Below are 56,473 nucleotides of genomic sequence, written 5' to 3'. Positions count from 1 at the left end.
TTAGATGACTTACTCTCTCTATTTCTCTTCTTCTCTATTGCTTGCTTTTCGGACGTGTGCTCGTGAGGTAGACAGCTTTGCTCGGATTTGGAGCTACCCGTCCGTGATGTTCCAAGAGGGGGTATGCGGAATTGAGGAGAGGCAGTACTCAAGCTTTGGAGTTAGCCACTAGGAGTTACTTATCATTTTGTGACTTTTGAAACACTGACGGTTTCAGCCTGTTCATGTCTTTGATTAGTGTCTGTTGGCGATGATTAATATTTCCACCCTTTCTTGTTGGACATGTATATTAAGTACTTATGATCTTTTATATCTATGAATATGATCAGGAAATGTTGAACCTTTTCAGTTACCGTTAGGTAACCGGTTTTGATGTCCGCGTTATATGTTACTTAAAGTGATGTCCCGGAAAAGAAAGGTTTTTAAAAGGAGGCAATTTTATACATCACTATTTCAAAAAAAAATTTACCCACTTTTCCGCGTAATAAATAAAGAGTATTTTTCGGGGCGTTACAAATTGGCGACTTCATATTTAATAGGTTCACTTAAAATGTCAAACAATTTTTGGAGTATATTATGGAGATGTGTAATCTCACATCAAAACTCAAGTCACTTAAGTTAGAGTTTGGTGATGACTTGATCGTGCACTTGGTTTTGATCTCGCTTCCTGTATACTTTGGGCCATTCAAAGTGAGCTATAAGACTGAGAATGATAAATTGTCTCTCAATGAGTTTATATCTCAATGTGTAAAAGAAAGAGAGACTGCAGAAAGATAAGACTGAAAGTGCTCATTTAACTATGACCTCTCAGATTAAGAAAAGAAAGAGTAATAAGGATATTGTGAAATGGCTATTTGTGTTTTACTTAGAGAATGTGGAATTGTTCTGCAATACACTATGTCAGGCAAACCTAACATGAATTGTATTGTTGAGCGATTAAATTGAACTCTTAGTCTTAAGGATATGTTGAGAAGTATGATTAGTCATTCTTCCTTTCACAGTCTCTTTGAGAAAAGCTTTAAAGACTATAGTTTACATCCTTAATAGGATGTCAAGTAAAATAGTTAACAAAACCTCATATGAGCTTTGGACTAATAAAAGACCAAGCTTAAAACAGTCGCACATTTGGGGTTTTCCAGTTGAGGCGCGGCCTTATAGGCCGCATGAAAGGAAACTAGACTCAAGAACTATTAGATGTTATTTTATTAACTATGTTGAACGTTCTCGGGGCTATAAATTTTATGATCCTGCTTCAAAACATTTTTGAGACGGGAAATGCAAGATTTCTTAAGGAATTTGATTTTGGGAGGAAGAAAACATAAATAATGTTATCTTTGAGGAAGAACCTGACACTAATGGTGAACAAGTTCTTATGCCTATTACCATTCAAGGAATAAATTCGGTAATAGAAGATAATGTTCAGATTATTTTCCCGGACAAAATTCTAGAGCAAGACAATAATGAGGTTCTCCCTAATTACCTATAAAACAAATTCAACAACCTCAAGAAGTAGAAGTGTCATTAAGGAGACCTACTTGAGAGAGGAGAAGTGCAATTCCTGATGATTATATTGTATTTCTTCAAGAACATGAGGATGACATCAGGTTAACAGAAGATGATCCATTGAACTTCTGTCGAGCCATGAAAAGTTCTAACTCTCAAAAGTAGATTGATGTCATGAAGGATAAGATGAAGTCTATGCATGATAATGACGTTTGGGATCTTGTCGAATTACCTGAAGGTGCGAAACCTATTGGTTGCAAGTGGATATTTAAAACCAAGAGGGATTCGAAGGGTAATATTGATAGATATAAAGCTCGGCTAGTTGCTAAAGGCTTCACTCAGAAAGAAGACATTGATTATAAAGAAACCTTCTCTCTAGTATCTTCGAAGGATTCTTTTAGAATAATATTGGCACTAGTAGCTCTTTTTGATTTAGAGCTACATCAAATGGATGTTAAGACTGCTTCTACATGGTACATTAAAGAAACGATCTATATGACGCAACCAAAAAACTTTGTGTCAGTTTGCTCAAAGTTTATTGTATGCAAATTAAAGAAATTCATTCATGGCCTTAAACAAGCTTCTCGTCAATGAAATCATAAATTTTATCAAGTTATTACCTTGTATGATTTTGAGGCAAATAAAGTTGATGATTGCGTGTACCATAGGTTCAGTGCGAGTAAATTTATATTCCTGGTATTATATGTCGATGATATACTGCTTGCTAGCAGTGATACGAAGACTTTGGAAATGAAAGATTTTGGGAAAGCTTCTTTTGTATTAGATATTCAAATACTAAGAGATTACTTTCAAGGTATCCTAAGGTTGTCAAAAGAAATCTATATAGATAAAGTTCTAGATAGAGTTGGCATGAAAGAAAGTAAACCCGATGATATCCCTATAGCTAAGGGAGACAAGTTTAGTCTCGAACAATGCCCCAAAAATGATCTTGAAAGATATGAGATGCAAAAGATTCCTATGCATCTGCACTAGGAAGTCTAATGTATGCTCAAGTTTGTACACGTCCCGACATAACGTTTGTCATGGGAGTTTGAAAGGATATTTGAGCAATCTTGTTGCATCACTGGAAGGCAATCAAACGTGTTATGCGTTACTTAAAGAGAACAAAAGAGTACATGCTCACTTATCGGAGGTTTGAGAATTTGGAGATCATTGGGTACCCTGACTCCGATTTTTGGGTGTCTAGACAATAGACACTCCACCTCTGGATATATGTTTATCTTGGCTGAAGGTGCTATTCTTGGAAGTCTGCTAAACAGACGCTCATAACTCCTTCAACCATTGTTGCGGAGTTCATGGTTTATTTTGAAACATCAGACTATGACATATGGTTGCGAAAATTTTGTCAGTGACTTATATGTGGTTGATGGTATTAAAAGACCACCAAAAATTTATTATGACACTAAGTCCATGATTCTTTACTTCAACAATAATATGAGTTCTACAAAGTCAAAATTTATTGATATCAAGTTTCTGGTTGTTAAAGAAAATGTTCAAAATAGACAAATTTTCGTAAAAAACATATATGGACAAAATTTATGCTAGCTGATCCACTGACTAAGGGTTTGGTATGAAAAGACTTTCATGAGCATATTTCTCATATGAGTGTTGCTCCTTAGGATACCTTAGTTCAGTGAGAGTCTATATGTTTTATGATTTACTTTGGACGTCATATATAGTTTTATGCATAATAAAGTTGATGGTTTATTGTTCAATTTTGAACTTGTGTATTGTAACTTTTGTGTTGCAATTAAAGACTTTGAATTGATCTCACTAAAGAATAAAGAAGGACCAGTTTGAAATAGACATGTTTAAGATCATATTGCATGAAATTTCCATGTCATGCATTTATATTTGATCTATGTCATTTAGTATATTGGTATGGTGATCATCGTGGTCGAGTCACATTTGAATGTGATGAAGGTCATGGTGGTTCCATAGTTGATATATGAGATGAACCAGATTGCATTAAGGAGAAATCTAAATATAAATAGTATACAGATGCGCGCCTAAAGAATATGTGATATAATTGTTTCTAGAAAAATATGAAGCTCAAGTGGGAGATTGTTAAAATTCACAATTTCTAATTAAGGTGGACATCATATATTCAATACAATTATATTGACTATTTATTTTGGGTTACAAAACAAGTGATCTAATTAATGACAACCTAAAAGACTTCTGAAACTGATAACGTATATGTGCTTAATGAGTGGATACCCAAATGGTTGACCTATAGGGGATAATGAGAACCCTAAAAGTTAACATGTAAGGAACGGTTATGGTCCCCAAAACACTAAATTACAAATAGTTTTCACCACTCCCCATTAGAGAGAAAACGAAGGTCCCAAAAAGAATTAAGAATTTGGTAGAGAGAGACCATCATACCAAAACTCTCTCAAAAAGTATATTAAAGGAGTAGATCAAAGAACATGGATTCATGGATTCATGTATGACATTGTATCCTTGTTTTATATTATGTATGAGAATCATGAGATTCAAGATCCTAAGATTGTATTTCACCAATCATCAGAGAATATTTAACACCATAAAAAATTAGTTAAATACATCTCTCTAATACACTTTTAAACTTTAATATAGTAACTCATAGGGAAATACATACATGCTCCACACATCTACACGACACACACATTCCCACTCACCCATTGCACAAACTCATGCTATTTGTGTTATACCTCGAGTTTTGGATGAATGAGTTTGTGGAAGAGTGAAAAAATAGGGAAAGATAAGTGAGGGTATGAAGTAAGATTCCCATGCAAAAATGGAGGAGAAAAACAAGCGGAGAAAGGGATGAAGCTCACCCTTTTCTTTATCTTGTAGCTGGTGCACAGTTAGCGATGACAATGGGTCTAGTTGGGTCTCGGTAGTGTATTACCTGGACCCGCCCCGTTGCTTCATTTTTTGACTTACATCCACCCTTGACCCATATTGATAACCGTTGGGTCTGCTACCCACAAGTCTTTGGGTTCCCAGCGGATTTGTGAGTACTCACAAATTAGAAAACATTAAAATAATTTTTAATAATTTATGTAATTGTGTATTTGTTTACTACAATCTTATATGTTATTTGGGTAATCAACAAGAGAAAAAATTATAAAAAAGTGATTGAAAGTTTTAAATACATTTTAAATTGTCTATTTCAACATTATGATGTAACATTGATTTAATAAGAATTATTCAATCAACATAATATTATATTACACATATCAATTAACAACATAACATCACATTATTACTTAACAATGTGACGTCACTGTTTAACAACATATCAATTAACAACATAACATCACATTATTACTTAACAATGTGACATCACTGTTTAACAACATATCAATTATATTTACGATTAACAATATAACATTATGGATTAACAATAAATGTATATATATGGATTCACATATTCCACATCTTAGTCATCAATTCTAGGGAAATATGATGATATAGATCTACTCAATACTTCAAATCATTGAATTTCCCTAGAATTGATGGCTAAGATGTGGAGTAAGTTGTTTAAATTTACTTTTGGAGTAAGTAGATCCCCTCCCACACACACATATATATATATATATATATATATATGAAAGAATAGCGGGTTCATGTACTCATGAGTCTAGATACCTCATTGGCGGGACCCAGACCCATCCAATAATGAGTCTTAAAATCTCGGGTCTTATTACCCACGGGTCCAAAAATACGAACCCAAACCCGACTCATTCAAGTATTTTTTGCGGATACCCACAAATCCGGGTATCCATTGTCATCCTCATCCATTACTAAAGAGAACAATACTATTTTTTCATATATTTTTAAAGTTACATAATCTCAATTTAAATTAAAGAATACAAGTCTAATTTCACTTTCACTTTTTATACAATAACTATTATCTCCAATAATATAAAGGAATTTGACTCTATTCAGCATGCAAAAGGAAAGAAGATTTTTTGCTTTCCCCAATTGTAGTAATTCAAGTGCATATATGCCCATTAGGTTAGAATAGGACAATATTAAAACATTAAGTAGGACTTTAGTTTAATTGGTCTAATTAATTCTCATGCCATAAAACCAAAGTCTTTAGGATCATACTTTTGATAGCTCATAATAATTATAGAACCATATAGTTTTAAAGAAATCCAAAAATAATAAAAGGATTTAAAAGAATTGTTTAATAATACATTGTAGATAAATTATACTCAAAGCTTTACTAGAATATTATTAAAAAATTATCTAGCCTTAAAATATTAAAACTAAGTGAGTTAGATTGTCAAAATATTTTTAATACATCATTCTATTAAATTTAAATTTGGAAACAACATTTAAATACTACATTATTTCCACAAACAGAGAAATTATGGGATTTGGAATAAAAGGGCATAGCAAGAGTCATTTCATATAGTAAAGTGAGAGGTTGAGGTTGGGGTTCGAATAGGTAATACTTTACCAGATAAATAAATGCGATAAAAAACTATGGAAAATATTAAAATCATCCTTAAAATATTAAAATTTATTAGAATCTTTCCCAAGACTAGATGACATTTTTAATAACCGTTATTTAACTTATATTCCTAAAAGCTATATTTCTTAGAAAATACAATTATACTAGGCATTATGAAAAATTAATTTTATTAGAAATATGTTTGATAATACAAAAAATTCCGAATAATTTAATAACTGTTTTTGAACTCATTCTCTATTTACCTTTGCTGACCCCATAAGACAACCTAGTTTTTCTTTTTCTAATTCTCTCTCTTCCTTGAAACTTGGCATTTGTTCAAATTTCAATTTCATTTCTTTCTAAAACCTTATCACTATTATTACTTCCATTCATTTTCGACCAAGAAAAGAAAACAAATTCTTATCTTTTCATAGCACAAGTTTTATAATTCTTTTGTTTTCCTAAGAACAAATTTTTTAATTTTTATATTTTCCTTTGATCCTGTTCAACCCAACTACCTCAATCCACAAAGTTTCAATTTTTCTGCTTCAATTTCAATCCCAAGAGAAGAAGGAATTTATTGTTTCTTAAGTTATCAAAGGTAGCTTTTTTATACCATAACATTTTTGGGTTATTTTGAATTTATTTCTTTTGCAATGATTTTGTTTCTTTAGTTGCACACATTGATTGGATCCACCATATGGGTGCCATTTTTATTGTAAACACTGCAGATCTAGGTTTTTCAAGGAACAATGTTGAATTAGGAGCTACCAATTTGTTTTTCTTTTGTTTATCTGCTTAGTTTTTTTTGTTTGAATATTAATTTTGAGTCTTCAAATGTTGAAAGATCAAAAGGGCAAGCACCATTGTATTGTTTCCCCTCCCCAATTGATAAGTTTATAAGTCCCTCATTAAATTGATCTTTATATTTTATGCATTATGCACAGTTAATCTCAATTTTTTTGATTGGACCAATTAGATTTGTGTTTTTATATGGAATTAGCTACATTTTGGTTACTTTTATTTTGATTTTACCCTTTTTATCAGCTTCATTGATTTTACACATATATCTCCCTCCTTAAACAAGTTTTACTAGACAATTTTTGGACATAACAACATTATCCAAGCTGTGAATTATGGTTTATTCGGTCGATTTATGTTTTCAGGTGAAACAAGAGTACTTTTTGTTAGGGTACTGGCCTGATTGGTGCTTAAAAGAAAGGCTGTCTCCCTTTCTAGCAATGTGTTTCCTTGTGTGCAGAATTTGAGAGAACTAAACTCTGTTGGATACTGTCTTCAAATTTTGTGCTGCATGTGGAGTCTCCTCCACGGTGCAAAATCGTTTATACATGGGGGAGTGGATTGTTGGAGCTTTAATCAACCTCATTGGTAGCATTATTATAAACTTTGGAACCAATCTTCTTAAACTAGGTCATAATGAGGTATGGCACATATTTGTTTTGTATATATGTTTCTATCATATTTGCAATGAAGTACAAAAGTTCACTTTTAATGTATTCATTTTCAGATTTCAGATGACCAGTTAATTCTTTAAAATATTACTTGGTTAAGATCTCTTTTTTAGCGTAATCTTTGTTTAATTAACACAACTGATATGGGTCGCAATTACAACGATATAGATAGGATGCACTCCGCAGGATTTGTTGGATTAGGGACAAATAGGATCTTAAATATTTATAACATATAACATTTAAGTGAATCACTGAAGCCTGAAACTTACTTATATTTCAACATCAACCAATTCTGTGCTTCAGAATTGTTTAGGTTCATGGCACATGGCTTATTATTGAGTAATTGAATGTCTTACTATTGCTTGAAAGTTTCAATATCGAAATATATAAGAAATATGAAGAGGTTGTGCTATACTTTTGCAGAGAGAAAGACAATTACTTGGGAGTGATGGGTTAAATGGAAAGATGCCTCCAAAGCCTATTGCATCCTTTCAGACATGGAGAGTTGGTATGGTCTAGTTGCATTTATATATTGATTTTGTACATTTCACTTAGTTTGCCGATTCCTAATTTTTGCAGTGCTTTGCATCATTTCTGATATACAGGTATTGTATTTTTCTTTTTGGGAAATTGCCTTAATTTCATTTCATTTGGGTATGCAGCTCAGGTATGTTCTTGATAATATTACTTGATTTTTAGTCCAACATGTAATGTAATAGTATGATAGCATGCGTATTTTATATTTTTGTATGGTTGTCAATGACTGAATGACATATAATAGTGAAATGAGTAAAATTTTTATTTGATTTCATGGATGTGTAACATGTGCTTCCTTGATCTCTGATTACCTATTCTTCTGTGTGATGTGCAGTCACTTCTTGCAGCCCTGGGATCTGTTCAGTTTGTATCGAACATTGCGTTTGCTTACTTTGTCTTGCACAAAATGGTGGCAGTCAAGTATGACAGATCTGAATTGAGATTACTGTTTCCCTTTTGTTTTTTCGCCAATTTTATCCCGGTGATGTGAATTCTTATGTCTGAGTCTTTGCCTTTTTTTTAGGGTACTGGTCGCTACTGCTTTCATTGTTCTTGGAAACACATTTTTAGTTGCCTTTGGCAATCACCAATCACCTGGTATGTATTGTTTTACCTGGTGCAATTAAATCTCTAGTTGAATGCTTTCTTGGGAAAATAAGGTAGTAAGGCTGATAGTTAGATAGTGCTTTAGATAGTACAACAACAATAATCAAGACTTAGCCGTACTAGGTGGGAGCGGCTACATTGATCGAACAACGCCATAATATTCTGTCATATATCATGTCTATTGATAAAGCATTGATCTATAAATTTTTTGTAATTGTTTTGCCTATGTTTTTTCTTGTCATGTCTCTAGAAATTGGACTAACCTCCATTTGGTCTACTTTCCTTACTTGAGCTTCTAACAATCTTCTTCGCACATGCCCAAACCACCTAAGGTGTTATTCTATCATTTTTTGTACAATAGGAGCTATCCTAGTTTTCTTCGTAACTCGTTCATTCCTAATCCTATATTGGTTAGTGTATCCACTCATCCAATGCAACATCCTCATCTCTCCTAAATTGAGTTTATTTTCGTGTTGATATTTTACCTTCCAACATTCATTCCTATATAACATCAGTGATTTTTGGTATGGTATGATCTCCAATTTTTACGTCTACCATAAGGTTTGTCTACCTGTTGCTAACCTAATAATCCATTAACTTTGTCATACTTCAGCTTATGCGAAAGCCATGTGCTTCTAAAGCTTGTCTTCACATTTTTAGCTTCCATTTAATTCCTCTCTTGATCTCCAACTAAGATAATATCATATGAAAAAGCATGCATTGTGGAATTGGTTCTTGGATATGCTTAGTAAGCAAACCCAATAACAACACAAATAGGTAGGGTCTCAATGCTGACCCTTGGTGTAGTCCTATAGCAATAGGGAATCTTCTGAGAAGCATATTGTGTTTTCACACTGGTTTTGACCCATGCATATCTTTGATTGCTCAAATGTGACGAACCCAAACTCCTTTCTTCTTTAGAGTTTTCTTCAATACCTTTCTTTGCACCTGATCACATGTCTTCTCCAAATCAATGAAAACCATGTGCAAGTCCATTTAGTTCCTTTGGTATCGCATAGTGCTTTAGACAGTACCGATTTATTTTTTACTATTGGATTGTTGACTCTATCAAAATGCACAATTCAGCAAACTGGTGACATAAATATACTAAGCTTTCATAATGGAGAGACAGTGGAGCATTTATAACTCTTCTGCTAGAAACTTCATTTTAAATATGTTCTCTATGTTTACTGAGTGTTAAGATTCCATTTCCACTGAACAGTTCAATAATATGAAAAAGAATTTCAATGGTGCATACTAATTTGTGGTTAACTTCCTGCATTTCAGTTTACACACCAGAGCAGTTGGAAGAGAAATATACCAATACTGCGTTCCTTCTGTACCTTCTCGCTTTGATCTTGATTGTTGCCGTGCATCACTCCATTTACAAGTAAAGAGTAGTATTTGATAATTTTTTGCTAGCTTAATCAAAACATTTTTTCTTCTTCATGATTAACATGCGGATTATGCAGGAGAGGAGAACTTCAACTGGCAGTATCCGGACATGACCTCAGACCCTATTGGAACACGCTACTACCTTTTTCGTATGCTGTAGTTTCAGGTGCTGTAGGTTCATGCTCAGTGTTGTTTGCCAAATCTCTGTGAGTCAGCGGCTACAGTATGTTTTTATGCTTTATAACGCAATAGCCATATACTTTATGCCTAACGACAACTTTTTTTGGCAGTTCTAATCTCCTACGACTGGCCATGTCCAATGGTTATCATTTGCATAGCTTGTTCACATACTGCATGGTTCTTTTATTTTTTAGTACGGCTGGATTTTGGGTAAGGCTTTCTTTTTTCAGCGTGAAGTTTTTTTTAAAGCTTTATCAATGTCTGCAGATATTTAAACGGTTCGGAGTTAATTTATGATTATTGTGAATGCTAACCCAATCGATTTATATGTGTGCAGATGACCAGATTGAATGAAGGATTATCCTTGTTTGATGCAATTCTTATTGTTCCCATGTTTCAAATAGCATGGACCCTCTTCTCAATCTGTACAGGATTTATATATTTTCAAGAATATCAGGTACTTTCCCTAGAGTTTAATGCTTTGTCGATGACATGAATTATGTTAGAACATTATAACGTCGTTCGATCCATGTAGCCGACCCCACCTACTGGGATAAAGACTTGGTTGTTGTTGTATCATGTACTTTCCCTTTCACATACACATGCAGGTGACTTGCATGTGTGTTGAATTGTTGATGCGGGTTTATACTTCAGTTCTCCTTATAAAATTAGTCAATGGACCATGCCTTGCAAAACAAGCATTGTAAAAAGTTTTAATCATGTTATTGATTATACATAACAAAATACCAACATACTATTTGATGAAATTGACTCACTTCATTATATCTTTCAGAAAATCAAATTCATACCATAATAAGAAACATCACAGGAACAGGGTTCAAGATACTAAATCATGCTTATATTAGATTATATAACTCAGATTGTTGGCATATCTTGCTTTTTCTTTGAACACTTCCTTAGTTGTCTAGAACACAGTAGTTAATAGTGGCAAATTATGCCAATGTGGTGGTATTGCACATGAAGCATGATACAAACTTGTGAGGTTTTGAACCTCTGAATCTGAACCCAAAAATGAATTGATGGAGTCGCTCAAAAGGTAGAAACTAACTGCAGGTTGAACACTACAAAGATGACTCTTTGATGAATTTGAAATTAGTCTGCGAAGAACATTAGTAGAAAACTCAAGGTTTTCTAAACTGAAGCAAAGGTGACATAAACTTATTGATTTTAGCCTTAGAGAGGCTATTTGTAGTAGTCTGGATAGTGTCAGAGATGCTAGAGCCCAGTATAGATCTGTATTGTGTCGCATTACTCTAAACATGGATCGAGGATGATATTATGGGCAATTGCGGCTGTAGCGGCACTACTATGAATATGGAAAAAGATCATGTTTAATCTGTCCATAATTACAATTGCCCATCCATGCTTTACCATGAGATTCTGTGTGATATTTGGTTTGAATTAGTTTGCCCGATTTACATTTTTCCTAAAATCAAGTTTGAATTAAATATTGCAACTCTTTTCTCAGTCATTATACAGTTGAAACTGGTTGCCTTTCTTAGGGGTAGAAATTGAAACTGGATATCTTCTCATTATTGTTGTCACTTTTATATATTTGTTTATTTGGGTAATAATTGCAAATAATGTAAACTTGACTAGTCTGCAAAACTTACTGAAGTTTTGACGCTGTTGTCACTACTTTTTTTCATCGCAGTGAATGCTATTACTATTATTTTGATGGATGCTGAATGTGTTTTGATAATGAATTTAGGTGTCATATAAACTTATCTTCCTGAAAGCAGGTATTTGACGCGGTAAGGACTACAATGTTTATACTTGGAATGATGTGCGTGTTCATTGGCATTTCTTTGCTGGCACCGGATGAATCGAAAGGTATTATGAATTTATAATTATGTTTACGGATTTTCGCAATGCAAGGGATGCAGAGGACAATATGTGACTTGCTATGAAAAAGTTGCAGGTGCTGATACTAAGGATAGTTCTTCAGATTCTTTGGTCTCTCCTGCCATTTCAAAAGAAGTGAACAGGTACAGTGTTAGCTCTCCATATGAAGTGAAAACTAGGAACTAGTAGCAGTCCCTTCATTTTTCCATATTTATGAAAAATTTATAATAGAGATTAATCATACCAGGAGATAACTTATCTTCTTAAAACCACTCATCGTTTGACATGTGTCTTATTTCCTTTCTATCTAGAAATTTTCATTTTAAAATATATTATATAAAGAAAAAATAATACACATGTCAAAGAATGAGTGATTTTAAGGTGATAAGTTATCTCCAACCGTGAGGAGATATTTTATTCTCTTAATAATATCATCTTAAATGGTCGTAGTCATTGTTTTAAATTGCGGTCGTAGTCATTGTAGCTAAGACGGTGTGAAATGTTTTTATTAATTTGTTTTTGAACCTGATGCGACCTATATGCGGCCATAATGTGATTACATTGCATCCCAATGAGTTGCACCATTGTGATTTTGTGTCACATCACAATAATTGTCGGGCCATACGGTTGCGGAGGCCACTACAACCGCAATATTGCAGCCGCAATAAATGATGTGGTCCACAAATTGATAAAATACTAATACCATATATGTGTGTTATAGGCTGGAAGTGTCTTCTCAAGATGCACAACACAAAGACCCAAGATCATTTGTCAAGGGATTGCTGATGAAGATTACAGACATGTTGGTCAAAGCAAAGGTATTACTAGTTGTATTAACATTACTATTGGACTTGGATATGGCCATAAGATCTGATAACAAATCTGAGCTTTCAATTATTTCCTTGCAGAATTCTTGTGCATTACATCTTGGTTTCGGTGAAGATACCATCAATGCATCTTCAGTCCTTGTGATGCCAATGATGTCATCAAGAATGAATGGATTTAGAGGTTCTGGGCTCGAACGAGCACGGATTTTGTCGATGAGAAATGCTTCTGGTTGGAGTAAGATCCCTGTGGATGAAGATGCTGGGAAATTGCTTGAAACTAGTCCACTTGTACCTCCAAGTCCTTGATAGTGATAGGTAGCAATAGGATGTTCCACACACCTTGGATTATTATTTTTTTTTACTTTTTTAATGATTGATGAAGTTGATATACAAAACCATTATTTAATTATTTGCTATGTTGAGCATTCATGTAATCCCTCTAAGAGGACCAAAAAAGTAGCTATGTATTGTATATACATATTGTACATTTGTGTTTGTTTAATTGAATAAGACAGAATTTGTAATGGAACTACTATGGCTGTTTTCTTTCTTTGGCTCTCAACTATTTTCAGATTTCATTCTCAATATGAATGGAACTACATGAAATTTATGATACTTGTTTGAGAACATAACCATATGAAAAAAAACTGAATTAAGAATACTTGTATAGAATTATAATAAGATTATCATAATGCACCATATCATGAGTTTTGTAATATTTATCTGGTATGTGGAATGAGTAAAAGTATGAGCATAAAAAAATAGCTTTTATACCATTTAATACTATTTATGTTGTTTAACCTTTCTTAAAGTTGTGTTTTTATCTATTTTTGATTAATTTTAACATAAGATTAGTTTGCTAGAAAAAACATGAAATTATCAAACAAATTTTACTTTTTTAAGAGCTTTTCAATTAGTTTGATCGTTGCAAGTTATCTAGTTTTCTCTCTACCCCACATACTCAATTAATTATATGTTTACGGGTGAACATCTGCTGTCCTATAAAAATGTACCACTCTATGTGTTATTATTTATGATTGGTCAGAAAAATATTTAATCATTACTTTTTTAACTTAAATGTATTTTTACAACCAATCACATGAAGTGATACACTTTACAGTACAGCAGATGTGCTCCTACATTTACTAGTATCAAAATCATAATAAAGAAGGTCTTATAAAAAGATGATGTATCTTATATCCAAAAGAATCACATATTGATATTGTTATCTCATAGCAACTAACTATCCTTGCAACATGTAGCAGCTGTAATGGTTGTTTGCTTTTAAAAAAAGAGCAAACCGTAAAACGTGGGTGATGTTTGGTGGGTCTAACAAACCCTAGTACATCTTTTCTCCTAAAATTTGTAAGAACGATGCTCTCCTGTCTTTTATGTCTCTACCCAATGAAATAATACAAAATAATATAAAAATACTACTTACATTTTTTTATAATTTTTTTTTCAATAAAATAACGTATTTTGATTGGTCTGAACCACAATTTAGGACACCAATAAAAACAGATGAGTTCGATACGTATCAAAATATATACGCAAAGGGAAAATAAGCAGAAGCAACTATTATTCCCGCAAAGGTCCACCATCATACCTTTTACAACCCTACAAGTTATGCAAGTATGCAACACCAAAGCAGAATGACAAAAGGTTGAAGCCAACGTTCTAATTAACCTTTATTACAACACACAACATTAATATATCAAACATATGTTACTAAACAAAGATAAAAGAAGAATAAATTTAATGTTATGAATACCAATAATATTAAAAATCCAATTCTCAAACTTCACAGCAACTTGGAATCAAACATGAGTACATGACAACCCAATTTCACTAGGAAAAGAGAATAAAGATCTGAGAGACCAAATATTCCTAGGAATACCCAAAAAGAACTTCTAATCTAGATCAAGTTGAAGAAAAAAGATTTGTTGTCAAACTATGTGATAAATTTTGTCCTATATCAATGACAACAAAACAAAACAGAAAAAATAATGAATGTTTAATTTTTTAACTGACATGACATGTGATTATTGGCGCAAGATAACATTTGGGAATGGTTTGAAACAACATATCTTTGTTTCAAGTAGAAGGACAAAACTCACATAACTATAACCTTTGTCCTTGCATGTTTGGGTACTGTAATAACTGCATTTGGCTTTGCATTCTTAGCTGTTCATAGAACCTTGTGATGAAATCCTCAGCCTTTTCATCAACTTCACCTTTTCCACTCTCTTCATTCTCATCTTCTGATGAGTAATTGGATATCCTCACAGAGAATGGAGAGAGGAGTGAGTTCTTTTTCTCTCCAGAACCAAAATCAGATACACCAAACCCAATATTAAACACATTCTCAGGGGTCTTTGGGACCAAAACAATGGCCTTATTTTCTTCACAATAACCTTCAAATGCATCAAGTTCATCACTTTCATCTTCAACAACCTCATTGGATTTGATGCATGGGAATGTGAAATGGTGCTTTCTCTTTGGGACGTGGAAAAAAACAGGATTTGGGCTGTTACTGCATGAGAATTCATATTCCTGTATACCATAGCCACGACGTGCCAAGTTCTTTGCATGATAATGATTATGATGCATGAGATTTCTCATAGATTTTCTAAGCAATTTCCCTTTCTTCATCATCAAATTCATGTCAATAATCACCTTCCTCTTTGAAATCAAACCCTTCTTGGTCATGAAGAATGTGACCCTCAAAACATTCCATAGCCTCTTAGCTATAACAGGAGAATTTACCACCATTTTTCTTGATATAAAGCCACAAATACTAAGATTGTGTAGTGTTTAAGTGTCTTACGATAAAAGGGTACTAGTATAAATTTGGATAAAAGATGAAGATTGTGTCTGGGTTTTCTTTTATTCTGCGAGGTCCGATAAGGCTCGCAGAAATAAGAAAACCCGATGTGAGAAAATGGAAGAAGAAGTTGCAGGATTATATAGGAGGGGTAGAGGTCTTGGATGTGAAGTTCTTATGAAGGAATAAGAATAATGTTTGGTGTTGTTTTCAAATGGACCCAACACCGCTCCTCCCCTTTTCATTAAAAAACAATCATTTTTAAGTAATTTTTAAGACAAGAAAAACACTAAGAAAGCTACTATCCGTTTTCAAAAGTAAAGAAGTAATCAAGTTTTAATGAAAAAAATAATAATACTTAGGAAAAATCATAGCTATATAATTATCTTATTTACTATATCTACTTAATCTGTATTTATAATATCATACTTTGTTGTATTAAGGTGGAAGAGTCTAAAGAAGAATAAAATTAAAGATATTATGAGTTCGAGTCTTACCAATGGTTCAATAATTAAGAATGGAGTGAAGAAAATTGAAGATTCGATCTTTCCTACAACAAATACTGCAATATTGTCTAAAAAAAACTATTCAAAAAAACCTCATATGATGGGGGTGCATTACGATAATCTTATTATAATTGTGTACAATTATAATCTATATTAACATTGAATAATATGTAAGTTTGATAAGAATTTCTGCTCTGTTTAAATACATTAGTTGGTGTGTTGAATTCAATTACAGCTAAACACTACCTTGTTTATGAATTGTTTATCGAAAAAAATGGGGATATTTGGCTAAGATATATTCAACGGCTCAAATATGATCTGAACACATAATGGGGGACCCGTTTTCTGTGTCTATTTAAATGAATGGGAATTGATTATCAAAATGTTATATTCACATTAATATGATATCATAGGCGTAGAAGTATACTCTTTTAAGCTATAGGGGTTCCTTCAATAGTGCAAGGTTTTATTAGACTCTTAGTTAAATTAAAAGGCCAAATATCTTATTCTTTGAAGAGACTCTTATTAGAAGTTGACAGATATATACCATAAATAAAAAGAGATTATTAGGTGAGAGATACTATTTGTTATACTAAAACAAGATGGGTAGTATTTTTACTTCTTTTTTAATGTACATGGAAATTTATGTAATTCTTTAATTTATACTAGTGTGTACAGGCACTTCGTGCTTGCCAGCGAATATTGTGTGATACTACATATTTAATTTTTATATATTTCATTTTTTGAATTAGAATGTATTTATAGTGTTCGGTGTACTTTATATTATATGTTTTTGTGTTTATTATAATGTTTAATTTAAGGTAAGATATGTGGTTAATTAATGTATTGGTGGTGGTTGTTTAAGATTATATAGTTTTTTTGTAAAAAATAAATAATGTGAAGGGCAAAATAGGAAATGAAAAAATTACACCATGAGAGAAGTTATTTCAAGTTTTGGCTTTATATATAGTATAAATATACACAATGTTAAATATGATGGGATAATATACATTTACTCCAAGAATAAGTTAAAAAATATACTTCATATCTTAGTCTTTCATTTTAGGAAATCTTATAATTTAATTAATGAATAGATTTAAACCATTAAATTTTTCTAGAATGAATAACTAAAATATGTAATAAGTTGATTAAATTTACTCTTAGAGTAAGTAGATCATCTCCCAACTAAGATAGTTAAATAGCAAGGTTCTTCAATTTATTATTATTATTCTATAGTTAGAGAAAATGAAGCCATGGAAATGGAAAGTAGGCTTTTGGTGTGGACCTTTGTGGATTTTATCATATACAAATTTTCCCTACAACCCTTTCCTTTTGAATTAGCAAGGGAAGGTTCTTGTCCTTTTCTCTTTCTTCAATAAACAAATATCTTGCCACAACATAGAAACGTGACCGCCAATTCAGGGATAACTTCACTTGTTTGTCTTTAATCATATACGTATTAAATACTCCACTTTCCACAAAACAAGGGCAAACAAATACTAAGTTATGTTTAGGCTCCATGTATTCAAAAATACAGATTTTTGGTATAGATGATAGATATATTTTTTTGATCATCTTAATATGTGTCGTTATCATAATTAAACATTTGACCTTTTGACTTATATGATAATTCAATGAAACTTTACACTACTATATTAATGTCATATTGGTATTCAAAAAACAAGGTTTGACAAATAAGAAAATAATAATTAACAGTAATAAGTAAAGATCAATTTTTAAAAGCCTTAAAAAATTTGGATATGGTTAATTGTTTATGAAGTGAAAATTAACAAATAGTAAAAGTATTGGTGAGAAGTTCTCCTTTTAATAAACTTTTTTTAAAGCAAATTGTATTAAAGGAGTAATAGAAGTACTCAAAACATAGTATAAGAAGAATAAGAAGAATAAGACCCTAGTTGGATGAAATAAAGATTCCTTGTTCCAAAAAAAATTATATATCTTAATCTCTAGCTAATCTGATTTTACCAAATAATATAAAGTATTACATTTTGATTTTAGGATTTTTTTGTAAGTGAACTTTTTAATTGGCGGAGAAAGAAAACGTTAACATGAATGGAGATATTTGATTTATGTTTAGCTAGATGATATTATGTATCCTAAGAGAATTGTACACGAGCCCCAAATGAAACAGAGACATCCCTTGGAATTTAAACCAAAGTCTGAGACATAACCTTCATATATCCACTAAGCTTACTACATCAAAAATGCGTTAATATAATAATATAAGGTTTCACTGAATTATCATATAGGTCAAATGTCTAATTATAATAGCGACACAAATTAAGAGTGAAGGTTGAGAATTGTGGGTTTAGAAAAAGGGTTTATTTGGGTTGATTCTTTACCTAATTTCTAAAGATAGTTGGGCCTAGAGGAAGACAACTAAATGAGCAGCCCAAATATATGGGAAAATGAGAACTTTATTTGCATATTCAAGAAGAATAAAATATGTTAATTAATTAATGGAGCTAGAGCTATATTAATTATTAAATAAGCCTTTCAACAATTATTATTTCTTTTACAAAATATTTATAAATCATCCTTGTCACCCTTATTAAAAAACAAGTTCTAGATTTTTTGGTGATTATTTTTATAAGAAATTTTACATTTTCTATATAATATTTATTATTTAATTTTCTTCATTTGTCCCTACATGTTACGTGAAAAGATATAAGCTTGTGTTGCCAGACAATACCATAAAGGTTAAGGTCATTCCATGGAAAATTTTCTACTTGCCATCTTCTAATCAACCTCTACTTTGAATCATTTTGAATTGGTTTCTTAATTTAGGAATTTTATGGAGTTTTACGTATTAACCTTGCCAATTTATGCCTCTAAGCTTATTCTTGAGTTTAAAATATATACACACTCAGAAAATAAGGATTTGATTAGTGTTGGGTGTCTACTTTTTCTTTTGGTACTATCAAGGGTATCTCCTCACCCTTTTGGGTAAGAAATTAATCATTTTTGAGGTGCATGACCGTCTCTCCTAACAAGTCTTCCAACAAATGTTGCTCCCAGGAATCAAACATTAGGAGCGATATTTGTTGGAAGGGTAGATAAATATTAGATATTGCTTGAACACTCCATTTTCTAATTTTTAGGTAGTTTATAATTTTTGAATCAACAAATAAGTTATTAGAATCATCCCATAAATAGAGATTAGATGAAGTTATTAACTTTTGAAATCTAGTTGTTACATACTTACTTTAAGTAGTTTTTCCTTCAAAAACTACACTTTCATTAATTTATTGGTCAATTTTGCCTTTTATAATTAATTTACGATTTAAATAATTATAAATAAATAAATTCATAAATAGTTATTATAAATAATTACTAATAACTTTGAAAAATAGATAATTAAATAATTAATTATAAAATTACTAACAATTTTATCAAATTCCTAATATTTATTTAATTATACAGTTAATAACATTTTTACCAAATTACTAATATTATTTAATTAATTATATATTTATTTAATTACTCCAACTAATAATTATAATTTCATACAAAACCAAAAAAAAATAGTAAATAATATATGCTACATTTAACAACTTTCAGTAAGTTAAAAACTAATTTTACAGAATAACTTGTTTAATAAGCCACTTAATATGTGTAAATTTGTTTTTACCTCAACATTGTATACAAGTTTCGTAAGAAGAACATACCAACAGTAACGTATTAATTTCATTGTTAGTGTGCTTCAACAAAGTAATAATGTGAAGATAAATGTCTTCTTCCCAAGTTATAGTTTTGCACTTCTTTAATTAAGATGATGAATATATGTACAATGGGAAGGTAATTTGTCAAGTGATGTAGAATTTATGAATTAAAATCTTAGAAGCAATATCATTTATGAGGATAAGTTCCATATTTTTACCATCCCGGGCCTCCCTTTTATTTTATGCTAGTTTTACATTACACAATAAATAAATAAAATAACATTCTAAAAATATTAGGGACCAAATATGAAATTCTATATACATAGATAGACTCATCCGATTTGATAATGGGTTTTGGGTCATTGGTTAGAACATAGATTATATGTCTTGATTTTTGTCCCAATTTTCTATCTGAATCTCATAAAACAGCCACAAAATCTTTTAGTCAAAGAAAATGAAGTCTGTTCATTTTTACCACTTTTAAAAACTATTTCGGTTATAAATAGTTTTTCTTGTTTTCCGTTATTTATAAATTAGGCAAGTTTATTTTTCTGTTTTTAATTCTTTAGTTAAATTTCAGTTTTATCTTCCAATATATATTTAGGGTATTGTAATCATCTAATTCATTCATTAAATAAGAAAATTACATAGAGATATTATTCAGAAGCTCTGCCCCTTCATTCTTCTTCCTTGCTCATTCACTTTTAATTCTTGGTTATGTGCTAGTTTGCCAATATTATCAAGGTATTCTACTTATCTTCCCTTCCATTGTTGTTCTGGATACCATCAATTTAAGATGATATTAGAGCTTTAGTATATAAAGCTCTACTGCGCTTCTTCATCTTTTTCTGGTATCCTTTTCTTTTACCTTCTTCACGCTTGTTCTTGATCTTCTTTCCTTTGCTTGTTTGCCATGGCTATGAACCCAATGAATGACCCCTCTAGCCCTTTCTTTATGAGTTCCAATGAAAACCCAATGATAATGTTAGTCTTTGTCCCTCTAAATCGGAAGAACTACCACAATTGGTCAAAAGCCATGTCAATGGCTTTAAAAACAAAAAACAAGCTTCAATTTATTGATAGAACTCTGCCAAACCCTCATCTGACCAACCTTTCCAATTTGGGATAGATGCAACACTCTTATCATGTCATGGATAAACCAAACCTTAGATGCATCCATTGTTCCATTTGTTCTTTGGCTAGAAATGACTTATGAGGTATGGAATGACCTCAAAGAAATATATTATCAAGGGATGTCTTTCGAATATGTGAACTGCAAGAAGATTTATATAGCATGAGACAAGGAAACCTTTCTATTGATGCCTACTACACCTAATTAAAGAACTTGTGGCAAGAATTGTACAATTTTAAACATATACCATCCTGCTTATGTGATGTCAAATGCCACCATAACTTAATTCCTACTATCAAGTCCTATAGGGAGAATGATTACCTTATTAGATTTTTGAAGGGGTTGAATGGGCAGTATTCATATGTGAGGTCCCAAATCATGCTTATGAAACCTTTACAAACATAAACATGGCCTTCTCTCTTCTAATTCAACAAGAAAGACAAATCAATATGTCTTTTGAAGACTCAAGAATACTTGCTAACAACACAGAAGAATCCTAGGAAGAGGTAGAGTTAGAGGATCTAGAAACACCACTTATGGTTTTTCAAGCAGAGGAAGAGGATATAATGGTAGAGGAAGCAATAACAACAAATTTTGCACTTTTTGCAACAAAAATGGACACACTAATGATGTCTGCTATCGAAAATATGGTTTTCCTCCAAGTTTTAAACCCAATACCAATGTGAACAACATTACTAGCCTTGAACAAAATGATATTACTAATCAAAAGATTGCAGACAAAGATCAGAAAGAAGAAAGTAACACTATCCCTATGACATTTACTCTAGACCAATAGCATGCCATCATGTCCATGATGAAGCAACATAACAAACAACCTTCACACATAACCAATTCAATGAGTTCCAACCCTTCAGGTAAACCTTTCTAGTTTCTAATTTTGAGATCAAAAGATTGGATTCTTGACATTGGTGCCACAAATCATGTGTGCTACTCATTGTCTCAACTCCAATCCTTCAAGCATATTCAACCTATTTCTGTTAAATTGCCTGATGGAAGTGAAATTATAACTTCTATTTCAGGAACTATTCTATTTTTTAATCACCTATATTTATTTAATGTTCTTTATATACCTGGTCTCAATTTCAATATTATATATATTTCTAAGCTAACTGCTGCTCTTGATTGCAAGTTAGTTTTCTCAAAATTGAAATGCTTGATCTATGATCAGAATACATTGAAGATGATTAGTGTAGCTGAAAACATGAACGAATTATATGCTCTTAGTAATTCTAGTTTGCCTATTGATACTTCTGCATATATCAACAATTTTAATTCCTGCAACAATAATGTTTGGGATAAGAGACTAGGCCATTTATCTCATGTAAAACTGATGGGTATGAATAAATAGTTTCCTTTCATTCAATCTAGAATTGACAATGAACCATGTGATGCTTGTTATTTTGCAAAATAAAAAAGTCATTTTCAACTTAGTACCATAGAATCTTTAAATATTTTTGACTTGATTTATGCTGATATATGGGCCCCATTTCTATTCCTTCTATATTAGGACATAAATATTTCTTGAATATAGTTGATGATAAATTTAGGCATACAAGGATATATCTAATGAAACTCAAATCTGAATCTTCCTTTTTATCGAAAGCTTTTGTTAATTTTGTGGAAACTTAGTTTGATACTAAAACTAAATGCATAAAAAATGACAATGACCATGAATTTAAACTTACTGAATTTTACCCCTTGAATGGAATCTTTATCAACCCACTTGTGTTAAAACTCCTAAAAAATGGTATTGTTGAGAGCAAATATCAACACATTTTAGGAGTAGCAAGATTCCTTATATTTCAGTCTTCTCTCCCTAATTGTTTTGGGAATTAAGCAGTTAGTCATGTTGTTTATTTCATAAACAAACAACCTAGTCCTTACTTATCCAACAAATCTCCTTACCAAATTCTATTTAAACATGATCCTAACCTCATGATCCTTAAAGTCTTTGGCTATTTGTGTTTTGCATCCACCTTAGTTAGACATAGAAAGAAACTAGATCCTTGATCTAGAAAACTTGTGTTTCTTGGTTTTAAAAATAACACAAAAGGTTATGTGGTATATGACTTAAATTCTAGAGAATCTTTCATATCTAGAAATGTGATTTTTCATGAGCATTCTTTTCCTTTTCACAGTAATGCTGGTTCTGTTATTGACAAGAGACAAGAAGAATTCTCCCTACCTACATCTTCATTCTCCTCAACTGATCATTTTCTAACTACTCCTCGTCTCTTCAACCAACAGCTGTGAATCCTGTTGAAGAGGTTATAGATGAACCTACTATGAACAATAAAGCTCTTCCCCTTGAGGAAAATACTCCTAAACTTAGATGATCTACCAGAATGAGAGGTCCACCAGCCCATCTTCAAGACTATCACTACCTCATATCCTTGGCGTATCTTTCCTCACCAAGATACAAAACCAAGTATCCTTTATCAACCTATATGTCCTATCAAAGACTTTCAACCAAACATAAATATTTTACTCTCAACCTAAACTCTATGTTGAACCCTCTTCATATAAGGATGCTATGCAATATGATCACTGGAAATTAGCCATAAACACTTAATTAAAGGCATTGAATGGTAACAACACTTGGATCATTACTGATCTACCTAGTGACAAGTGAGCCATAGATTGTAAGTGAATTTTTAAGATTAAGCATAAAGCTGATGAGACTATAGATAGATATAAGACTAGATTAGTTGTCAAAGGGTATACACAAACTGTTGGACTTGGCTATTTTGAGACCTTTAGTCCCATTATTAAAATGACTACCGTTAGAATTTTATTAGCCCTTGCTTCCATACACAATTGGCACATTCATCAAATGAATGTTAACATTTCCTTTCTGCATGGACATTTGTTAGAAGAAGTATACATGAAAATACCTCTAGGGCTGCACAGACATAACCCTTCTCTACTTTTCAAATTGTAGAAATCCCTTTATGGATTGAAGCAGGCCAACATGCAATAGAATGCCAAACTCACTGCAATCTTGACTCAATATGAGTATTTTCAATCCAAGGCTAATTACTCTTTGTTTACTAAATCTTTCCTTAATAGTTTTACTACTATTCTTGTATATGTTGATGACTTACTTATAGCAGGCAATGATATGAAGGAAATCAATCATCTAAGTTCCTTATTTACAAATAATTTAGCATAAAGGACCTTAGGGAGCTGAAATACTTCCTTGGTATGGAAGTTGCTAGAAAAAAGGAAGGCATCAATCTTTATGAGAGAAAGTATGCCTTGGATCTTCTTCATGACACATGGCTTCTTGGTGCAAAACCCTCCACAATTCCAGTGGACCCTACAATTAAGCTATATGGACAATGTGGTAAGCCACTCTCCAATCCTTCAAGGTATAGAAGGTTGGTTGGGAGGCTGATTTATCTCACTCATACCAGACCCTACTTAGCCTATTATGTTGGTAACTTGAGTAAGTCCCTTGCCAACCCCACTGATGCAAACTAAGAAGTAGCTTTGAGAGTGGTCAAATACCTTAAGAATGCCCCTAGTAAAGGCTTGTTCTTCCCATCTCAGAATGATACCAAAGTAAAGGGGTTCAATGATTCATATTGGGGCTCTTGCATTGATACCAGAAGATCCACCACTGGATTTTGCTTCTTCATTGGCAAATCCTTAATCTGTTGGAAAAGCAAAAGGCAGATGACAAGATCCTCTACAGAAGCTAAATATTGTGCCTTGGCATTGGCAGGTTGTGAAGTAAGATGGTTGAGCTATCTTCTCCCTGATTTGCAAGTCACTAATGTCACTCATATCATGCTTTATTATGATAATCAATCTTCCCTTCACATTGCATCCAATCATACGTTTCACGAAAGAACTAAACACATCGAGATTGATTGCCACTCCATTCGAGAAAGAGTCCAAGAAGGGTTGGTTCACCTCCTTCCCATTTCCACCACTAATCAACTACCTGATTGTTTAAGTAAGGCACTCCCCAATGTTCCTTTTCATTGTTTACTATCCAAGCTTGGAATGCACAACATCCACAATCCAGCTGGGGGGGGGTGATAAAACAGCCACAAAATCTTTTAGTCAAAGAATATGAAAAATGAAGTATGTTCATTTTTACCACTTTTAGAAACTGTTTCTGTTATAAATAGTTTTTCCTGTTTTGCATTATTTCTAAATTAGGCAAGTTTATTTTACTGTTTTTAATTCTTTAGTTAAAGTTAAGTTTTATCTTCCAATATATATTTAGGGTATTGTAATAATCAAATTCATTCATTCTTGGTTATGTGCTAGTTTGCCATTATTATCAAGGTATTCTACTTATCTTCCCTTCCACTATTGTTATGGATACCTTCAACTTAAGACAATCCAATGAAAAAGTGTCATTTAATTAAAAAGAAAAAATAAATTAATATTTTTATATTACTTAGAGGAAGTTAATTAACTACAAAATATAAGAATATAATCATTTTGGGACACAAGATTCCTCTTCCATCTTTTATATCCATCATATTTGTGTTTGTTCTCCCTTTTCGGACTAGCTTTGGTTTATTGCAATTTGTTTAAACAATATAAGGAAGTTGGTAGTAAAGTCAAACTCTATCCGGGAAGTAATGCTCACAGATTGGAAATTTAACTTAACTCAAAAACTAACTTAGATGAGACTTGTTTAAGCTTTATAAACATGGATTTAATCATATTCTTATCCGATTTGAGGTTTAATTTAACAATTTCTATTCTTGCTTGGATGCAAAAGTACTGGCAAATATCTTTATCTCATACTATGTGTTGGGAGATCTTCATCCATGAGCTATAACATTCTTCCATGAGCTAAGTGAAAGAAGCATATAACTGGGCTTGACACCACATCTTGACCCAAAATCTTAAGGTATTAGGTCTATGAGCCCATCCACTTATATGCTCTTTAACTCATACTTTTTTGCCCAATATGAGACTTCTTCATTCACACTTGGCATACCCAACATCTCCCCTCAAGTGTGAATTCCCCTTCGGGTATTGCATATACCAGAGCTTAACTCTCTATCTACTTGCACTACCGTTAGCTTATCCTTTCATCAATGGAACATGCCGCCTTGGCCTCTCGCCATGAAGACTTTCGAAATAAGGATGCCTCGTGGATCTACCGACAACTTGTTGATTCAATACTCCGTTGAATCGACGAACCATCAACTTTGATACTACTTGTTGGGAGATATTCATCCATGGGCTATAACATTCCTCCATGAGATAAGTGAAAGAAGCATATTAGTGGGTTTGACACCACATCTTGAACCAAAACCTTAAGGTATTAGGTCTATGGTCTCATCCACTTATATGCTCTTTAACTCATCCATTTTTGTCCAATGTGAGACTTCTTCATTCACACTTGGAATACCCAACATCTGGTATCAGGGCCAATTGGTAGATGACTCTTAACCCAAACAACAGATGATGGCTAAAGAGGGTGAAGGCGTGATGGCTAGACAATGTGCGTCAAAGTTATTGCGCAAAGATAATGTAGATGAGTTGAAGGACAAGAAAACATGGCAAAACTATGGTGGGGGCGATATATGTTGATCCAGAACCCCAGAAGTTCATGTAATGGGTTAGGATCAAGGTGGAGATAAGGACTCGTGTCTTGAGTTTGACTTAGAGACAGGTGCTGACAATAACTCTCTAGATGTTAAGAGAATGATCTCATTTGAGATGAGAAGTGGAATATCCTAATGGAATAAGGATTACAAGCCCTAGCACACCCATAGGCCCAAGTGCCCATGTGGTCTTTCTATTTGGTGCTTATATGTGGTGCACATTACAACAAGGGACTTGAGTCCAATATATAACATTGATACTCTACTCTATTCTAATACTATGCAATGTGAGACTTCATATAATAACATATTTAAAACATTCCCAACAATCTCTACCTTGATTGAAATAAATGAATATCTCCATCCTTAGGAAATCTACACAAGAATCTCCACCTTAGCGAATATATGACTCCATCTTGCTCAATGCCTAATTCTCTTTAACATCTCCTCCACATAGGAGTTTGCTCCCATTCAGTATAAACCTTCTGAGTATCATTAACGATGTTACCAAGAGCCTAACTCTCCAAACTTGTAGTGCAACTTCTCGTATTGGCATCAAATGGAACACGCCGCCTCGCCACCAATTGCTATGAAGTCTTTCGATATATGGAACCTCTACAGAAAAGTTCATCAACAATCGTCATCTTCAATACTCAGTCAAACTGAACCGTGGAGCTTACTTGGAAGCCTCAATAACTACCACCATTGTCTACTCCGACAATCATAGTTCAAAAGATCTATCATACTTCACCATAAGGAGTATATCCACAGCATACACCTTGCGTCAATGCTAACCAATGTTCGTACCACATCCTTGCATCCAAGCCAATGCCCATGTCACATCCTGCATCTCTACCAATGCTCGTGTTACACCTTGCATCAAAGCTAATGCTCGTGTTACACCATACATCATAGTCAATGAGCTCCTTTGTGTTTTTGTGGATCTGCTAACAATTAATATCCTTCACTATGACATCCCAGACACACCATTAGGATATTCTACTTCTCATCTCAAATGAGATCATTCTCTCAACATCTAGAGAGATATTGCCAGCACTTGTCTCAGGGCCTAACTCAACACATGAGTCCTTATCTCCACCTTGATCCTAATCCAATACATGAATTTCTGGGATTCTGGATCAACATATATCACCCACAGTACATATCCATCATGTTTCCTTGTCCTTCAACTCATCTACTTTATCCTTGCGCAGTACCTTTGACGCACCTTGTCTAGCTATCACACCTTCACCCTCTTTAGCCATTATCTGGTGCATGGGTTAAGAGCCATCTACCAATTGGCCCTGATACCAATTGTTGGTGCAGCGGAAACCATCGTTGCACATCGTTTGTCATAACCAATCAAATAAAGAACATAAAATAAAAGAGAAGAAACAAGAGAATTTGGTAACGCTATGCGGCCAATTGTGCATATGTCCCCGAGAGCGTTGAACATCTACCAAGATATTATTAGAGATTAAGGATTACAAACCCTAGCACATCCATGAGGCCAAGTGCCCATGAGGTGTTTCTATTTGATGCTTATATCTGGTGCACAGTACAACAAGAGACTTGAGTCTAATATATGATACTGATACTCTACTCTATTATAATACTATGCAATATAAAACTTCATATAATAACATATTTCAAACATTCACACACTATGTACCTAATTATTCTCGTGAGAAAATGGACATGGCTATTTAAATTAATATTAACACAATTAATAAGGTATTAACTTAGTGATGTAAAATTATGTTGAATCTCTAGATAAATCAAAATGTTAAGTGTTCAATTCTGTAGTATGATACTTATTGAATGAGTCACAATGCACCATGTAAGAGATTAGTTCTTTACTTGGAGATAACTTAAATATATGAACAATATTAACAACAAATAAAAAGACACCCGGTATAAACCTTACTAAAATAATGCATTTTCATGATGTATTTCATATTCGCTTTTGCTTATTGGTCACTTATTTATGAGTCTCCTCATTTATAATACCAAAGCACACGGTAAAGTGAAACATGATAAGCAATTGCAAAACCTTCGACGTTAAGTTTTAAGAGGTTTCGTTTCTTCTTTTTTCTTTCGTGTATTATTATTATTTTATATTATTGTAATTGTTGTTTTAATCATTACAATTATTTTATGGAACTTTATTCAATGGCTTTATTAAATAATTAAATCAAAATAGGCTTAGATTTATTTTGTAAAATATTAATAAAATACAAATTTAATAAACATAAGCGTCTGAATAAAGGGTGCCCTTATCCAAAACAGCTACTCTTATCAAAAGAATCTGTTATGTAATTTGGAAAAAATAATAGTATTAACAAGTTAAATATATTAATTCTAATATATTAAATTAATTACTTTTCACAAACATAAATTATTAGTTAAAATTTCCTCGAACTTAAAGAAGTGATAATAACCCATCTATTTTTTTTATAGAGAACATGTAATCATTGGGTGTCTAACTTAAACTCATAAAGCCTTTTAATCCGTTGCTACAGTAAGTGTTCCAAAGTTTTTGAATAACATATGAATCCTCATTGGATAGGATAAAAATCACTTATTCTCCACGGTATACCATTCCATGTTCCAGAACAATCATATATTATCATATGAATAAAATAAAATATTCTAAAAATAAAAAGTAACATTCTAACTTATTGACTTGGAACAAGAGATAAGATACCATTATAGATATGTGATCTCCATCCCATTGGATAAGCATCAAACAAATGAGAAAGAAACAAAGAGAATATGCAACAAAGAAATGGTCAAACCATATAGTACAATGGTAGTGGTACCAACCTTTATTCATTTCTTAAAGGAAAAGGAGCCTTAGTAATATGTTGCCAAATGCAAATGGCTCTATATTATTGATTGCAAAATGGCTGATAAAGTTGATCTATATAAAAGTATTTGGCTTCTTGCAACTGGTGGATTTGGTTTGCATATCCCTATCATTTTCTCTTTTTCAAAAGCTTCAAAGGTTACCCACAAGCAAATGATCAAATAATTGGAAGAGCCAAACGAAAATGAGCATGGCCAACACACTAAACAAAGATTTATTAATTCAAATTCTATTATGCACCAATAAAAACATATCATATTAATTAAAAAATTAAATCTTTATTATTATTATTATTGTTTTTGTTTCATTATTATTGACGCATGACTATGAATGATAGGGATTCCAAAACACCAAAGCTTGCATGTTTGGAACTACTTCACACTTTGTAATGAGATTTTTCTAATATTTTCGATGCTATTTTTGCTAAAACCAAATGTATTTTCTCAATCTTTAGTTAATGAATTAATTTTTTTTGGTGTGTGATTGTCTCTCATAATAAGTGTAAATCTTAAGAATCTAACCTTTAATCTACAACACATGAAAATCCAACAAGACCTTACACCATTAAAACAATATATCGTTGGTATACATGCTATGATATGACATATGTTAAAGATACTTGTGGTTCTATTTAAAAAAGAATTCTCTTTAAATTTGTACTCTAAGTAAGAGTGGAAACATGTCAGGCCGCCTATCAATGACCTATTACCTGGTCAATAACAAGTTAGGCCAGACCAGACTTTTTTCATGAACAAACTAGGCTCAGACTTTTTAAAAAACATATTTAGCTTAATACGCCAGACTTTAGGCCACCTAAAAGGTCAATTAAGCCTAACACGCCGACTTATTTAGTTATATTATATAAGAATGTTGATATCACATTATTTTAATATAAGTAATATTATTATATATGTAATAATATTATTTTAGTTAGAAGGGTTTAACTAAAAGTAAACCTATAAACACATTTAAATCTAGATATGATAGCCTATTTCATTACCATATAGTATAATAAGACTTTAAAGAGACTAACATGTCATACCAGACTTTTAAACAGGACAGACCTAAGCCTATAATTTTTTTTTAAACAGGCTAGACCCATGCTCCTATATGCTATATAGACTGATTTTGTTTAGGGCAAAGTCTGACCTGACATGTATCCACCCTTACCCTAAGTGATGAGAAGCCGTAGACAGCCATTTGTATCCCACTCTATCAATTGTTTTATACTTTTTTGAGTAAATAATATCTAAAACCACCTAACCCTACAAAGACACTAGCTTAATGGTAGCGATTTAATGATATAGTGTACCATTGAGTCGCTACCATTAAACTTCTATAGGAGTGTAATATTTATATATTATCAGTATAAAAATTTATACATAATTAGTATATTATTTACAATTCATTTATTTTTCTTTTTGAAGAGTCATGGTAAAACAAAAATAATGGATTTTGAAGTAATCGTAGTACATACATATTTTTCTCAATTTCATTTACGTATCCCCAATGAACAAATCATTACATGGTCTATCGGTAAGGGCCATGTGTCCCTCAACTTATTAATATTCTTTCATCGAATTTCCTTTTCACCTTTTTTTTCTTTTCATTTCTTAACCCACACTCTTTCTTTTGTTTATTTTGTCTCTATCACAAACATAGTGAAGTTGTTACTAACTACTAACTAATGTTCTCACACCTTATATAAACCCATGTTACCCTTCTCATCCTCATTCATTCTAAAAATTACTTCATTTCAATAACAATAATCATATTCAACATAGTAACGTATATTTTTTGAGACCCCAGAACCCTATATTTTACTCTATCTACTGTACATTATACAAGGACACCATGAAGAATAGAGCATCTAGAGTTTTGAAGGTGTTCATAGCTGATCTCAGATCCATGGCTAAGTCAAAAACTTTGGCTCTCAAGTCCAGAACAAATGCCATTAGAACAAGGTTGATTATTTTATCACTTGTGATGAACAAGAAGTTTGTAATAAGCTCTATTTCTCACAAGTTCCAATCTGTTCTGGGTCACCATCCTAACCCTAAGGAAGAATGCTTATTGGAAGATAGCAGTGACAAAAACAATGCCATGATGGTGTTCAATGACAACAACGACAATAACACTGTGTCAAATCCTAGTGAGACCCAAGTGGTGGAAGAGGACAAAGATCAAGATGGCTATGAAAGTTACTACAAGTATGAAGAAGATTATGACTATGATGATGAAGGTGGTGATGATAAGTGCATGTATCTGGATTTAACACACACAGTGTTTGACAAAGAGAATTTGGATCTTGGAGGTTCTGTGATTGAGTTGGTGAAGAGTTCAAAGGAGGAGTCTGGGAAAGAGTTCAAAATGGAGGAAGAAATTGACCATATGGCTGATCTTTTTATCAAGAAATTCCACAGGCAAATCATGTTGCAGAAGCAAAATTCTTTGAAGAGGTGCAAGGGAATGTGTTGAGTGAAGTTGCTTGATTCTTAAACCTATGCGATATTATTGAACATCAATACTAAAGGGTGTAGTTCCTCTCTAAAATGTATAAAAGCTCAAACCTCATCTTATTGATGGGAAATATGAATGGAAGTTGTTATAGTCTTATGCATGTTCAAATGGTAGAGCCCATGTATTGGAGTATCAACTATGTGATTCAACCATTGCAGAGTATGTAGAAAACTAAGATTTAATTTCTTAGTGAAGCACTTCACTATGCTTTCAATTTTATGGCTTGATTAAAAACAAAACATACACTTCCTTTTTATATTAGTGTTTGGCACTAAGATTAGATCATATTAGTATCAAGTACAAGACACATCGTTTGTTGACAAAATCTTAATTAGCCACCCACTCATCTTTATGCAAATTAACTAGTTGATACATAGGAACTTATCTAAATCTAAAATTTTTACAAGATGCTTCAAGGACATTTTAAATCTTCCAAATAATCATTGATATTCAATACCCCTTCTTCAAGTTTCGTATTTCGGATTTGGCTTTCGAATTCTTATGGACCTCTATGGTTGTGGTTGAGGAATCTTTTCCTCCAAAACCTTCTTCTCGCTTAGTCTATCTTTCTCCAAAGATTTGATATCTACTCCTATTTTTCAAGGACTTTTTCTCTTATCTGGCGAATATGCAAATACACTTTATGGAATTGTGGTTCAATGCCAACCTCTTCTTGTTTCTCTATATTTTCTCCCGTTTGCTTCATATATGGCTGCAACATTCCCTATGGAGACCACCACGATGATACTTCATCAAACACCACATTCTGAGAAACATATTGGCGTCATGTTATTGGATCGATATCACAACACCTCCATCCTTTCCGTTCATTATCATAGCCCACAAAAAATGCAACATATTATTTTCTTCTCAAACTTGCTATGTAAATGGTCAGGAACAAATACATAGAAAATACTTCCAAATACGCGAAAGTGACTTACTATGGGCCTACTTTTCCATAGTTTTTCATAAGGCATGATGGATCCAAGTCTTGCTTGAGGTAACCCAAAATTTAGTAGGCACGTTTGATTTTAGCATGGAGCATACTTCTGCATATATCAGTCAGATGTCGATTATTATTTCAGCAACTCCATTTTGTTATGATATGTAAGGACATGTAAATTGTCTTCGTATATTGTCATCCCTCAATAAATTGTAGAAATGATATGGAGTATACTCTCATCCATTGTCAGTATGCAGACAATGGACTTTTTGTCTTATCTCACTTGATGCCTGTCACTTGAATTCTTTAAACTTCTCTAAAACTTCTGATTTTTTTCCGTCATAAATGTGTCCAGACATATTTAGAATAATCATCAATAAAGGTTATTATGTAAGGATTTTCACTAAGTGGTGATTGCTTTATCGATCCAAACACATCTGAGTGACCTAACTAAAGTGACACTTTTGATCGGAACTTTGAATTATCATAAGGAAGTTAATGTGCCTTACCATATTGACAATTGACACACACAACTTCAGCTTATACTTTTAGTTGAGGAAGACCATTTAGTAGGGAGTTTTTTGTCATCTCTATGAGTTTCGATAGTTCACGAGTCCTAAGCAGTCATGCTATAAATCAGTAGTTTCATTCTTCCTCGTCTTGTCTACATATGTCGTATCTGCTTACATTACACATATGGACTCAAGTCGCCGTCCTTTCATAATTAGCATCCCAAATGGCTTCAAATTATTGTAGACCTTTGCATCATCTTGTCCAAACACTACGTAATTTTCCGAAGCTGTAATTTAAGACACTAACAATAAATTCTTCTTCATCCGTGACACATGATACACATTTTGCGATTGTAATGGATGAGAACTATGGTGAAGAATTACTTTGGTTTCACCAGGATGTGTGACTGGCAACTTAGATTTGTCGGTGGTCACCCCACTCGTTTTCTTTTGTATTATGTCTTTCTTGACAATTTCTTATCATCTTCTATCATATGTTTAGAGCATCCAGAATCGACAATCCAACCATTCTCTTAGTTTATTGATAGGTCAAATCGCAAGTGCATGATTATATCATCAAGAAATAAATATCAATCCAACAAAGACTAAAATTTCCTTTAATTGTCAAATTAATTTATACTTAACTCAAATAGGAATTAAAAGTGAATTTAGAAAATTTGTATAGTTGACAAGAATAATTGTGAAAATAGTAAATATGATTGAAATATAATTTAGGAAGAGTTCCCAAGATAAGGGTTACCGCCTTTACACTCGCAAACCTTTGTCTTGCTCCTTTTCATGAACTTTAAGTTGTGAGAGTGAATTGCTCTTTGATATGTGTCATCATCTCTCGAGCTCTGACACATATACTCAATTGAAGTCGCACCTAGTCTTGTGGTATGGTTATCAATTGAATCTTTTACTTGGTTCTTTCTATCCAATCGCTTCGTAGCAACCCAAGGTGAATTCTAGAAACGACCAAGAATCCTAATACTACTCTGTAAATTAGGATTCTAGTCACAATTAATTTATACTTAAATTAAATAGGAATTAAAAGTAAATTTAGAAAAATTGTATAGTTTGTTAGGTATCAGTGGCGGAATACACCTAGAAGGGGGGTTGAATAGGTGTGGCGGAGCTCAAGTTCCACTTTTTGGGTTTTTACACACTTGCTGAAAAATGTCTAGTTAATCGATTAAGCACTTTTGATAATCGATTAACCAGTAATAGAAACAGAATGACCAGAACAACAACTTGCACAATTATTAACCAACACACAAATATATATACAACCGATACTTTTATGCAAGATTAACAAGAACATAGCAAAGAATAAGCATGCAAAATATTAGCTCCAAACACGCATTAAAACATCTTGAAATATAAAATAGAAAAGAATAGAAAAGATTGCCTAGGGATTTTATCCTGGTTCGTTTTGATGTCCACTACAAAACTACATCCAGTCCTCCCCTCTGATTTGGGAGATTTTCCTTCTTCACTATGAAACACAATGTACGTTACATACACGCTTCCAAATACAAAACTTGAATGCTCCCTTCTTGGAACCCAAAGAACTTCGTCACCCTTGGTTTGACCTTTCCCAAAACCGCCTCCCAAGAAAACATTTCTTACGCTATTCGGCCCCAGCCAAGGTATCGCTCTTTGTCCCAAGACCTCCAAGTCTTTGTGTGAAGAACACCTTACCTAACCGCAGCTAGGATTTTCCCAATCCTTGAATTAACAATGCTTTGAGTTATGAATGAGTGCTTAATACTTTAATACTCGAATATTACAATAAAGATCAAAGCCTAAAACCTAAGCAAGAACTCACAAGACGTCCTAGTCTAATATGAATGTTCATGCATAAGGTTTCTGAAAATATGCAATCTTTAAAGAACAATCTTTTTCTTTTCAAAAAACACAAGAATGATGCAAGATAGATTTTCAAAGAAACATGCAAGATGAATGTGAAACTTAAAGCCTTAGCATGATCTAATCTTTCTCCTAATTCAACACTCTCTAATAGATTAAAACAATGATGATCTATATCTATTCTCTTGTGTTTTTCACTCTTCTTTTTTCTTAGTCGTTTCTGCAATTAAGCCAGTATTTATACAAAAAAAAATTTGGCTCTTAAAAACGGTTTTTCCATTATGCTGTTGAAACAACAGAAAAACATACACGTTAATCGATTAAGCCATGTGGTTAATCGATTAACCAATGTATTTTTAATACATGATTAAATGGTAAACTGCTTATATGTTATATGTTCATGCAATACATGATTTCCAAAAATAATACATTTAATGCATAAAATCAATGTATATAAGTGCATGAACCTAATTATCATATATTTCTAGATGATGTCTCATTTTAGTGGATTAATTACTTTATTAAGTCTTGTGAGACTCACACCTAGGTTTACCTAACCTGTACTCAATATCTATGGCAATCATCTTAGACTTCTAAAAAGATAATAAAGAATTATGACCTAAGTCTAATAAGACACCACTTGAGCCTTCGACATGTTGATTGTTGAGCCATCTTCAAGCTTTAACTAATTCCTTGTCTTTATGAAAACACAGGCAAACGTTGCTAATGCAATCCTTGACACTTTGCACTCTCATAGTTGACAAGAATAATTGTGAAAATAGTAAATATGATTGAAATCTAATTTAGGGAGAGTTCCCAAGATAAGGGTTACCGCCTTTACACTCGCAAACTCTTGTCTTGCTCCTTTTCATGAACTTTAAGTTGTGAGGGTGAATTTCTCTTTGATATGTGTCATCATTTCTCGAGTTCTAACATGTATACTCAATTAAAGTCACACCTAGTCTTGTGGTATGATTATCAATTGAATCCTTTACTTGGATCTTTCTATCCAATCGCTTTGTAGCAACCCAAGGTGAATTCTAGAAACCACCGTGAATCCTAATACTACTCTCGTGAATTAGGATTCTAGTATGAATAACTTAATGGTCAGATAGTTGGGTTCACCTCTCGGTCCTTCCCCAATGTATTTAAGAGGTGTAATTTGTTGGCCATACAACTTACACGAATAAAACTTAGTTTAATTATTCAAACCACAACACTCAATGAAATAGAAGTAAGAACAAGTGTTTATTAAATATAAAAGGACATGACCCCAATCCTAGAAATTACTTACTCATGATGGAGAAGAGAATATCAAATTATAAATTAGAGAATTAATGTAAAGTGTTTTCAACCCTCATTTATCCTAATTATAAAAGATTGGGCTAAGCCCAATAAAAAAAATCTAAACCAGAGGAATAGAATATGTCATCCACGGCCGTGGATGTGGGGCACGGCTTGATCGTGGATCGTGACGTCTTCAATTGGTCTTTGCATAGCCTCAACACCGAATTCCATCTTTTGTAGCCAATATCTACTCTTTTTGGCTTCAATCCATCCAACCTGCACAATATAACCAAAAACATCAACTCAAGCTTATTATGTTCTAAAATGCTAAAGACATTCCTTAAGTCCTAATTATGTTCTAAAATGCAAGTTAAATGCAATGCAAATGTAGTATAATTTCACACTCATAAAATCCCCTCAAGCTTATCTCTTGCTTGTCCTCAAGCAAGTATTTTGTCTAACTTTCACAATCATGTATGAATGACGATATAGAAACCATGACCCAAAATAACCAGCAATTTCATGATAGTTTGAAACAATGCAGACATTAAGACAAGACAATCATAGACTTATTTAATTGAAGCTAAGTTTTTGAGTCATAAAAATTTCATGAATTAGGGTCACTCTTTTCTCATCACTCTCATGTGTTTAAAGATCATATGTTCCGCTCAAAAAATTTCATAAAAGTAAATTACCACATGCTTGATTATAGACCAAATCGTCATTGACTATATTTGAGTACATGCAAGAGGTCTTTAAATGGTTGTAATAGGGCCAATGTGAATGATTTAAGGTGGGATAGACAATGAAAGGGTAACTCTAAAGGCTCACAATTGTTTCTCAAAGTACTTATACTTTTTAGAAATCCGATTGAAGCATCAAGATTCTCTTAATATGTCTTACGTTATCAAGTGATCCTTTTTTGATCAACCCTTCTCTTTACAACATAATTTTTCAATCCTTTCTCATTCAGTATACTTTGTATTAATTTTTTCATTCTTTTTGATTCATTCTTATTATTTTTCTCAAAAAGAAAAGTTGGTTTTTTTTCCTTTTCACCTTTCCATGGTTTCTTTCACTACACATTAATTTTTTACCTTTCCTATTGCTTAAACCAAACATCACAAATTACTCCAAACCCTCATTTGAGTAACTATGAAAAATTAGTAAAGTTCTGGCTCAAAAGTGGGCAACTAATAGGTTTTGAATGTTTATAGCAAGCAAGTGAAAGTCAAACGAAAAAGTCCTAATTTCCTCTATCATTTTAATGTATACAAACAGACTTCAATCTTGAAACTGTCACAAATCAAGTTCTAGAATGTATAATTATAGAAAATTATGCACTTATGAAAGAAAAAGGGTTTATATTGCAATTGGTAATTTATATCAGAACCCTTATTGTGTTTGATCCAAATTTCTCAAATTTGGTATATTCAACAATAGTTATGAAGCAAAGACTTTTATTAAACAAAACTTAATTCACAATTTCCAAATCTAATATCTTTCATGTATTTAGTCTATCGCGAGTTTTTTTTCCAATGGGGTCACAGATCAACAATCATCACTTATGCATATTTTTTCATTTAAAGTAGACAAGCAACACATAGAACAAAGAAGAAGATATATGAAATTTATAACAATGCATGATAATATGAATATTTAACCTAAAAAAATTAAAAGCTATATGGTATGCATGATATGAATGAACTATCTAAATGAACAAACCTCTCAAGCTTAGAAATTTATAGTGTCCTAGTGTAAAAATCTAAACAAGTAGAGAAAGAAAAAGAAAAGTCACGGGTTAGGTAGGAAGTGTTTGTGGCTTATGTGTCAGTTATAAGTGGTCAACCTCATTGAGTGTTGTAGAAGTACCTGCAAAAGAAGAGAAAAATGTCTTAAATGACCAATATGTCCTAGATGGACCAGACACAAATACTCGTTTTAAAGGGGCAGTTAATAGGCATGGTTATGGTAGCACTTTTCCCTGTAAATTTTATATATTTATTTAGTTTTGGAGTTTATGATTTTTTTTTTGTGGCCGACACTATAAACATCCCCCTACAAAGACTCCAAACTCAGGGGGCACTAAAGCTGACACTAAAACACTAAAATTAATGAACTAAAAAAATTTAAATTCAGCATGGGTTGCCTCCCACGAAGTGCTTGTTTAACGTCATTAGCTTGACCATTGATCCTTGCACGTCACGCAGGATCCCATGAACTCATACTCGAGGTTGCAGGGAGTGTTCTTACTTTAGTTTTAGGTGTATTTCCTTTCTCCCAATTATCAGATTTAGGTATGACCATCAAGCTCTCCTCATGCGGATTGCAGGGAGTGTTGAGCTTGCATTTATAGATTCACAACCCTAAGCCACTTCCTTATCAAAATTTGAAGTGTCACCTTCTAGCATTCTTTTCTCCAAGAGATCCTCAGATTTCACTTTATGCACTTCCTCATTCACTACTTGGTTCAACATATTAATCCTGCAAGATGAGTCCTCAAGAGAAGGTTGTTTAATAGATTTAATAATATCAAATTCAACCTTTTCATACCTTATGCTTAGGGAAAAAATTTCATTTTTAACATAAATTATAGCACTAGAGGTAGCCAAATGGTATACTTAATATGATTGAAATTTGTTCATCTTCTTTCATCTCTACTATTACAAAATCTGTTGGAATGAAAAATTTCTCAACTTTGATAGAAACATCCTCCAAGATGCCTATAGAGAATTTAAATGACATATCCGCTAATTGAAGTGATATAGTAGTGGGTTTTAGTTCACCCACATCCAATTTTTTACACACAGAAAAAGGCATGAGACTCACACTTGCCACCAAGCACATAAAGCACGGTCAAAATTAGTGATACCAATTAAGCACAGGGATAGAGAAACTACCTGGATCTTTTAGTTTTGGAGGCAATATATTTTGAATTAAAGCACTATACTCCTCTCTGTGGATGACTTGATACTAGGAGGCAATGTTATTGATGAAATTAATTTTGTAAAGATTCATCTCAATACAAAGTTCCAAATTAAGGACCTTAGGTCCCTAAAGTACTTTCTTAGCCTTGAAGTGGATCGCTTACATAAAGGTATCACACTAAACCAAAGAAAATATACTCTAGATATGCTTGCTGATACATGGTTCTTATCCTCGAAATATGTGCCTACCCTCATGGTTAAAGGCTATGCTTTACACATTAATGACAATCCTAAATTTCATGATCCTTACTTATATAGACAATAGGTAAGTAGATAACTCTACCTAACCAACACACGACTTGATATCACTTATGATGTTCAACAACTTAGCCAATTTATGGCTTTACCTACAACTGATCATTACCGGGAATTAACAAGAATCCTTAAATATCTTATAGGCAGTCCTGGTCAAGGGCTATTCTACCCTACTCATTACACAGTCCATGTAAAGGGGTTCAATGATTCTATTTGGGCAACATGTCCACATACCAGACGATCTATTTCTGGTTATTGTATTTTTTAGGAGATTCTTTGGTTTCTTGGAAATCCAAGAAACATAACATAGTCTCTAGATCTTCATCTGAAGCCGAGTATAGGGCAATGGCTTTTCCTCATGTGAGGTTCAATGGTTAACCTCTTTATTAACTGATTTGTGTGTTTCTGTGAAGCAACCTCCATTACTTTATTGTGATAGCAAATCAACAAGATATATTGCAGCTAATTCAGTTTTTCATGAGCGGACAAAGTATATTGATATTGATTGTCATGTTACTCAAGAACGCTTAGTTGTTAATAAATAAATTAACTGAGTCATTATGTTTGTCATGTATATATATAGCTCATATATTAGTAGTCCAATTTTTATGAATGGTAATTGTATTCAGTTTAGTATAAATAATTGAGTCTTGTAGTTTTAGCATTCAATCAATGAAATTCAATTACACTTTCTTCCTCATTGATGTTGTGTAAATCCAATATTTAATATTATTAATATGTTATTGCTAATCTATCTAGCTATGCCTATTCTAACTTCATTCAGTTCAACTAATAAATATGTGGCTATAGCTAAAGTATGAAAAGTGAAGGTTAAGAGCATAGCTTTTCATTTTTTAATCATAAAGAATCCTTGCAATAAAATTCAATCTTTAATTTATTACTTTAATCGAACTGGTTTTGACAGGAGAATAAGGTTCGGCTGTAACTTAATTTGCTTTTGCTCCTTTCTCGTTTGTTCCCTAACTTTCCTACTATACTTTAGAAAGAAAAAAAATCCACATATATGGTCCTCCTTTTCCACTTAAATCTATGTAAATAAGACGCTTTACTATTTCATCCATCACATTTTAATTATTAAGGTATAGTGCATCAAAATTAAGCTAATTATGAAATATGTTAACTATAATGTAAACTAGTAATGTCTTTTGGAATTATCTTTACTAGTTTCTTATTTTTTCTGATATAAAATGTATCATCTTCATGTTATACTACTTAAGAAAAACAATTTAAATATAATAAATGTAATATATGAACTCAATATATAGTGAAAATATAAATAAGAGAACGTGTGGAAGATTAATGATACATTAATATAAAAATGAAAGTAATGGAAGTAATGTGTGAAAGTTTATAGTAGTTATTAATTAGAGATGTTTCAAATGATAAATTTGGAATATCAAAATTATGTCATGATGGTGGTTATTACTTGTTTTGTCTTTATTAATAGTATAAATTATAACAACTTTTAAAACACGTAATTTGAGTAATTAATTTATTGAAACACAAGATAAAAGAGCAAACAAGAAAAAGTAGTTAATAATTATTAAGTTCCTAAAATACAAACAATATGAAAAAAATTGAAAAATATTAAAAGTAAAATTTAAAACGAGGAAGAGGTTGGAAAATGTGATTTGATAGAATTTAGTAAAACTAAAGGAACAATCACATGTACCTGAAACCTTAATCAGTTAACTTAACTGAATATTGAGTACTTGCTAGCATGACTAATTGTTCACTAATAAACCAATAGTACTAGGTAAAGGTGCCCTACAAAGATTGATTACCTTTATTCTTAATTTTTTTTTGTAACACAAACTCCATCAAATAAGATCATCTCTGAAACTGAACCTTCCAATCATAGAATATGAAAGGAGAAAAAGATTTTAATTTATTTTATTCAAAAGTAATAAAAAAAATTGGACCTCTAAAATTTTTGTGACATATATTACAATTTGAGCTCAATAATGGAGAAGTTCTCAGCCTAAACTCACCACCTTAATGAAACATGCTTTAATTATCATAAGTATTCAATGTTTAGGGTTAACTTTATATTTTATATTTTGTACAAGATGGAGCAAAGTGAGATACTTTCACATGTAACTTCCCTATTTACCTTCACTTTCTTGACCCAAACAGCCACAGATAGCTGGAAAAGGTAGTAAAATAGCATGTTCATGCAAATATTACAAAGGAGAATTTAATTATGCTTTCTATAGATTTACAAGAGTTCAGATTTAATTTATGGAAGAGATGTAGAAAGTATATATTTTCTGTATTGTACAAACATTTCATTTTCTAGCCTTCAATATAACCTGTAATCTATCTGCTTATTACTTGTGAAAGAAGGAAATATGGTGACAAACTTTCTATCAAAATTTAAAATAAATAATCATGATGTTGCACAGGTTTGAGACACAACATCTTTAAAAGTGGATCATGTATTAGATATGGATTTTCCTAATTAGTGTAGTTTGTTTTATATGAATTTCCAATGTACCCAAAAAACATCTGCTTACTACTTGTTCCTAAAAAAATCTGCTTATTACGCATGGTATTTTCTAGAAATGATGTGAAATAAAGTTAACCATGAGAATTTTTGGAAGAATATATGTAGCTCATGTAGTTAGTCTTATTAACAAACTTTTGCCACACTAGTCTATTTCCCCCCTCCTTAGTGTAGGTCTTAAATGTCTAATTTCTTTATTTTCTTTTTTAAAAAATTAAATAATATAAAAGTTAAGGCTTTTGTTCATTGTGTATTGAGTTCATAGAAAAAGAAATTTGAGTCTTTTCTTTATAATTTGGCATGATTAAATGGTTTTGTTGATTAACCTCCGTTATTATTTAAAAAGGGGTTTTGTTATGCTCAACCCTTAGGGCTAAGTTTAAATAGCCCAAAAATGAAAATACTATATTGAAAAATGATAGTATTTTATTCCGGTCAAACAAAATCTCGTTGATTGGAATGGATTACTCAGCCCTAAGTCATCAAAACTCATCACACCATTCGGTCAACTTGGCCCGCTAGGGAAATTGTATTATCACCTGGACACCACCTCAGGCTAGTACATGGGCATGCCTCTATCACCCACCTATTATACGATGTTTGAGCGTTGCTCATCCCGCTCTCTAACTCTACTCTCTATAGTGTCATATTTTCATGTATCTCTTCCAACGAGCCTGAGTATACTCCAGCCCTCATCTAATGCAAGTGAATTACCCCCAAAGAGCTCCATATCAGGCCTTTTAGTCGGCGACTTCCAATCCAAGATGCATCCACATGTGATAGAGTAAGAGAACATTGGCCCCATCTATGGGAACACGCACCATAATCACTACTAGGAATCAAGCGCACCCTTTCAGTCAAGTCGAGGTTGCGCTTGTCAATAGGCCTCTTCGCAATAACACTTCCCCAAACAACCCATAATCTTACATTCAGCCCTCACCACCCCCCCCCCCAAGACACAACATCCTAGGTCTTCCTACACCTTGAATGAAATCTAGCAGGAGCCGCATGAATCCATCTGGGCATACTTGGATCATTTTAACAGCAAGGCCATGAAGGTTCAGACACTAACCCCTGCTCGGGCATATTAACCAAAGGATCTGAAGACATGTCTTTAGCAACCACCCTAGGTGAATGATGGACAACCTCCATAGAAGAAGACATGAATGGCTGATGGGAGGGCGAAGGTATGACACTCCCCAACTCGGCCAAAACAATCGAAGACGCCCTCCTCGGACTCTTTGAAGAAGAAGTCCTCTCCCTAGTCTTTACTTCCCAAAGCATTTTGTGTATGTTCTTTGACTCTTGCATGTCCACTACAACCAAGAACAAAGTATTAGAAGAAGTAGTCAAATGAATATTAACATAAACACAACCCAAGGAACCTACCAACAACCATGACAAAGGCTAAGTCCCCCTTATACAAAGCAGAATACAAAAACATGGCCTCCGCCTCAATCCACCGCTCAATCTCAACAATCGTCTCCTTGTCATGTATACTAAAAGTATTTTCCGAAAGATTGTAGGACCTATGACTCTGCTGGTGATGGTCCGCATTCCAGGCAAGCGAAAATCAATGGGCCCTAGAGTCATTATAGATCCACTGCGGAGTAGTCTCCCACACATCCACCCTATAAAACGTATATTGTCAATGCTTTATAGAAGACTCAAATGGGGAGAATAAATCCTGCCCATTTTTCGACTATATGCAAGTCCACTCTCGACGACCTTCACTCTTCTCATCGGTATCAGTGCTATGTGTAGTACAAATAAATGGTGTATGGTGTACTAAATGTATAAATTTTTACATACTTTTTCTCAGTGTTATGATAACTGGACCGGACCGAGCGGTCCGACTAGTTTGAACGCTGACCGGACTTGAAAGTGGTTCTGCTTTGTAGTTTTAAACGAATTAGGGTTGGAGCACTTTGAACCAGAGAAATTCCGGTCCGACCGCGTTAAACCCGGTTGAACCGGAATAACCTGGAAAGTAAACTAGACAATTCACTTAAAATTTAAAAAAAATAAAACATTACTCTAATGTTTTGTTTTACTCCAGTCCAAAAATGATGGAAATATGTTATTTCAATATAATTACACATAAATATTAATTATATAAAATTTTGTATTTATATATAACTATATATTTATATATAAAAATGAAAAATTATATATGAAATCATCTGATCCGACCGGATGGTTTAATCGTTTAAACCGGTTAAACCTATTACAGGAAATCTTTCAATTTGAAGTCCGGTTCGGTTTCACACTTTTTCTTTTACTATGAATTAACTTTCACGTCCTATTTACATTTTTTAACCTCTTTTTTTTTAATAAATAGTACTTTTAGAAAATCAAACCAAATGTGACAACTAAACTTGGGTAAAAAAATCGCGAAAGGGCTGAAAAACATATCCAATGCCAAAGAAGGTTTGGCAACACCTTTAAGTTTTAAGAGGATTATTAGTCTCAAAAAATTTATTTGATCAAAAATAAATGTATGATGTTGTGTGATTTGGCAGTTTTTAAGTAGAAAAACAAAAAGAACAAACTCTAATTTATAAGCTACGATTTAATAAGTAAATGTGATTGACTTATTACTTATAAATAAGTTGCTTAGTTTTTTTAATCATTTTACACATACTAATTAGTTAATTAGTTAATTTTTTAAATACTTCTAATTCAATTAACTAGCTTATTAGTAAGAAGCAATAACCTTTCATCCTAAGGGCCTTTTAAGCTAACTCTTCATTTTTTAGCTAGCTTTTGAGCTAGTTATGCCAAATACACCTTTTAAGTTAGTTTTTTTCTAACTAATCAAAAATAAACAAATGCCCAATATGTTAGTGTGTAACAAGATAAAATTACTACCAAAATTATGCTTTTACTCCTTCCTTCTCATAAATATAGTACAAATATGCAAAATAAAAAATTACCACATGTTAAAGCTATGATGACAAATAAATAAAAATGTTAGAAATTATACGTTGTACTTTATAATTAGGGAATCTATGAATGTGCATTAAATTAGTGACCTTATAATTAATTGATTTGTTAGACAAAACACTAAAACATGTTTCTCCACGGAGTATAATAAACTTCATGCATAAAATGATTTTTTTATGAATCACCTAAAATGGGGAACACAAAAGTATTTCAAGATGGAGTAGAATGTAAGTGTTACCTGATTTTAGTTCCACAAATAAAGGAGTTCCACAAAAATGTCAATGATCAATGTGTAGCCAAGAAAAAAAGAGTGGAATATCAATGCATGAATAGTGTAAAGATTTATACACACTCAGTGTATTATCCACGATTCATTTGTATTACTTTTATTTAAGAGTCAATCATAATTGAAAATAAATGATAAATAATAAAATGACAGTGTAAAATAACTATGAACTGTCAGTATATATATATATCTTTTTCTCAAGGAAAAAAATAGTAACATATTGAAAATTTTATGGGTGTTAATTTTTATTAGTCGATCACTTTCGGGCTATTGGGAGTAAGTTAATTTTGGATTTAGTCAAAATTATCATGTACTTAGTAATTGTTTTTTTTAGAATAAAGTATCTTTTCATATTAGGAGATAAGTTATTTTCTCCCACCAATAAAATCATGACATGGGCCCAATTTAACTCTTTTTTATAAAAATATTTCTAAAAACTAAAAAAGTAGTACACATTACATGATTTCAATTGTACTAAGGAGATAATTTATCTACTTATATGATGATATATTTTATTCTTTTTTATTATTTAGGCCAAGAGCTAAAATATATTAACATGCTGGCATGACAAAAAATTCTGATTTAAATGAAAGGCAAAATAGGTTGATATATTCTACACCATTACTTTTTCCTTTCAATTTTGTCCCAAATCTTTTTTCTTATTAATCTTTAATCGGTATTCTGATTAATCATGTTTGTCCTGCCTTTTAGTTTTAGGTGGGTTAATTATTTTGCATATATGCAGAGATAAGATCTGAGAAGGATCAACATGATTTTCTTCTATTGTCTTGCAAGATTCATAATCCTCATTTATTAAATATGTTTTTCATTTTCTTAAATTTGTTGTGCAAGATTCAGAATGGAGTTGATAAAATAGGGTTTATTTGCAACTTTTTAATTCTCAACCGAAATTCACAATTTTGATGAGGAGCCCAGCATGGAAGGGACAGGTGGAGGCAGCCCTGAATTTTTCCTTTTAAATTTTTATTAAATACTTTTTTTCTATGCGAATATATCAGTTATCTCATAAAGTGTGGTGTTTCATTTCATGTGTCACTTGTTGTATTTGATCAGAAATACTTAATTATTAAACTTTTAAATTGAAAAATATGATACATAGAGTGACACGATTTTTGGAGCACATGTAATCTCTTTACATACACTCAAATGATGTCTTTATAAAAATATTATTTATAGCTTACATATTTTTTAATTTGTAGCTTGATAAATAAATATAGTGTAACTTATGTGATCCTTCTAAAAATTATACATAATGGATTAAGTTCCTTTACACGTTTAGATGTCGGTACTACTTATTATAATAGGATTTAATATGTATACAGTAACAGTGTAAGTGTTTTTACACTGACAATAAGTCATCTACCATTTATATATTAACCAGTAATACAAATCAATGATGGATAACTTGATGACAGTATAAAACATTTACACTGACTATATATAGATTTTAAACTCATAATAATATGACTATATTTGAGTTCCTAATGATTTTACACTTGATGAAAGAAATTATGTAATGTCAACAATATATACCTTAGGGATGCTAATAAGTCATTCAATATTGATAATATATATTCTTTGTCTAAAATTTCTATCCTATGAGTTTCAACGAGCAATGAAGATTAGTTTGAGATCTCAATATCAACATTTTATTCTTGGTGTTATTAGTCATTCAAGTTTGAAAAAATTATATCATATGTTGTCATATCTTGAATTATTAAGTTATTCGTCTTATTTTATCTATAGTAGTTCAACTACTTCATAAATATTATTTTTGGCAAATGAAGTCAACTTAACAAAATTACTTAGTAACATAAAATATGAATTTCTTAGACACAATATGGTAATCTATATTAAAAAGAAATAGTTGAAATATTTATCCATGTTTTTTTCTTCAGATTTTAGTAATTTAATTAATTTTAATTAAATATTATTGTATGCTCTAAAATTTTGATCAAGATCTGTCACAAAGATATTGAATTCAAATAAAAATATGTATAAAGCATTTGGTGAGGAAGGAAACCATGTGTTGGTCCAAATGTTGGAGATATTTAGTGAGTTGTTATGATTTAGATTATTTGTGTATAAATCTTTATATTCGTTGTGGTTATGCATTTTGTTACATTTTTTGACAATTTTTTCATGTAAGCCAGTTTCATGTAACTGAGAAAGAGCATAACATCCCATTAACATCAAAATCTAGATATTACAAGACTTTAGAGCATACATATCTTTAAATTGAGTCATGAGAATTGTCTACTTGCTCTTTCTTGAGGAATTAACCACAATCTAGTAGAGTTGACATGGCCATGAACTTACATTGACTAATGAAAAACTAAATATGTAAACTTATACAGCATAAGAAATGAAAAAGAGAACAACACCATATCTTACAGATCGAAAAACCAAAGGGCAAAGTTTTAGTATCATAAAATCCAAGCGAATTTTGGAGGTCTTAATCATAGGAGCAACAGAGCTTTTCATCTAATCATCCAAAGCCATGAAATGGTTCTCCGATAACAGACACTTCAATCAGAATCCTCGTACACTTCTCCATCGTCAGATAACTCATCGAATGATCTGATGTCAAGCTGGTAGCGAAGGATACCACCGATGCCACCGAACCCTCTGCAAAATTGTGATCCTTCTTGAGATTTGTTGGTCACAAATTCCAGTGAGCATCCGAATTGTTTGTACTCATTGGCAAACCACTCGAGCAAGGGCAACTTCTCCTGAACCTCCAACTCCGCATTGGTGGCTGGATCTCGGAAATTGCTTTGATCAGCCTCCTGTTCCTTGTTCAAGTGCTTTATGAGTATCTCAGCAGTGGTACCATTTTTCAGTACATACCTATTAATATCCAAATTTTCCCATACAATAAGTGTCTCCACAGCACCCATCTCCAGAGCCTTCAACGTGTCATCAATCCCGAAGACATATTTCCCAGTATCCTGGCTTATCTCTTCAAAATATTTCCCTATCAAACGTTTCTCTTGAATGAACTTCACGTTTGATAAAATCTCTGCAGATAACTCAATAGCCTGATTAAACCCGTTTTCCCCACCATAAGAAACATCAACGACATTCAATATCTTTGCCTGCAAGCGAGGATCAAACATATCTGACTGACTCAGTTCAGTCTTGAAGTCGGCTGAACCAGCAAGTATGAGTCCGGAAACATTAGGCTGACTAGTAGCAGGATTGATGTAAAACTGTGTAGCAAGTTCTGCAGTCTTTCTAACATAGTTGTGTCGCTTTTCCATCCGAAGACGAGCAAAACGCAAAGCTGACTGACCTCCTCTACCATGTTTCTTTGGCAGGTCAACGGTAAATTTATGGAGCACTTCACGGGTGTTTCCACTTAAAGTCCCAAAAAGGGTGCCATTTCCATCCATAATAATGAAACCAAACTTATCATCAGATTCCAAGAGTTCATTCAGAGCTTCTGTGTGAAACTTGTTATCACAGAGGTAGAGTGATGCATTGATAGGCTTGAAAGGTTCAAAATCAATTGTAACTTTCTTTTCCTTACCGTCGTCAGTGACAATAGTGCCAGTGTACAGAACCAAACCATTTGGAGGAACCTTATTATATAGTTTCAACCTCTGCTGAGCAGAAGTAATGGCTCCCAACACTGACTGCCTGTTCACCCGACTTTTGATATTTGAAGCAGTTCCAAATTCATCTCCCAACATCTTAGTGACCCGAGATACCTGATCACGTGGAGGCATGATCAGAGAAATCATGCTTGTACCATTACCTCTAGCAGATTCCAATGCTTTGATCAATTTCTTGATCTTCCAAATCTCGATGTTCTTGTCTGATTCTTGACCATCAGCCATTGTTGGTGATAACAGGAAGAGTAGCCTACAAACATAAAAACACACGGTAGCAAATTCAGCAAACAACATATTTGGACCAGTTGACCACCATATCAAAAGCAGTGTCAAAATAAAAATACTTTGGAACATAAACATTTAATCGTAAAATTGAGGCAACACTAATACAACTAAAAAGAAGTTATGCAAGTCTGGCTATCTGCTATAAGTAGGTGTAAAAGACGATGATTAAGAATCAAATACCAATAAATTGGCATTTTCAGCAATTAAAGCAAGGGAAAACTTAATGCCCAATTATGCATCTTTTCAATGATTACAGACTCAACAAGCAACCACAATATTAGTATCACTAGCTTGTTGATACTGTCACAGCTGAAGATCAATGTGAAAAGCTAGGTCCCATGGAAATTAAAACAATGAGGGAGCCTCGTGCATTGACCTTCCCTTTCTATCTTAGGATTTTTGAAGTGTCCATCACCACCAACTTCACGTTAGAAACATAGTGCTGCAAGAGTGGAAGAGTTGGAACATCATACAGCCAAAGAGCTATTAGGGATAGTAGAACAAAGGAAGTGATGATTGGGTGTGGTTGGAAAAGCCTTGTCTAAGGGCTTTATAAAGGGAACAACCGGAAAAAGGGACAGATGCAACACTAAACAGCAACCGCATCACGTATTGGCTTTTGCTCCAATAAAACACGGCATGACACCATGCAGGTCACAGACAGGCTGCAAGAAGCGACAACATTGTAGCGCGCGATTGCTAAAGCTTATACCTTATAAATGGCACACCTCGAACAATGTTCAGATCTGCCAGTGCATTATGCATACTACCTTTGTCATTTATAACCTCGCATATATAGCATCATATTTGTGATCCCCACAAGCTAATATTGGCATTGTATTGTTAAGAAAGAGTAGTCTCATACGGAACAAAAAAACTGATTAAGACATGCTAGAGAGAGTGACGGAATACAACTGTAATATCAAATAAACCTCTTATTTGCATAGAATGGCTCCTAACAATGGCAAATTTTGTTGTGTGATGAAAAAAACACTTAAGCACATTTTCCTTTTCTTGCCTAAATTATCATTTTTTCAGGCAATGATTCAAGTTATTTATGCACATAAACAAGAATAAGCAAGAGTTCCAGAGATATATCATCAGCATTTACATCTGTCTTAGATGTGAAAACTTGTAACCATACACCAATTACCACAGAAATCGAAATGTTTAACCATTACTCCAAGAAACTGTCCAACGCTTATAATCAAAGGCAGCTCTTATTATTTAGCCATTATACAACAAATCTTTAAACACAATTCCAATTTCCAATTAGATTCAAGCATAAAAAACAGCAAATATGCTTAACATAAAATCTCTAAAATAAATTCTGATTACAATAAGTATGAGTTCAGTTAACAAGGAATTCTAAAACTTTCATAACCTTAGAAATCTAATGAAACTGGAAAAATCAAAATCAAAAACTGTAAAGTTTAATAACCCTTCTGCAATAAGTATGTACCACCCACAGCGACGGCATAACACCCGAAAAGAACAAGGATCCTCTCCATTAATGGAGAGGCAAGTACATGATTTTACATGTATTTTCAATGGCAAAAGTGTTATTTTATTGCATATAAAAGGATAAAAATGTTTTATCATGTGATTGTTTTCTTTGTTTTTTGTAGTATTTGTCTCTCTATTAATTGAGAGGATACTTACTCACCCGAAAAGCAGCATGAGATATAAAGGAAAAAAATTGAACTAAAAAGTATTGCATAATAAGTAGAACTTTTGATTGAACCATTTTATAGTATGAGTTCAAAAGCAACAAATCCCAAACATATACACTTTCATATTTTGGGTCAAAACCCATCAACTCATCATCCAAAAAAGACCACAAATAATCATTCAAAACTGATTGATCCAAATTTTCTTCAAGTTTCGTTTCAGTTTCTCATAATAAAAAAACTGAAAATTGTGAAACCTTATAAGTATGAAATTACTAGTTAGACACAAGTCAAATTACAAATTCTGACATCAACCAACTCAAATACACAGATCTGTGTTCTTGCAATTAATACTAACAACAAGCTTAAAATTATGTTCCTGCATGAATGGCAATGTTATATAAGACTTAATGTTGTTGGATGATAAAATATCAACAGAATAGACTAAAAAATAAACATATGCAAGACGATTATGAAAGATTTAGACATTAATATTGTGTCGATAAAAATGATTTATAATAAAACATTATAAAGTTACCCGTGGGATTAGAAGAGAGGTGATATTCTCTCGGAGTCTGGATTGCTTAGCTGGAGTTAGAGTTTTCACTTTGGTTGCTTCTTTCCTCAAACCATGTTTTTTGGTTTTGCTTTTTTGTGTTATTTGAATAATAAGAATAATAAATAAATAGGAATATAGGATAGTTCCTTCTACCACCATGGGCATGCTGATCTTTTCGGTGACAAAAATATCTACATTCACTGTATCCATAAAAATAATATAATATCTTCTAACACCTACGACTAACTAGTATCATGACATATGTGCCGTGTATGCATATATTCTAGGAAGCACGGATACTGATACGTGTGTTAGGTACGATATGTGATATGTCGAATGATAAAAACACATAAAATATGATAAAATTATAAGTGTCAAAATATCCAAAGTAAAAAATATAAAAATTTAAAATCAATGCTCTCCATAACAAATCTATCTTATTCTATTTTAATGAAAATGAATCTATCCTAAAATCATTGTCATCCATAACAAATATATTTTATCATGTTTTAATGAAAAGGAATCTATGTTATCATGTTTTATTGGAAACGAATCTATCTTATCTTGTTTTATTATAAACGAATCTATATATCTTATACTTTACTGAAAACGAATTCATATATCCTATATTTTATTGAAAACGAATCGAATACGTGTCTTAGTATTTATTTATTTTATTTTATTTTTTTAATTTTTGGATACCGCAAATTTGAGCGTATCCGTGTCGGACACCGACACGTGAGGGTGTTTAACGAATCCGTGCTTCATAGGATATATTAATAATTCTTTCTAAAAATTTATACATATTCGTTATGTAATTTAATATTCATTTGAATTACTTTGAATCAGTTATGATTAGAGAATAAAATATCTCATAGTATAAAGAGATTAATTATCTCCTTCGGTCATTAAAATCATAATCATAACATGTGTCACATACTATTGGTTGTAGCATAAAAGTTATATCTTGATACGAAGAAATATTTTATTATCTTATGATTAAATATGAATAACAGTATTTTATTCTCTTACAAATCTCACACCAAGATTAACTCAAGTTTCTCACTCAAATTTTCAATAAAGAAATACACTTGCTTTGTCTTATATTTTTCTCTAACCAAAGCCTATGATGATTCCTCTTAATACAAATAACGAAGAATTCTAGGAATGGCTAAGGATTACTATAAGACAATCACTCTCAATATCAAAGAATATTCTAAGTTTTTCAGACTTTTTAAATGTGTATAAATAGTTTTCTTAAAAACAAAAGTACTTTAATGCCAGGATAGATTTAAAAAATTGATTCAAGTATATGAGAACGGGTATGAAAGTGTGTGGTTCTTTTCTGAATAGTTTATTATAGAGTTTCAAGAAGTTCTCATGCCCTTTTTCATAAGATAGAAATCGTATGGAAATGCATTGGTTCGTTTGGGAAGATGATGGTTCAGTTTGAAATTTGAAACTATTGCAACATTGTTAGGTAATCGGTTACTTAGTCATGATAACCGACTACTCAACCTTATTGTCCAATAAGATAAGCAGTTACTCAATTAGGTAATCAATTACTCTCCTTGTTTTTGTTTGATAACTTGTTGCTCTGTTTCGGGTAGCATGTTACTCTATTTCAATTAACTTCTTACTGTGTTTTGAGTAGTATGTTACTCAGTTTTCTAAAATTTCATTTTAAAACGTTTGAAACTCATTTTTATCCTACTTTAAGCTTTTGAAAATTATTTCTAATAGCGTAGATAATAATTTACTTAAAAAGGAAGAACTTAATCTCAAAAGCGATAAAAGATCTTATCTAGATGTGTGTTTACTTTTCATACATCAAGTCTTCAATCATTTATCTTCTTTTTGGTTGATGTTAGTGTCTTTATCAAAACTTATCCAAAATCAAGGAAAAGATTTTTCTTTACAAAAATAACATATAAAATTATTAATAACGGACACACAATTGTTTACTCACAAATTATTTTAATATTTTATGAATTCCTAATACCAAAGACTCCCTAATAGAAAACTCAGTGCGTTTGGGACACATTTGGGTCCAAAAAATTGAAAGGGGTATATTGACCATCCAGACTCATTTTCATCCATAAATATAATTAGTCACTTATAATTATGTCATGGTGAAATAAAATACAAAAAAACTTATCTAAATTAAAATATGAAACTCAAGTATGAAGCTTGCAAATTAGACTTCAATGCTTATAAATATATATCAAGTTTTTATATAGATTCATCGATTGAATATAATGATTTTAAATATTCCTCATACTCTAGAATGAAATATATTAAACAACCTATACATTAAGGTATTTCAACACATAAAATTAATATACCGGACCAATCATATTAATTGATGATTAATTTGTAAAGATTACCGATTACCATATCAAATATTGTACTCTAATTAATTAATTTAAGTATAAAAAACTATAACTAACATATTGTTTGGTCAACTGTTATCGTAAGTACGAATTGAATCAATAGAACATTCATTTGAAACTCTACTCATTATTTAGTTTGATAAAATTAGTTTATGAATCTAATGAGTTGAACTTGAGCTAAAAAATAAGGTCTTTAAAAAAAATTAGTCGAACTTGAGTCGAATACAATTTGATTTATTAAGTTTATATTTGAACTGTATAAATGAAAGTAATTAATATAGATTATTGGATCTTGTTTAAATGATCAAAATTAAAAGATAAATTTATATATATTTTATAATTAATAATGTATTAACTAATTTTAAATTTTAATCATTCATGTATGGTTGTATAACTCAAATTTATTGTTTTCACAAATTTTTGTATAAAAACTATTTTCACTTTAGCCACACATACTATATATAAAGACATGTATATAGATGAGAGATTTGTTTTTATACCAATTTAAAGTTTGTCAACTATTAAATCATTAATATTTTTTTATAAAATATAAATTAGGTTATTCCATACTTGATTAATAAATATATGTCATCTAGATAATTTGTTTCAAAAGTGAGAAAATTTGATAAATTACGTTAAGTTTAATGTATGTAATTAGAGTACTAAACAATTTCTATTTTTGTGAGATTCGATACATATGATAGGAGCTATCCATCCAGTTGGTTTGATTAAATTTATTTAAAATAAAAAATAATTAGTGATATAAGAGTTAATATTATTTAATTTGGTGTTCTCGGACATTACCTCCTATAATATATACATATACACGTACATGTAAATAATTTTCAAATTTATGCATATTAAATATATAACCACACATATAAATATATACATATTTTATAATAACCACACATATAAATATATACATATTTTATAATAACCACACATATAATATATACATATTTTATAATTAGTATATATACTTTTTTAATTTAATGTATGAATACAATATAATTAATATTTTCATACAAATCGATTGAAAGGACTTGTCTATTTTCGTACTTGTTAATATGTTTGATTTCTCTAAGCAAAGTCTCGGGTTCAATCTTATGGATGTAAAAAATATCCATTAAGAGATATCTATGAGAAACAAAATTGTCTCCAGTACGAAAATACATGTGATAAACAATATATATATATATTTTAATGGTCTCCGGCTGTTGAAATGACATGTATTTGACGTTATTAACTCACTTGCAAATTTAAGAACTTTGATTAAGCCGATTCTGTGTTGAAAAAATAGTTCACAATAAACTAAATTTGAACTCGGTTGAGTCAATTCTTAACCCATGGAGACAAGTTAAACTTGACTAAATTTCACTCTTATTGTGATAGAAGTCATAGAACTTCTCCGTCAAAATAAATACACTTCCACCAATATCAAAGAATTAAATCTCAACTAAACCATTCCAATTTCTAGCATCAACTTCGAGAGAGAAAGAACCCCAAATAAACTTTTTACTTTTGGGAATTAAATTATAGATCCCTTCTTTTAAAACATAAAACCAACTTTTTATTTAAATTTCTATAAATGCCTTTCCTTTATTCTTGTTCCATTCTGATTATCTGAGTATCCTAACGGCTCGAGATAGTCACATACTCGACCAAGCAAAGGCCGAGTATGACCGGTCAAGGAGCTTGTCCGGAAGCCAGCCCCTTTCATGACCGGATATCCTAGGATGGGTTTGGGACCACTTCCCTTCTGACACGCTACCAACAACGCATTGTCACGCCACTTTATAGCCCCACCTACCCTCTTGCCACACGACAAGGACAGAGTGCAATACGATTGTCAGACTTGTCACAAGCTACAAGTCAACCGTGTATAGAGTACAGCCCTGCCAGAGCCGCCTGGCATGGGAAAAGTAGCCCCAATAGGTCAGAATGGTCAGCCACGCCAACAATACTCTCCAGAGTCACATCATCCACCACAACTACTATAAATAGGGGTCTTTCATCATGAAGTAACACAATGATTATCATTATCCTTTATACTTGCTATCTATTTCTATATGTCATTTATTGCTCCCGAGTATTACCTCTACGGTCTTACTGACTTGATCGTCGAAGAACTTTTTCAAATACCTCTACTAGTGGGTCTATATCAACTCCATCCAAATTCATGAAGAACTTCAACCCGGATACTAGAGAAACACTGTCCAAACCTACCCAAATTGTTCACTAAAAGAACGATTCTCATCATATATTCACTCTTCAACATCATCATCCTATTTATACTCACTTTTCACACTTTCCTTT

The 56,473-nt window shown here is 32.2% G+C and overlaps 4 protein-coding genes across 7 annotated transcripts; 2 read left to right on the top strand and 2 right to left on the bottom strand.

The window, feature by feature from the left end:
• LOC109354818 (probable magnesium transporter NIPA8) lies at positions 6,337–13,389 on the top strand. 3 transcript variants are annotated; one of them, XM_019597564.1, is made up of 14 exons: positions 6,337–6,578; positions 7,144–7,419; positions 7,873–7,957; positions 8,055–8,116; positions 8,321–8,406; positions 8,510–8,583; positions 9,880–9,982; positions 10,065–10,193; positions 10,278–10,377; positions 10,505–10,624; positions 11,931–12,021; positions 12,104–12,176; positions 12,755–12,851; positions 12,942–13,389. In XM_019597564.1, the coding sequence occupies exons 2-14, from the start codon at positions 7,327–7,329 to the stop codon at positions 13,164–13,166; spliced, it is 1,338 nt and encodes a 445-aa protein (XP_019453109.1). In that variant the 5' UTR covers positions 6,337–6,578; positions 7,144–7,326; the 3' UTR covers positions 13,167–13,389. The 3 variants fall into 3 exon arrangements, with proteins under 3 accessions (XP_019453109.1, XP_019453111.1, XP_019453110.1); XM_019597566.1 differs by having other exon boundaries at positions 6,338–6,578; positions 8,112–8,116; XM_019597565.1 differs by having other exon boundaries at positions 6,338–6,578; positions 12,110–12,176.
• LOC109353366 lies at positions 14,598–31,138 on the bottom strand. Of its 2 annotated transcripts, none has more exons than XM_019595601.1 (2): positions 31,133–31,138; positions 14,598–15,657 (listed from the first exon to the last, which is right to left on the bottom strand). In XM_019595601.1, the coding sequence occupies exon 2, from the start codon at positions 15,630–15,632 to the stop codon at positions 14,982–14,984; it is 651 nt and encodes a 216-aa protein (XP_019451146.1). In that variant the 5' UTR covers positions 15,633–15,657; positions 31,133–31,138; the 3' UTR covers positions 14,598–14,981. The 2 variants fall into 2 exon arrangements, with proteins under 2 accessions (XP_019451146.1, XP_019451145.1); XM_019595600.1 differs by lacking the exon at positions 31,133–31,138 and adding an exon at positions 15,667–15,824 and having other exon boundaries at positions 14,598–15,636.
• LOC109353367 lies at positions 31,232–32,208 on the top strand. Its single transcript, XM_019595603.1, has one exon. The coding sequence runs from the start codon at positions 31,329–31,331 to the stop codon at positions 31,950–31,952; it is 624 nt and encodes a 207-aa protein (XP_019451148.1). The 5' UTR covers positions 31,232–31,328; the 3' UTR covers positions 31,953–32,208.
• LOC109353275 (eukaryotic peptide chain release factor subunit 1-3-like) lies at positions 47,863–51,844 on the bottom strand. The gene is made up of 2 exons (XM_019595481.1): positions 51,741–51,844; positions 47,863–49,497 (listed from the first exon to the last, which is right to left on the bottom strand). Exon 2 carries the CDS (start codon positions 49,470–49,472, stop codon positions 48,159–48,161), a length of 1,314 nt encoding a protein of 437 aa, XP_019451026.1. The 5' UTR covers positions 49,473–49,497; positions 51,741–51,844; the 3' UTR covers positions 47,863–48,158.

Source organism: Lupinus angustifolius, chromosome LG08 (genome assembly GCF_001865875.1).
Source record: "Lupinus angustifolius cultivar Tanjil chromosome LG08, LupAngTanjil_v1.0, whole genome shotgun sequence".
In the NCBI taxonomy this organism is placed as follows: Eukaryota; Viridiplantae; Streptophyta; class Magnoliopsida; order Fabales; family Fabaceae; genus Lupinus; species Lupinus angustifolius.
Note: the sequence above shows the minus strand (reverse complement) of the source record. Positions and strands in the feature narration are given on the sequence as shown.

Excerpts from the sequence above, each read along its gene's own strand:
- LOC109353367 (XM_019595603.1), top strand. The coding sequence starts at position 31,329 with ATGAAGAATAGAGCATCTAGAGTTTTGAAGGTGTTCATAGCTGATCTC.
- LOC109354818 (XM_019597564.1), top strand. The coding sequence starts at position 7,327 with ATGGGGGAGTGGATTGTTGGAGCTTTAATCAACCTCATTGGTAGCATT. Across the intron at positions 10,378-10,504 it reads TTAGTACGGCTGGATTTTGG|ATGACCAGATTGAATGAAGG; the intron begins GTAAGGCTTTCT and ends ATATGTGTGCAG. Across the intron at positions 10,625-11,930 it reads TATATTTTCAAGAATATCAG|GTATTTGACGCGGTAAGGAC; the intron begins GTACTTTCCCTA and ends TCCTGAAAGCAG.
- LOC109353366 (XM_019595601.1), bottom strand. The coding sequence starts at position 15,632 with ATGGTGGTAAATTCTCCTGTTATAGCTAAGAGGCTATGGAATGTTTTG.
- LOC109353275 (XM_019595481.1), bottom strand. The coding sequence starts at position 49,472 with ATGGCTGATGGTCAAGAATCAGACAAGAACATCGAGATTTGGAAGATC.